The sequence below is a fragment of the Marmota monax genome, unplaced genomic scaffold, assembly GCF_021218885.2.
Source record: "Marmota monax isolate L192 unplaced genomic scaffold, Marmota_monax_Labrador192_F-V1.1 WCK01_AAM20220418_F8-fsc00087, whole genome shotgun sequence".
Taxonomy (NCBI): Eukaryota; Metazoa; Chordata; class Mammalia; order Rodentia; family Sciuridae; genus Marmota; species Marmota monax.
The window spans coordinates 3,790,401-3,862,489 of NW_026693476.1; the positions used below are offsets into that span (position 1 = coordinate 3,790,401).

The window sequence follows — 72,089 nt, forward strand, 5'->3', positions numbered from 1 at the left end:
CTGAACCCAATCAGTGGATTAATCATCTGATGGAGTTAACTGAGTGGTGCTGGAGGCAGGTAGGGTGTGGCTGGAGGAGTTGGGTCCCTGAGGGCACACCTTTGGGGTGCATATTTTGTATTTGGAGAGTGGAGTCTCTCTCTTTGCTGCCTGACCATCATGTGAACTGCTTCCCTCTGCCAGACTTCCGCCATGAGGTTCAGCCTCACCTCAAGCCCCAAGGAATGGAGCCAGCTGTCTATGGACTGAAACCTCTGAAACTGTGAGCCCTTGAATAAACTTTTCCTCCTCTACAATTGTTCTGCTCAGGTTCTTTGGTCACAGCAGCGAAAAATGCTGACTAAAATGGTTGTCTTTAAGAGGAAATCAAATTTATGCAAGAGTGAAAATGTTCCCTTACAAAAAAAAAAAAACTTTTTAGATTGAAATAATCACACAAAAGAAAGAAACAATATACAATTTGGGATTTCAGTTTATTTTCCATGTTTACAGAATAAAAAATGTAATGTGTAGAATGTTTTATAGTTAATTGAGATGAGGGAGGGCTATCACTGGAGGACCCAAAAGGGAACAAAGTAACTTGGATACCAGCTGTACTGTGACCATGACAAATGCTAACACTGCTACTAACATCACAATGAGAAGAGGCTTCGAAGCATAAACTTGGAGATGTAAATGGACTTGCATAGATGATTGCTGGTGTCTAATTCATTCATTTACATATTTAGGAATGTCCCAATAGAGCCCACCACCCAGTTAATGCAGCAGCTCACACTCAGGCTGTCTTACACATATAGTGACCAGTGACCTTCAGCAAAGCCAGTTTGCAAAACTGTCCCTCCAAGTTACAAAGTACAGAACTAATTGGAAAGAACATAAAAGGTCACTGACCACATTTTTTGCAATTGACTCCATCAGAAATAGATAGAATGATTTTATCACTGAACTTTCTGGTTGATGCTGGAGTAGAAATTCAGAAATGTGGAGTCCTGCTAACAAAAGCAATTGTCAATTAATCTCTTCTCAAATAATCCCTGGCCCAGTGGGCCTCTCATTAGCACCATTGTCGAGGATGTGAGTCAACTACCCTGGGGAGTCAGTATATGTCCTACATCATCCTTGCTGGTGTTCTGCCCTCTATGCAATAGTTGTATATATAAATGACAGCTTAGAAATAAAATCTGGTTAAACACGTCAAAATTTAGGGGTCCCAGAGTAAAATCATCATAAAATAAGGAATTATCATTAAAGTTTAGTTTTTCTTATGTTCCCCCTAAGTACTAACACATAAGTATTAGTACTGACATAATACTAAGCACTTAGTACTAAGCACTTAGTACCTAAATACTAAGATATAATACTTCAATTTTGTGTGTATGTCTGAATATTTCTGTATTTCTGGAACTGAAGGGCACTTGCACATGAAAGCAATGGCCACCTCTTTCTTCCTGGTCTCTAGAACAGTGATGAATGCGCATCTATCTAAATCTCCCACAATAAGTTGAACTAGACTTGTCACCTGCAGATCAGATGCCCAGGTCCCATAACTAATTCCCTGAGCAATAGTTCCTTCTCAGATGAATCTTTCCTAGATTTCTTAGGGTTTAAAAACTCCTAAAGGATGAGCAACTTCACAAATGAAGGCTCCTGGCCACAAGTGAAATTTCAGATAAATAGAAACACATGTAAATCCAGGCGGCTGCACATTCAAATATTGTGGTCCATATCTAAATCCGGTGCCAAAAGAAGTACCTAAGACACAGTTCAGATAATAGCTTGGGGGCTTGTTGCATTTGTCCCCAGGGCTTAAGAGAAAAGTCTTTTATTCTAAGATAAAAACACTGATGTTTCTGAGGGAGACATAACTGGTAGGCTGGTAGTGCCATATTGAAAGCAAACTCTTCTGTGCTGCCTCAGGCTTTAGGAATCTTGGGGAGACTCTAACAATGCATTAAAGAGATTTATTTCACAGGTGAAACAAACTGGGTTACCTAAGAAGAAATGGGACAGGACCTAACCAAAAGGACTCAGAGAGTCCTAAAGTCTGATTTTATTCAGTAGTTTTACATTTCTTGCCCACCCTTTGAAAGCTCATTTTCATTCTGTAGGAGAAGCGACCCTGAGGGATGAGCACGCCACCCTCCCTCTCCTGCCTCCCACTGAAACAAGCAGCTGGGCAGAAAATGGTTGACGCACAACTGAATCAAAAACTTAAAAATAGTTCCCCACCCGAGTCCTATTTTCTGTTTTGTCAAGTCCTGAGGGCAGGTGTGGGGAAACAGTGGGATGCAAATTGCTTGCTGAGAACACTCAGTCAAGGAGCCCTGCCAAGAACCCCAGGCTCCAGACCTCCCAGGCTGCCCTGCAGACAGCATCTCTCCTACCAGGGCTGAGCATAAAGGTGTCCGGTGTCCTTTCACCAGGAGGAGGCCAGGCCAGGTGCTCCGAAGGCCCCGATGCCCATTCTGCACCCAAGGCCCAGATGGATTCTGCACAAGCCAGCAGGGAGGGGAGGAAGTTGGGGAGGCAAAACTCCAGGTGGCTGCTGGGACCAACAGCACTCCTGTGTCTGGCAGCAGCTGCAACACTGGCTGTCTGGCAGGCTCTCCAGCAAGAAGGGGCCTTTTTGAGTTCTTTCCATGGACTACCCCAGGAAACCTTCCGGCCTAAGGGAGAAAATCGAAGGGACTATGTAGTGTGAACCTCAAGTTGAAAGAAGTGATCCTGGCTCCCAAGCAATGCCCCACTGCAGGTTCTGATGCAAGGTATGACTCTAGGTCCCTCCTCCACATTCAGAAATGCCAAGCCACTTGGGTCATGCTTTGGGGTATACTGGACAGAGAGGGACTGGTATCAAACACCTCTTTGAAATTCCACCTACTGGTCATGGGTCCTCGGGCAAGTCCCTTCCTGTCTGACCTTCCTTTTTTCTCACCTGCAAAACTGAGTAATTCTTATCTCAAAAGAATGTGGGGATTGCAAGGCTGTGCAGAGCAGGATCTGATATACAATACCTGATAAATATGTGTCGGTGTGCTTCCTTTCCTTCTGTGACCAACACACATTTTGTCAAAAAGTGATCCAAAATCTAATATTCTGGGCATCCGTGTAATTAAAGCTAAGAACAGTGGTTCTGATGGAGGATCTAACCATTCAAGAACTGCACTAGGGGCTCAAGAACAATCCACATTTTATTTATAAAGGAATATGACATGGTGACATAGTCGTAAATTCACAGTAGTGATTTATTCTCTGTATGTAACAAGATCCATAAAGCAAAAACACTACCCAGAAATACTTAACATCACTTTATTCTAGCAGGGTCTCTGCTGCAGGATGATTTAAATAAATATACTGATATTTCTGTGCTACTTTTAGTGACCAATCACTGGTTATTTTTTCTTTCTTTCTTTTGGTAAGTTATATTAAGAAATAGATAGTAAGGCTTCCAGGGTAGTGAAGTTTGAGTAGTAATTCTCATAGAGCTTGACCTTTCTTTGTTTCTTGCCATTTTCAGGTTATAGGATCCCAATGCAAGAATCTAGCTACTAGGAAATCTCTCAAATAGGGCATCTGTAGCAACACAAACACCCTCAGGCATCCAGCCACATACACATTCACAAGTATCCGCTGAGACATACACCCACCTGCCACAGGTAAGACGGAAGTTAAGATGGCTATGTACATACGTGCCATCTGCCTGTTACGCAGAGAAATGCTCACATCTATGGGAAAAAAAAACACACACACACACACCATGTAGGGGCCTTCCACAGCTGAGCTCAGGTGGAAAAGGGTAACCCAAAGGCTCGACTTTGCTGGTTTCACTGTGTGTCTGGAACATTCACTTGGTCCACAGGGTGGTGGTGAAGGGAAGCAGGCAATCAATTCCTATCATCCAAGCTGCTGGTGGGATACCAGAGCTATAAGCTGTATAAATATGTGCACTTGAGAAGATGACAGGCAAAAAAAGGAAACAGACCACCACCATTGACTGTCCCCAGAAGGGACAGGGTGAGCACCTCATTCCTCTCCAACACATGCTAGCATGGCTGGTCTCGAAAAGGGAGTCCCTAGCTCCCAGCAATGAACAGCAATGCGGCCAACACACCAGGGCCACCTGGCTCTCACCTTGTGCTATTAAGAATTGGTCATCTTTGTAGATTTCAAGAGGACAGAGGAAGAAAGGCAGATAATAATAGTTCAGCCCCAAATGGGTGGTCAACCATTTTCTCTACGGCTTACTTTATGAACTTCAGCAAAACGATGATGCATTTTGATTTAATAGTACATGATAGTACAAAGAATGGATAACTCTCCAACTTTCTCTTTTCCAACTCCCAGAAGGCAGGCTTTTACAAAATCTAACATTGAGTTCATGGACTATTAAAAATTGTCATATTTTTTTGAAAGTACATACTTATCATGACCAAAAGTTCCCTATTGGTTAACACTTCACCAGGGAAGCCAGCAATCTGAGACCTATACTCCTCATTAAGCTCTTCTTTCACATTTAATGTTAGATTTTAATAACTTAGGTTGAAAGTTATAGAAAATCTATAAACATTTAAGGTAAATGAAATCCTATCTCCTCTCATAGGAACATACACTCTACTAGCCTTGGGGCACCGTTTTGCCCCATTAGAAAGAACAGCCCGCTGTTTCCAAGAACTGAAATAAAAATTTATTGTGTTCAATTGTGCGATGCAGCTTTCTGCAACCTTACATTTTTTAATGCCATCTACATAGTTCCCATTGCACCAGTAACTCTAGCTATTAAGATGTCGAAAGTACAAAGGCTTTATAAGGATCCTGTATTTGATTTTGTTACTCTTTCAAGAAGGACTCAATACAAAGTTCGTGTAAAAAAAAATCAATATTCAATTTAAAACAGAAACAATAATTTCAGAAAGTCTGACATTCTCCTGTACAAAGAGTGGAAGAGGGAGACGATGGGGAGAGGAGGAGAGAGAAAATAAATTCCTTAATTTAAACCTTTCTTCACCCTGCTGGGAATGTACATGCCAAAGTGAATGAATCCAACTTAACTCCTTCCAGACTGGTAATTTAAGATACGGTTGGAAGCCCAGTATTTTAAAATGCTAATGAACAGTATCATTACTGACTCTAGGTACACACCTTCACTGCACTTCCCAACTGCACCGTATTCATGGCACAGTGGCTGGTCTGAGATGTTCTCTTTACGTGGCCCAAATCTCACATATATTCACCCTCTCTTATCCTACCTACGAAATATTTCCTGAGAAAGACATCATAAGGAATTTCCAGTTTGAAGGGACCCAGAGGCAAAAACGAAGAACAAAAAGCACCATGGTTACATGGTATGTGTTTTTCATAAACAGAACCATGCTGTTGAATCGTACATCCTGGCTCCACGCCACACCCACAGCTTTCTCCTCCTTTCTTCTCCAACCCATCTTTTTGAGCTGAAGGCTGTTGAATCAAGAACAATGTTAACTTTTTCAGGTACAGTTGTAGTTACAGATATCCAAAGCCAATTTTAATTTTAAAAAGGACCCACAAAATACCACCCCGTTTGCAGAATGCATGGAATGGCAAGTGCGTATGCAGACACATTGAACAACAGACATTTTAACGCTGCCATCCTCCACTGAGAAGAGATAACTGGTCACCCTAAATATTGGGGAAAGGGAAGAATGATTACTTTTAATAGGTTCGCTGCAGATAAAGGAGGGTAAACAGAAGCACAAACAACTGAAAGGTATCTAGATGTGGCTCCTGAAGGCACTCCCCTGCAGCAGGATTTTGCCCAAGACTGATCCCCTGCCCACAGTTTGCAGCAGCTTGGGGAGAGCCCTCGGAAGCCAGCTGCCTTTAAGAAACAGATCACAGAAGAACCATTTTGAACTAGAAGATTAGCTCCCTAATCTCCTTGCCCCATACTCTGTAGCCTCCTCCATTTTCCTTCTCTCCACCTGACCAACAATTGAACAATTGATATATCAGGAACCAAGCAAGCCCCCAAGCAAGTGGCTGAGGTGATAAGTTGCACAGTGACTGTGGTCAGAAAACAACTGGGACTGGCCAGCAATAGTTGCCAGTGTGAACGGCATTGTTTGGTCTCCCTTGGCAGGGCAGTTTGAGTTGCATGAGAACTTATTGCCCTAGGAAATCAGATGGCTTCAAATGGCACCTGCCCACCTCAGAGTCACAATGTTAGTCTCCCCTCGTTGGTATGGATCCGTGGGGAGAAGGACAGGGTAGGGTGGAGTAGAGCTCCTGCTGCAGCCTAGGAGGGCATGCCAGTAGGTCTGCTCTACTGGGTTCTACCTGGTGGGCCATACTTCCCTGTGGAACCCAAGAGCCTGTGGGCACATGTGGAGATCTTTGGAGGGCTGAGCTTGCCTAGCCAGGGTTGCCCATCAGGTAGGGCCATGGTATGTATGTATGCTACAGAGGGTGGGATGGAGTGAAGTCCAGCTGGGTGATCCCAGGGAGACAGGAAAGGGCTCCCTGGTTGAACGAGCAGAGGAATGGGATCAGAAACAGAGCAGGAAGGTTTTCTCTTTGAAAAAACAAAAAGTTAATCACTTAATAGCTGTTATCTGATAGTGCACACTGTGTGTGTGTGTGTGTGTGTGTGTGTGTGTGTGTGTGTGGAGGGGGGATCTTTCTCTGAGGCATCTAAGGCAACAAAGAACAAAGATGAAGGCTAGGAGTCTCTGGAACTGCCCGTGATTCCCACACGGATGTGCAGTGTCTGGTGAAACAGAATCAGATGGGTCCCCTAGAATCCAGAGGAGGTTGACCAGAAGCAACGGGGGATGTGGTCCTGGATCTGGACGAGAGGCAGGGACTAGTTGTAAGGCGAGGCTCCCGAGGACGCAGCAGCTCCGCTTTGGTTTACAGCCGTCACAGACTCCAGAGAACGGCTTTTTGAGAAGTCCCCTCTATGAAAGTCAGGGGCCACCAGTCACTTTTTGTCAGGATGGCTATCCCCTGCTTCCTTACAAATAAAGTGCAGATGGTCAAAGGATACTGGTCTATCATCTGCCAGTTTCAGTCATCAATGAAGAATAAAAAAACTTTTTTTTTTTTTTTAAAAAAGACACCCCTCTGGACATATATATCTCTCTATATATTCTTCTTTTTATATAAAGACACAAATATAGGACTTTTAAACTGATGTCTCAGATTGTAGGCGAAGAACGAATTTGTGAGATTTGGGGTCTATGAACTCTTCGGAGAGGACGATGAATGGAATTTTCTTCACATTGACTACGAGGCTGAAGTCCAAGCATTTCAGGACGAAAACGATTCCATCCCGTAACCCGTTCGTCACCGCCTCGTCACTAATCAGTCTCCACTGCGTAGACAGCCAACGCTCCTTGTCATACTGCAAGGTGGGTCCCGCGCTGAGGTATCGTTCTAAGAAGGCCTGAAAGGAGAGAAAGATGGTTATGGAGGAAATATAATCCGAGGGGAGTCCTGCCAGCAGCCATCTGCACACCTAGGAATATGTTTTCCAAGTACAACAAGACCTCAGGGCGGTGCTTTTCTGGCCACAGCAAATTCCCACCAGATCCTCCCAGTTGAGTCATTACTGAGGAGGGGAGACTTCTTGGACTCCCTCATTCCCCTGTGCCAATCTCCAACCAGAAGGTGAGGTGGTGGTTCCCACAGACGTGGGAATGTGGGGTGGCTGGCAGCCATGGTTACCTGGAAGTCATTGTGACTCCAAGGGCTGGACCCCTCTGCTTATACTCCTCTACCTCTTTCAACTAAACCAAGTATGCCTTGGGGTCAGGGTAAACAGCAGGCCCAGAGAAGTACTCAGTAAATATGAATAGTATACTGAAAAAGCAGATCAACATTCTAGCATGGACCAAAGTGTGTGTTTCATGACTTACTGATATCATGACCTTGCTCCAGATATTACCCTTCTCCTTAGGGGGACATAACAGGGCTTCCAGGAAGAGGGGAGGGTTAGTTCTCAGAAAGTACTCAGAGCCCTGCCTGGCATGCAGTGAGCTCGATCACTGTGAACACTGTTACTGCACGTTGAACTGAGTGCCTACTTAGCCAGCCAGTGTTCCCCTTCCCTCTCGTGGGCTCTTGCTCCACGATACCTAACTCCCTGGAGTATTCTGGCTGAACTCCATCTTCCTAAGTATTATTCCTCCTGCTAAACACTGTTGTTTTCAGCAAATTCCTCCCTGTCCTCCAAATCTTCTCAAACCATGTCTCTGAATCTCTCAAATGGGATTCACATGCCCTTCTCAAAGCTCCTATAATCACTGGCATGGTCCCATGTGACATTTATTTTCTGGACAATTATTGCTGACTTCACTGTATCGGAGAGCAGGAACTGTTTTTCTTTTTTTTTCACATTTGAATTTCCAATGTGTGTGGCATAGACTAGGAGCGCCATAGCATATATATGAAATCAAATGCAGACACTGATTAATCTGTGAGAAGAAACTAAGAAGAAGGCAGAAATACATATAGAAAAATACTGGGATATATCAATCTAGTCTTAAATAGAGATCAAGGACAGTTTTTAAGTGGTTTCCCCTTCCATCCATACCTCTCTGCTACTGCCAGGTACATTATTTCTGATCTGTGGTGCGGCATCTTTTCTAAGGCAGAAAGTGGGGGTCCAGCTTACTTTCTCACTTCTAATATAAAAGTAGCTCTTATGAATCATAAGAAAAAGAAATACCTCATAATTAGAGAAATGATTCTAATAACCTATAGAAGAATTATCACTGATGGAAAATAATATGAAATTTTTGCTATCACATTAATAACTAAAGAAATCTATAATAATAAAACCTTTCCTCCTCTCAGATGGTCAATGATTAAAAAGCATGATAATGCCTCATGCTGCCAAGAATGTGGGAAAATACAAATTCGCAGATGCCACAGGCAAATGCAGGAAAAGAAAACCCCCCCTGAGAACATAATTTGGCAGAATCTGTAACTTTGATCCTGCTGTTTCTCTATTAGAAATTTATCCTTCAGATATGAAATACTGACAGAGATACATATGTAAAAAAGTGTCTCTCACTTCAGCCCATTAGGCCAGGGGTGGAGAGACTTCTCTACAAATGCCAACAGTTGCAGCTTTTCCAGCAACACTCTATCCTAACTCCTCCGCTGATAGAGCAAAAGCAGCCATAGTGGTATGTCCAGAAAGGGCGTAGCTCCATCCTATACAATGTGATTCACAAGAACAGGCAGCCTCTGGCTTTGAATAATGAACCTCTTAATCCAAATGTGCATCAATAGGCAATCAGTTAAACAAATCATGGTATCTGGGAAGAAAAAAATCATAGAGCTTTACATGAAAAAAGCAGGTTTCCAAAATATATACATGGAGTGTGATTCCATTTCTGATTTTAATTTTGCTTGCGCGCACACACACACACACACACACACACACACACACACCTATACCTGAATAGATACACACCAACTTAACAGAAAGAACTGTTGGAGGTGGGGGATGAAAATGGCAATTATTCTACTAGACTTGTCCTTAGTATTTGTATTTTTATGCTAAAAATACCTATTATTTTTAACTCAGAGAAGTGTAGGCATTTTAAACAAAACAGGAAGCAAACAGGAAACTAAAAAAATCTTGAAAAAGGGAGAACAACTGTTTGTTCTACAGGATACAAGCCAAGACTCTGCATACGCAGACTTAATTTTCTTCATTTGCAAACAGTGTAGGTACTTTGTTGCATTCTGCTTTTTGTAACTTAATACTCTTAACAAAAAATTTTCCCCACATTTCAACAGGTAATATGCCATAATTTGTCAATCACTGTTATGTTTTTAAATTATTTCCAGTTTTGAGTTATGACAGGTTATTTTGCAAAATAAATAAATAAATAAATAAAAACTTCATGTATATTCTTGTATATAATCATCCCTGCGTATCCATGGAAGGACAGGTTCCAGTCCCAGTTCCTCTTCAGATACCAAAATCAGGGAAAGCTCAAGTCTCTCATAAAAGGAAGTAGTATTTGTATATAAGTCACACACCCTCCTCTATTCTTTATTCTTTGAATTACCACTAGATTACTTACAATATCCAATACAATGTAAGTGCTATTCAGAAAGTTGTTATTCTGCATTGTTCTGGGAATGATGATAAGAAAAAAACTGTGTGCGTGTAAAGATGCAATTTTTTTTCCTGAATATTTTTCATGTATATGGAATTTATAGGTGTGGAACTCACAGATATGGAGAGCTGATCGCTTATCAGATTGTGCTGAATATCTTTCCTAGGAAAGGGATTAGTGAGTCTCATATGGAAAACCTTATTTCTTACTGAATATTTCAGTATTTCTTTCCTACAGGCTGTAGGACTGATAATAGAACCAGCAGGATCCTCATATGGTGCAATATGCTCCTATGTATAAATAGCTTCCAAATGTTACATATGCACGATGCCAAGCTCAGTCACTTGTACCATGTGATCTACATTTACATATCACCATACTTGATATCATTCTTAACAATCCAATGAGGTAGATATTATCCCTATTTTATAAAACAAGCCACGAGTGTAGAATAACTTGTGCACAGCCACAACCAATGTGGTAGGTGGGACCAGAATTTGAATCCACCACTGTCTAAAGAGATGGCATATGCTAATCTGACTCTACTTTGCCTCCTTGGCCACAACTCTCTATTATTATATGGATGTTCTTTAATATCCCTAAAAGTGTATTGATTCATAATCCAAAAGACCATTCAGGAAAATGAATTCTACAATATAGAAAATTCCCAACAAAATGACGGCATGATTTTGATCAACAGCAATGGCTATTTCATTGTCCTTATCATGACAGGTGCTATTTTAAGCATTTCATATAAATTAATTCTTTCATCTCTCATAGTGACCAAGTGAGGTAGGCATTACTATTATCGCCAGTTTTCAGGTTAGAAAATTGAGACACAGAGACATGTGGTATTTGCCCAAGGCTGCACGGCTAGTTGGAGGAGGAGGAGCCAGGTTAGAATAAGTCAATTCAGCTCCAGCACCCACAGAGCAGCCCTGACCACCAATCTATCCTATTTCTAGGTAGAAATTCTTTCCTCTCCTAGAATGTAGAGGACTTTGAAAGGCAGATTTAGAAAACAATTGTACTAAGGTAATAGACAATTAATAAGAATCACTAATTCTTATTCCTTGGTGTTTTAGAGAAGGTTTTCATTTTGTCATCCCTTTTACCACCTGGATTAGGCTGAGCATCTCTAATCCAAAGATTCAAAACCTAAAATGGTCCAAAACCCAAAACTTTCTGAGCACTGTCATGATGCCACAGCCTGATAGCCAATGTACAGAAACTCTGCTTCATGCACAAAATAATTTAAAATTCTACATAAAATCACCTCCAAGCTATGTGTATAAGGTGTTTATAAAGCATAAATGACTTTCCTAGTTAGACTTGGATCTTATGCCCAAGATATCTTATTAGGCTCATGTGAATGTCCCAAAATTTGGGTGAGGGGAGCCCAGATGTGAAACATTTCTGGTTCCAAGCATTTTAGATAAGGGATACTCAAACTAATAACACCCTGAATCCTGACTGGTCATGTTTGGTGATGAATTGGGCCGACAGCACCAGCCAGCCGAGGAGCGCACCTTGGGCGTCATGCTGTTGGTGATGCAGAAGGCCAGGTGCTGCAGGATGCTCTCCATGCTGTGGTAGTGCTGCTGCCGAGTGGTGCGCAGATACTTCTGCAGCGCCCTGGCCATAGAGGGGAAGATGGCCTGCGCTGCCTCCCGAGGGTCCATCACCTCCCCTGGGGCTTTCTGCTGCTCCTCAGCCTGGAGACGCTGGATGTGGATGAAGGCCTCTTCCACTGCCACCACCAGCCTGGAAAGTGATGTGACACAGTCATCAGGGCAGCACCCATTGCAGGCTTCAGAACAGTCCCACAGAACCTTGGAGGGCCACCTGTCCAACCTACAGGAGCCTGGCCACCACCATCTCGGCCAGGCTCAGTCACACAGCTTGCACCCCTAGCTGTTCTCCAGAGGGTTGAGGGAGAGGGAGAAAAAAGAAAGTTAACGGCAAAAATTAGATGTGGGAGGCAGGCACTGGGCCTGGGATATGAACTCTGTTCTCAATTTTGCTACCGATGAGCTTGGGAAACTTACTTTAATCCATTTTTCCATCTCTATGATGAAGGTTTAGATAAAAAGAGTTGTAAAGCCCCTCAAAGGCTGGCTGAAAAGAGATCGGCACACACCGAGAGGTAGCTGTTGTGCAGAAGCAGCTTACAAAGTACCAGAGTTCTGTCCCTTTGATCCAGCCACCCACCCTGTAGCCACTGGAAAAGGGAAGCAAGAGGCACACCACACATGAGGGCCATCACCTTTGTCCCCTGCAGTCAACAGAAGCAGATCTGGAAAGCCAGCAAGGATTGAGGGCATAGAGCAGGACCACTTCAAGGCAGGCCAGGCATCACCTGGAAATCTGTTAGAAATGCAGATTTCCGGGCCTCATCCCAGACCTACTGAGTGCATAGGGATGCCCTGACCCTGTGACCTGTGTTCACAAGCCCTCCTGGTGCTGGCTATAAAGTCTGGGAAACACAGGAGCCAGGTACACTCCAAGGGCTCAGGCAGATCATTTGTAAATAGAAAGTTCATTTGGGCAGAATAAAAAGAAAGGGGAAATAAATCCACAACAAAGGGGCGTGGTGTGGGGAGGCCCACAAACCTTGCTCTCCGCTTCTTCACCCGCCGTTCATGCTCAGCCTCTTCGTAATACAATTCGTTGTGGCTGGAGTCCCTGCGCCGAGCGGCCGCAGCGATCATGGCCCGGGACTGACCTGTGGCATTGTTACTGGGGCCTTTGGGGAAAGGACGAGGAAGAAGAGCTTTACTACCAAGGGGCTGGGAAACAGCAGATAACTAGAACCGCAGTCCATCAGCATGGTCCACCCAGCCCCCAAGAAGCCACATACAGTCCCTACACTTCCCAGGAGGGGGAATAGGACCCCTGCTCCACTTTCCCTATGACCAAAGCAATGAGAGCAAGGAAATCTAACCCCAATCTGATCAGGGGAAATAGAGAAGGATCTCAGAATGCTCAACACTTAAAACACTGGCCAAAAAACAACACCCAGAGTGTGCTGAAGATGTCACTTACCATCTGTTACACAAAGTTTCAGTTTGGCCATAAGGGCAGCTGGGACATCACATGTCAGCAAACAATGAGAGAGAATGAGCAGGGATGGGAGAACAAGGACAGACAGAGAAAAAAGAAAGTCAAGGGACATGAGACACTGGTCACACACAGGAAGACAAGCTAGGCTGGAACGTCACGGCAGCCACAACGTTTACAGAAAATACCCATGCTTAAGGACATGCAAAATGGCCCATCTGTTAATTCAAACTTAGAACCACCTTGGTTCTATCACTGCTGACCTTCTTATCAGAAAGACACGGCAGATTTCAGGCTTTCTAATAATGGGTGGCTTACTTGGCTGGTGACTTGATTTCACTAGGGAGAATCTACCTAAGTTTTTAGATCACAGGTGGAATTTACCAGACCTTCAGGATTTACCAGGAAGCTCTCACCTTGTTCACTGCCCCGAAAAGGCAGGAAGGATATTGCCACCAGAAATGGGCATAAATAAATCGACTTGTTGACAGCATAATCCTCTTCTAGAGTTGCAAAGCTCTTACCCTGACCCAAGGTGCCCTGCAAGAATGACACTGGGGTCTTGTTTCTTGCACTTTACCATCTGACACCCTGAAAACGCAACTTGGACTTCCCCAGCCTGGCCACCAACCTCCTGCCATCTACCTCCTAACCAGGACGGAGAAGTGTCTCCTAAGCATTTCACCAGGTGCCCGAACCACCAAAATTTCTAATCTGAATGGATCTGGGTAGCTTTCTGAGTCTTTTTATAACTTCTTCAAATTTTCAAAAGTTGCCCTTTCCTAACAGCTTTCAATATATGGGATTCCCAGCAGGAGGCAGGAAACACACCCACTGTTGTCTTCAATCATAAAAATCCCCAAATGAATAAACTTCCCACATCGTCAACATTCCTCTGCAAATGTTTGCCTACATTAAAAAAAAAATAAATAAAAAGGAGAAAGAAATTGTTCTGGAATGAGAAGGTACACAGGTAAGCACAAAGAGAAGGTAGAATCCAATATACCATGACATTTAAACTACACCATCACTCCAATGTGCCCCTGCACACACCGGACACGGTTTCCAGGTACATACCATCTACGTTGTAGACTTTCAGCCCGGCCATGTGCTTGGCTGCTCGGAATTTGGAGGCTGTGAGGAGGTTCGGGTTATAGATGGTGAAATCTTTGTAGTAATTTTCCAGAACCACCAAAGCTGCTCGTTGGATGCTGTAGAAAGAAGGTGAGATTAATAGAAAGGCTTTTTCAAGGGATAAGCAGGTCCTCAGTGAAAAATCGTCTTTCTGAGTCAGGCTAAGTAAAAGAACATAAGGATAATTTCCCTCCAAAGTCAGCTGAGCTCCCCACACACCCTGTGTCACCAGGATGAGACCTCAAAGACCACACTGAGTCTCACTGACATATGGCTTCCCTGTCTTTCTCCGGGCTCCGTGATTAGCTGTATTTCATCCGGCCAACAGTTGGAAGAGGAAGAAGTGACAAATTGTCATGGACATTTAGACATAGGTTGTGTGCAGTATTTCCTATTTTTCCTCGGTTTACAAAAGAGAAAACTGAGGATGCCAGAAAGGGCAAGAGACTTAAAGATGGTCACAGAGCTCATGAGCGACAGAACAAGAGACTCAGGTTTCCAAGGACCTTGTTGAGAGTTCTGTGTCATACGCCACCCTGCCCCAGGAGTAGGGAATCCTGGGGCTTAGGTCTATATCGATCAGCAGCACAATGGCAGTCACATAAGGGCAGAGTCCTTAAAAGAAGGCGACAGCTGAGAGCACTTGAGCTTCATGGTCCACAAGGCCTCCGACCCCTGGACTGGCTCTCAGCAGGATGTACGCAGAGAGTGGCCATCTCTCTCCCAGTGCTCAAGGTCTCTAAGCTTTCATCTGCTAGAACCATGGGTGATCCCTGGGGAAGCAGAGGACAGGAAACGTCCACCGGGAGGAGTGTACATGGGGGGAGGGCACCCGTACTCAGGAATGAGCAGGGGGTGACACAGGAACACACTCCTGGTGCCAGATGCAGGATAAACATGACCTCAAAGAGGAGTTTGCTACAATAAGACCAAGAGTTTTACATGCCCCATCTCTCTTGGCCCATACAATCATTCAAGGCAAGAACACTGAAGCTCAACAATGTTGGGTCAGACACACGGGAGAGCTGGGATTCTGATGCAGACTCAAACCTCCTACCTGGGCTCTTTCTGCTATAAGATGGAGCCCCTAAGTATGATCTCCAAGCTCTTCACCAGCCATCAGGGTACTAAATACCATAACTCTGTTTTTATCTTGCCCTTTTGATTTTCATTCCTAGTTCTCTGCTGAGTCTTGTGAGGGTGATTTATAATAGCTGGAGCACCCAGCGGGTGGGGGCAGGCAGTGTCTTTGATTCCTGGATGACCATGCTGCATTCCAACACTCTCAGGGAAGCCCAGGGATCTCCACTTCACATCAAGACAATGAGGCCCCTGGCCTACCAGCTGGACAGCAGAGAAACTGCCCTGTCCCCTTAGGGCTCTGCTTTAAGAGTTTAATAGAGAGTCCAAAGACAATCTAGAAGTCAGTCAGCTAATCTCCTTGAGAGAGCAGCCTCAATTAGTGATCTGCATAATAACACACACACACACACACACACACAGAGTCATGTAAACCAAAGGAACACTGTCAGGGGAAATTTGGTGAGGATCAACTTTGTGTAATGGAAATCTAAGATTCCTAAAAGCCAATTCCTATTTTGAAAGTCCTAGTCATCCCATCATTCAGTGAATTACTCACCATTTATTTTGAGGGGAGTGGGGGTACTGGGGGCTGAACCCAGGGGTGCTCAACCACTGAGGCTGTTTAAAGCCTCACTAAATTGCTAAGGCTGGCCTCAAATTTGAGATCCTCCTGCCTCAGCCTCCTGAGTCACTAGGATTCAGGCATGTGTCACTGTACCCAGCTCACTCACCATTCTCATACTTAGGGACCTGCATCCACCAGCACTGGGACTATAAGGATAGAGGAAGGATAGCCAGGTGCATGGAATGTGGCAATGTGACAATGAGCACGCTCTTATTCCAGAATACATGGGGACTGCACAAGCACACAGAAGAGCTAATGAGGGTGCAAGATCAGCTTTCCTGGGGAGGTGGCCCTTGAGCCGTGTTTTGTGTCACTGTGGACTTCTGTGCAGAGGTCCACCCTGCTTGTCCTGAGCTCTTGGTGGCCCTCCAGTTCACTGTGCTCTCAACCTTCTCCCTCACCCTCTGCCTGTGGCATTCTCCCCAGGGGGGCGGGTACTTCTCCATGCCGACTGCACCCAGAGGCTTGCCACGCCCCGCCCTGAGTAGTGCACGCACATGCGTCCTTGCACACTTTACTCCTGGCCCTGTCTCCAGGCTGATTTTCCAGAGTCTTTGGGCTTTTGTGGGACAGGGAGCTCCTTTGCACAGACATGAGCCTCGGTCACACAGACAGACACTGGGGACCACGCTATTTCATCCCATGCTCCTACACTGACCTAGACTGTCCCTGGGTGCCTGGCTTCTAGCAGAAAATTATTTCCCTGATCAAAATTTTAAGATGAAATGGCAATTTTAAAGGTTCTCCTCAGGCCCAGTTTCAAAGTAAAACTCTCCTGCGGTTATAGGTTTTGCATTTCTATTCAGCAAGGCCACGAGGAGCAGCCCAGGGAATCCCACTAAGTCTGTCGGTGAGGAAATAACTGCGATCTGCAACGCCTCCAGCCCACGACCACCAACAAGTACCCTGTGCTTCCTGGAGAAGGGGCTCTGTCCCTGCCCCTCTCCAGCAGGACTCCCATCCTGCTGACTTCCAGCAGACACCCTCCAAACTGGGGCAAGTCCCTGGCATCTGACCGTGGAGCAAAGCCTAGGCATCCCCTGGAAAGTGCACAGGGTTGGGACAGGTACCACTGGACAGAGACCTGTTAAAGTAGAGGTCTCGGTCTCCTGAAGGCCTGAGACCTGCTGCTCTGAAAAACCACGCAAGGGAAGAAGTGCAGGCATCCTCCTCTGGTCTAGCACCTCCTCAGAATGACTCAGAGACAGCAGGGGACCTGGCTGGCCGCCCAAACTGACAAGCTAAGACTGGCACAAGCTAAGACTGGCGCTGAAGGACTCTCAGCGTCTTTTATAAATGCCTCCAAGAGCTGTGCACACTCTCACCTACAGAGAATGGTCTGACACTCAACACATCTAGCAATACTGGGGAATGAGAATTTCCACAGGACTCAGATAATACTTCACCAATATGCCTAATTAAACAAACAAACAACAACAATAACAACAAACAGTTGTGATCTTTTGGACAGCATCTTCAACAAATGGTGCTGGGAAAACTGGAAATTCATATGCAACAAAATAAAATTGAACCCCTATCTCTCACCATGCACAAAACTTAACTCAAAGTGGATCAAGGACCTAGGAATTAAACCAGAGACTCTGCGTCTAATAGAAGAAAAAGTAGGCCCTTATCTTCATCATGTGGGATTAGGCCCCAACTTCCTTAATAAGACACCTATAGCACAAGAATTAAAACCAAGAATCCACAAATGGGACGGATTCAAACTATAAAGTTTTTTCTCAGCAAAAGAAATAATCTGAGGTGAACAGGGAGCCTACATCCTGGGAACAAATTTTTACCCCTCACACATCAGAGAGAGCACTTATCTCTAGGGTATATAAAGAGCTCTTTAAGATAAGCACCCCCCCCCAAAAAAAAAAAGAACTAATCCAATCAATAAATGGGTCAAGGACCTGAACAGACACTTCTCAGAAGAGGACATACATTCAATCAACAATATACAAAAAAAAAAAAATGCTCATGATCTCTAGCAATCAGAGAAATGCAAATCAAAACTACTCTAAGATATCATCTTACTCCAGTAAGAATGGCAGTCATTATGAAGACAAACAACAACAAGTGCTGGCGAGGATGTGGGGGAAAAGGGTACACTCATACACTGCTGGTGAGACTGCAAATAAGTGCAGCCAATTTGGAGAGCAGTATGGAGATTCCTTGGAAAGCTGGGAATGGAACCACCATTTGACCCAGCTATTCCCCTTCTCGGACTACACCCAAAAGAACTAAAAACAGCATACTACAGGGACACAGCCACATCAATGTTTATAGCAGCACAATTCACAATAGCTAAACTGTGGAACCAACCCAGATGCCCTTCAAACAAAGGCAAACCCTTCCACTAATCCCAATCTCTAGACCAGGTCATCTCTGGGCAAGGAGGGAGGTGAGAAAAATCAAGTTGGTGAGAAACTGCCACTGCTCTTACTATGATTATGTTCAGAGAGCAAAGGCAGTGACCTGGCTCAACAGACCCCATGCAGACCTGAACTACAGTCAGGGGGAACCAGACTATGGAGATGGCTCCATCAAAGCCTCAGGCAAGAAGCCTTCTCCCACGATAGAGAACTCTGAGCTCAAACATGGAGAAGCCTGAGCTCAATCAATATTACATGCCAATATATTCTCCAAGGAAATATACCTTCCAGACCACACAGATTCGTGGAGAACAGCATGCAGTGATACGCCTGGTCATACCAAAAGAAATTCATTCAACATCTACATGTGAAAACAGAAACACAGGAACCCCAGATACACGCATGAAGACAACACAGACCAAGAGGAGGGTGGTGTCATCAGTGGAAAAGAAGCTCCTCTGTTGGGCTTGGGCCCAACCGGAACCCAGGGGAAGGAAGAGCGAGCAAGGGGTCAGCACAAATGCTGAAGGAATCTGACAGCTACGACTTCACTTAAAACCCATTGTTGACCAGCTTGCCTTACTGGACTATTTTCTTTTTCTTTTTTTAAAAAAAATTGTTATTATTAGTTATACATGACAGTAGAATGTATTCTGACATATTATACATATATGGAGTATAACTTCTCATTCTTCTGGTTGTACATGATGTAGAATTACATTGGTCATGTGATCACATATGCACATAGGATAGTAATGTCTGATTCATTCTACCGTCTTTCCTATTCCCATTCCCCCTCCTTCCCTTCATTCCCATTTGTCTAATCCAAAGTACATCTATTCTTCCCCCTCCCTCCATCATTGTGAGTTAGCATCCACATATCAGAAAGAACATGCAGCCTCTGGCTTTTCAGGATTGGGTGCCCTTCAACAGATGAATGAATAAAGAAAATGTGAGATATATATATATATATATATATATATATATATATATATATGTGTGTGTGTGTGTGTGTGTGTGTGTGTACATGTATATATATGTGTGTATGTACACACACACAATGGAATAATACTCAGCCATAAAGAAGAATGAAATTATGGCATTTGCTGGTAAATGGCCTATTTTATTTGAAGGACAGAGAAGATGGAATATGAAAGGATGTGGTCTTTTGTGTTTACACAACCACAATACTTCCAGTGTTGACAACTCCACAGACCACAGTGGCAACAGGGAAGAGGGGGGCTCACCTTTGTACTAAACCTGGAAAGATAGTCCAAATTGTGGTTCAGAAAATCTGAAAGATCTGTGAAAGATAAACTAAGAAAACAAGAACACAAACCCTTCCGCCCCCAAATGTTCTACATACCTGTACCTTCCCCTGCCTCCCCCAAGCTCTGTGCCCACCTGAGGGCTGGTACAGAGACAATGGAAGGCAGCATCACAGCAGAAATGGTGCCGATAACGTGCAGCCAGACTCTCTCACCTTTTCTTGGATCATAAAAAAAAGTTATTAATTTCTCCAAACCTCAGATTCTTCATCTGCAGGATAGGAACAGCAACCCTGAATGCCTTGTTATATCATGGTAAATGGGATCAAAATACTCACTGGTATAGAGTATATTCCCAAGTCTACAGAAATGATGGGGACGTGGCACTATGGCACATTCTAGTAAGAGATGACGGAATCCAAATACGGGTTAAGGCTGCATCAGCATGTGACAGTTGCTCATGAGCTTAATTATTACTGGGAAATTCTGAGTTCTAGTACTTTCCAAGACTTCAAATTTAATTGGCATTTAAAGCAGGAAAAATACTGGAGCCTTGGGAGTTCACCATCTATTTTCCTGCTTCCTAAAGAGGAGCTGCTGGCCTGATTTAGGTTTGTTCTAAACATGAAGTAAGATAATATATTTTAAAGGGCTTGGCTCAAAGGAAATACCTCATAAGTGGAAACCATCATAAGCGCATAAGTCGGCATAAGTTACGGAGGCCAGTCTGTTTCCCATATGTACCTGCGTCAACCTCCCGACCAAAGCCTCACTGCAAGGGTGTTGCCACAGGACATGAGCCATGGTGGGTCCCTCTGCGTGGCTATCCTTAGGGACAGAGACCATAAAGTTAGGTTACTCTTTATTTCAGTATTTCCTCCCAACTGTAAGCTTCCTGGAAATAAAAACTCCCCCCAGGGAGGAGTCCACAGTGCACAAGGTTGAAACAGCACACACCTTAGTGTCAGAAGGTCTGGATTCCAGACCCGATCTTGCTACTCTAGAACCCTCTATAAATCATTTCACTTTCTTGGCGGGTGATGGAAAGAGAATCCCCACCACTGCATGTGTTGCTGAAAAGAGCAAATGAAATCATGCCAGTGAAAGCATTTTGTAACTTCACAAAGCATTCTACAAATAAAAAATGAATCATATTGCTAATGATGGGCATGAGCATCTTGGAACAAGGATGGGGCTGGTTGGTGGCTGGATAATTCATGCAGGGCCTGGGCATAAAACCACAATCCAACTTCCACCTATTTGGAATCACTGTTATGGTTTGGGTCTTAAGTGGACCCCAAAGGCCATGTGATGTTATTGGGGGGCGGTGAAACCTGTAAGAGGAGTGGTCTGGTGGAAGGCAGTTAGGTCACTGGAGCACATCCTTGCTGGGGACCTTGGGACACCAGCCCCTTCCTATCTGACTCTGTTTCCTGGCTGCCATGAGGTGAGCTGCTTTGCTCTGTCTGCCATGTGCTCCCTGCCATGTTCCACCTCACCTTGGGTCCAAAGGAATGGGACCAAGTGACCCTGGAGTGAAACTGTGAGCCCAAATCTACCTTTCCTCCTAATAAGTTGATTATCTCAGGCATTTGGTCCCAGAATTCTAGAAATGGAGGGAATCTTAGTTCACCCAGAGATTCAAGAATTGAGAAAACTGGAGTCCACTGGACTTAATCTCCTAATCCATCCATACACCAAGCCTATTGATAATGCCTTGAACGATCTCCAGCCTCGGACTGAAAAGAAAGTTTTCTCTCACATGGAACTAAAGTAATCTTTCTTCTCCTGGCCTACCCATAACTTCCTCTGGGCCCAAGGCCCTCTTTCTTGTTAAAGTACATCAGATACTTGAAGGAAATAACCGTGGCCATAAACCATCTCCTTTTAAATATATATATATATATATTTATATTTTAGGTGTCAATGAACCTTTATTTATATGCAATGCTGAGAATTGAACACAGTGCCTCACACATGCTAGGCAAGTGCTCTACCACTGAGCCCCAGCCCCAGCCCCATAAACCATCTCCTTTTAACCTCTTTATTTTACATATAAAGGCACTGAGGCCTAGACCAGTGTGAGTAGACTCACACACAGACACGCCCACACCCACAGGGTTCCTGTGAACTACATCCTATTTGTTCACTTTTCCCTGGACTTTAATGTGGCTTCTGCAATCAAACTCGTGCACATTATTAAAGTCAGAAATTAGCCCTGAGCTTTGGAGTTCATCCAGGCTCAAGTCCTCACTTCTTACAGAGCAGGGAGGAGAAGAGAGGACATAGCCAAGTGGCCCTGGAAAAAGCCCCTTTCAAGTTGTAACCACTTCTTAAACATTAACTGGATCCCCTTAACTCTATTAAAAATAGCTCTCTTCACGTGTGGAAAATGTGAAGACCCATCTTGCACGCTAAGGCTCCACATCAATGCCAGGCCATGATTCTGATTACCTAGGTAGGTGCTGACAGGAAAAGCACTGGACAGTTTTCTTATCACACAGTAAAATCTGGAAAGACTTCCTTTTAGAGTATGTAGTCATTACCCTGTGAGCCGACGAAGGATGCTGACACTCAGAGAAACCCTAATAACCAGCCTCTCCTGCTCCATCCCAAGCAATTATGAATTATGAGCACCTGCTAGGTCCCAAGTGCAGAGATACGGATGTGAGTCAGACCTTCAAAAAGGTTTCCACTCCAATCAGTGGTGACAACCACCCAAGCAGCAAGTACAATCAAGAGATTCAGAGGCAGTGGCAGGACATGTGGGGGGGTCAGCTGAAGTCCATGAGGGAGGGAGGTTAGAGTTTCTCAGTTAAGTCTGAAAAGATGAATGATGATCCTACTGTGTGGAATGCAGGCTATAAGGCAAATTCCAGGCAGAGGAAGCGGTGCAAGCAGATACAGGGTTAAACAGCTTGAATATCTACAAAAATGGGAGCAGTGGGGTCAGCATCCACTCAAAGGACAGCTTTGAGAAACCCATCCCATTGGAAGTGTCTCGTGAAATCTATATCCACCCCGAGCCTTAGAATGTGACCTTGTTTGGCAACAGAGTCCTTACAGATGTTGTTAAAGTAGGGTCACACTGGTGTGGTTAGAGGACCAGGGGACACAGAGGGATGGAGGAGGCAGAGACTGCAGTGAAGCAGCTGCAGGTCAGCAATGCAAGGGTTGTCAGCCGCCACCAGGAGCTGGGAAGAAGCCGGCCAGGATTCTTCCTGAGAACCCTCCCAGGGATCGTGGACTGGCCAACACCTAGGTCTCACATTTCTGAGAAACCGAGAGAGGAAACTGCTTTTAGGGACCCATTTGTGGTCATATATTACAGGAGCCCTAAGAAGCCAACACATGTATATTTAGGGGAAAAGGAATGGGAGCAGGAGAGGGCAAGGCGGGGCTAAGTCACTGCCAACTGAGGCTCTGCACAAACGCAAAGGTGAAAAAGGATGAGGCACGAGACAGTGGGACGGAGTGTGAGCAGGTGACTGTGTTTACCTAACTGCCACTTCTCCCCCAGAAAAGTCTATGAGAGCCGAGTCTACCTGTGTGTGTGTGTGTGGGGGGGCTTCACTGCTCCCCAGACCTGAAGTAAAACGGACAGTCAGTTGGGACCCCTTGCAGCAATGTTCCTGCAAGTCCCAGAGAAGCAAATATAATTAGCCCCTGAACGCTGCTATCTGTACTGACAACCAGACACATGAGTGTTTACGTCTCCCGACCCTCTGCCTTTTAATTAAAATGTTCGTCTTGCAGTTGCATCTGGGAAGTTGGCATACCCCAGTCTCACACAGATAACAGGCAACGATCACCTTAGAACCTGAGGGGACCAACTGCAATTGGCTCATTTACTGACCTGGGAGAAAGGTTAAGTTTTCTGGGACTCTGTCAGGACACATCCAGCAGGACACACTGCTTAACATCTTGAGACAGCAGGCACAATGACTATCCTGAGAAAGGGTGCACATTAATGGCTCTGTCCTGCAGTCAAGGCCTGCAGGAAGTCCCCTACCCTGGTTACCTGGATTTATAAGTGCCCCGGCTTGTTGGCTTCCCAGGTTCTTTGAACTGATCACTGCAAGCTGGAAAGTGTGCAGGTCTCTGCTTTGAATATGAGGCTGTGGACAAGCCTTGCAGGGCATCCACTCCGAATGACGAGCAAGCGGAGTGGAAGCCTGAGAGATCTCATCCCAGAGCTTGAAGGGCACAGAATCAACAGGACTTAGTCATCATGGAATGGCCTCCAAGTGCAGGCTGGAGGACACCCACGGCACTTCTTGATGTTCTTTATTTTCCCCCATTTTAACTTTCTAATGATATGGTATAGCCTTGGGAAACACCCACTTTAATACTACTAAAATAACGCCCAAAGCACGTGCAGAGGCAACCACTCTCTCCACAGTAGGAGCAGTCTGTGACATCAAGACCTGCTTCTGTGGGTCTCAGGAGTGAAACAACACAAAGCTGTCACGATCCTACCATGGGCTCTGAGTGAGGGGACAGCCCTGTTGAGCAGACAGCCTCCTCCTGAACAGCTCTAGTTATATCTTCCCACAGAACAGAGATGACAGAGCCCTGTCCCACTTAGTACCTAGGAGACACATCCCCCTAGGTGGCAGGCTTGGCTGTGCCTTGGTCTGCTTGGCAGGCTGGTTTGCAAGCCTCAGCACAGACCCCACCACATTGTCACCTCCCTGCCTGGTCCAGTCTGGGCCACGCCTCCTGCCTGGGATGGGAACTCAGTTTTCTCAGTGTCTTAAATTACAGAGCTGAATTACACCAAGATAAACAGCCGAGATCCAAGGATCAAAGACAAGCGTCTGCGGAGGGTGCTCTAACAAGTCCATCTAGATATGGACTGAGAGCACCTCCCAGATCCTTACTTCCTTACCTCACCTTCCTCTACGTTAGCACCTCTGGCCCCTGGAAGACTGCAGGGACACAGGTGAAAGGCCCGGAGTCGGAGGGCCACCAGCCTGTCCAACTGGATCTCAGCTCACAGACACAGGGTCAGGCCAGAACCAGAGCAGAGCTGGGTGGTGGCTTCGCAGGACAGGGAAAGGCGGCCCCAGGCCATCAGCCTTCCTGAGTGTCAGCACCCCACCATGCACATATCTCATCACACCCACAGATCTGCAGATCAGTGTGTAGAGTATGGGCCAGGCCTTTGGAGAGAGTCCTTGAGGGGAAAGAGCAGCCCTGGTTCAGGGTCATGACCTTCTGCCCCCAGGAGGGCCATCTACACCAGCTTCCCCTCCAAGGGCAGCCGTGCTCCATGGAGGTGAGTCCTCTGGGCCTCAGTGTGCCGCAGGGAGCAGACGCCAGGAGTGTGACAAACCATCCAGCTGTGGCCACTGCTGCCAGGAGGCAGCTGTATAAACACAGGGCTTCAGTGTCCGGCATCTTACACACTCATTAAAGCCACTTTCAAACAGGCACCACAGCACAGACCACAAACGGCAGCTCCATTCCCGCCTTTCAAACCCTCCTCCCCCCAGCCAAAGAGTCTGAGCAGAAACCTTCACACTGCATCTTTAAGTTTGCATTCATTTTTTATCCTTTTGCTTTTATTTATTTATTTATTTTTTAGGGAGTGGAGGCAATGATTGCTGACTGCTGAATTTATCCTTATTGAAAAGTAGTTACAAAAGTAAAAAAAAAAAAAAACAACAAAAAAAAAAAACCCCACATTTCTAAAAGTAACATTGTATATGAAACCATGTTCACAGTAACATGAGCCAGAACCTCTGATGGTCATTTTAAAACACTCCCTGCTGTCACAGCCAATGGCTCTGGGGCCTCTGAGATCCCTCCCTGACTGTTGGTGCCAGTCCCAACACAGGAGGGAGGGGCCTGGCCCAGTGTGGCGGTCAGGTCTGATCAACCCTGTGATCACCGGCTTGGATACTACTCCACATAGAATCATAAACATAAGATTTCACGGGGAGCTGGAATGTCCTGGAATTACAGCAGTAACTTTAACTTCCCTGGGAGACCTGCCCTTCTTCGTTTTTAACTAGAAAACCAAAGTGCAAGCCTGAGAAGCAAGGCCCCCCACTCAAGCTGGGAGGATGTGGATACGAGCCGGAGAAAGAACAAGAGGGGCTGTATCATCAGGGCTGAGCTGCACTGATTTGGGGGGCTCCAGGGTCAAAAACCACTGGTGTTCAAATATTCCTGTTTTAGCCTGAGCTGTCCTAACAAAATATACAAGATGGGGTGGTTTACACAACAGAAATTTATTTTCTCACAGTTTTGAGGGCTAGAAGGCCAACATCAAGGTCAAGCCATTTGGCTCCTGGTGAGAACTCCCTTCCTGGCTTTCAGATGGCCACCTTCCTTCTATGACCTCACGTGGCCTTTTCTTTTGTGTGTGTGTTTGGGGGCAGCGGTGGTATATGGAAATAGAGCAAGCTCTCTGGTGTCTCTTTGATACAAGGACACTAATCTATCAAATAGGTTCTCATTCCATGACCTCATTTAATCTCATATACTCCCTTAGAGGACCCCATCTCCAAATACAGCTACATTGGAGGTTAGAGCTCATATAAATTTGGGGGTAGGGGACATATCTAGTCCTTTATACAGAGTAATAAAACAATCATGCATAATCAGAAACTTCCACAGTTTGAAAGCACTCCAAGAATCAGTCTAAAGCGCAGAAGGTTCCAGGACTAGTTACTAGAGCTTTGATAAAGAGGTTCATGTTCAAGGGGCCGATTTATGAGATACTCCTGGTCTCAATGAATGGAGCATTTATTGGGGCTGGGAATGTAGCTCGGCGGTAGAATGCTTGCTTAGCATGTGCAAGGCCCTGGGTTCTATCCCCAGCAACTCCCCTAAAAACCAACAACAACAAACAGTTAACATCTCCTGCTAAATTAGTTACAATGAAACTTAGCAATACGAAAACCCTAAAGAGTAGGTCACCGTGAATAGGGGTTCCCCAGAGTACAGCACATTGTGTCTACTTCTGTGGGTTCTCTGCCTCTTCTTGCTGATCACTATTGGTAATCCCTTTTCATTGGTGTCTATGTGTCTCCTGAAAGCAGATTCTACTCCCTCCATGTTACTTCTGGCATTTCTAAGGCATAGAATCCAATAATTAAGTCTGTTAGAATTATATGCAAACAAAGAATAAATAGAGGGGGAATGGCAGTCCAAGGTGGTGGGTGTCTGCTACATTGAAGCAGGCTTCCTAGATTTAGTCTCCACCTGTGTAGTTATCAATCCTAAAATCTGGGGTAGGCTGGGGCTTGCTCTAACCAAGAGAATGTAATAGCAGTAAAACACAGCCAATTCTAGGCCTCAGACTTAAGGGGCCTGGAAGCTTCTGAGTTATGCTAGTGGGAACCCTGAGCTGCCCTTTAAGAAGTGTGAATATCCTAATGTAGAAACAACAAAGACAGGCTATATGGAGAGGAAAGCCCCTCAGAATACAGGATAGGAAAAGAAGCCCGGCCCAGCTGACTCAACCACACAGGGACCACCAGCAGAAGAGTCTCCTGGCTGAGCCCAATCCACATTGCAGAACATGAGAAATAATAAAACGGTGGTTGGTTTAAACTATTACATTGTGAAGTAGTTGTTACATAGCAAAGGGTAAGATGTCTTCCTGAGACATGTGAAGCAGAGACTGCAAAAAGGTCTGGCCAGGGCTGGGGCTGTCGCTCAGTGGCACAATGCTTGCCTGGCCCATGGGAGGCACTGGGTTCAATCCTGAGCACCACCTAAAATTAAAAACAAATAAAATAAAGGCATGCTGTCCACCTACAACTATTTAAAAAAAAATGCCCTGACTATCCTCTTCATTCCGTCCACTCCAGCCCTGAAGCTAAAAGTTGAATGAAAAAAGAAAATGTGTACAATAGCTAGTACCCAGCTTGGGACACGGTAACACTCCAACAGTGCTACCAGATGCTCACCAACAGTGCTACCAGAGCTTGCTCACATGCTGTGGCGTGAAGATGAGCCTCCATTCAGAGGCAGAATGGTGAGTGCTTAAGATCATTCTGCAGCCAGATCACCAAGGGCTCAAAATCTGGCTCCTCCATTACAAACTTGCTTAACTCTCCATGCCTCAGTTTCCTCATTAAAAATGAGGATAACAGTGCCTTCCCCTCGGGATTGTTGTGAAGATCGAGTTGCATGTTATGAGTGGAGAAGCGTCCTGGCAGATCAGAACCATGTGATCAGTCACTGTTGAGGTTTTCTTTGTCCCTGTTTCTTCACCTCGAGTTCAAGCAATGACACCAGTGTCGGCATTCCAGTGTTCACAGTACTTTCCTTGAAAGATTTCAAAACTTAGAAATTCTTAATTAGAATAATCACACATCATTTTCAGTCTCTTTTCTCTATTCATCTGGGTTTCTCTTCAAATACAGTCAGATCGAAATTCACTTGTCCCTCTTGAAACGGCAGAAAAGTTAGCAAACCATGGGAGAATGGTGCAAGACCTGTGGGATGTGTGTGGAGAATTGCGAACCAACGTCGCCAAGAGCTTAGAGTGCTCTAGAAAGTTCGGGGGGTGTGATGCACAGCAAGGTGCTGGCTCCTTGTGACCTTGGGCAGGTCTCTTAACCTGGAGATCAGCTTCTCAACTGCAATAGGGAGACACTATACCCAACTTGCTCTGACTCCTGAGGTGGGGTAAATTAAGACCAAAGGTATGAAAAGCTCCTGTAACTTCTAAGGCACCGGGGGAAGGTTAGGAAGTCTCTTGATCTATTTGAAGCATTATCTATCCTATAACAATAACCTTTTGCATTAAAAAAAAAAGTTTTCAAATAAGCCCCAAATTCTATTCTTGCCAACAAGCTGGGCCACAGCAAGTGCTTTTTATGAGAACTAACAAGAAGCCTATTTTCCTTAAAAAAAAAAAAAAAACCAACTAAAGAGTAGGCATTCTTTTGACAACTTTCAAAAATAGCTCGGTGCATTCAATGAAACCATCTTTGAAAACAGGAAAAAAGCACTCCCCATCACTCTGCACCTAAGCCCAGTAGGTTGCTGGTGCAGTGAAGGCTTTGCATAAAGGGAAAATGGAACGGCCTGTCATTCTGGTCAGGTCTGATGAAGACCTGCTATTCTGATGTCTGAGGCTGGCTTTTGTGCGTTCCCATGTGCCTTTCCTCCTGTCTCTATACTTTACAAAAAGGCTTAGAAGTTATATTTCCAGCCCAGTGACTCTTTCAGCCACTTCTGGGTTTGGATCGGATTTAGCCCAAGGATCGGCGGGTGACCAGGCCCACACAGTGCCAGGAGAAATGCCAACTCTGCTCCAGCCCTTGCAGACTGCCTGTCACAGGTCATCCAGCCCCGCTGAGGGCTCTAATTGGGAGGAAAGACATCTCTCCTTCCCCAGCCAATTTTTCCACCTCATAATTCAGGGTCTCCACAGGAAGGACAAAGGGGGCTGGACACAGGGCAGGAAGAGGAAGAGGGTCCGAAAAGAAGATACCGGGAACCATTCAAACGTTCTCCCCACCTCAGCTGCTGGACATTAGCCAACGCCTAAGTCTCCCTGGGGAGCTGGGGTGATTGGCTTTGCTTTAGAAAGTAAAGACAGGCAGTAGTTGGTCACAGTGAGAGCAGACTGAGGTTTGCCGTAAGCCTGCGGGCCCTGCAGCAAAGCCCTGCTGTGGCTTCTCCTCCTCGTTCTGACCAGTACAGCTGTGTGGTGAGATGCCAGGACTGCCACCGGTTATGGCATTTGGGGGGGGCTGTTTGATTTGTTCCCCTCGATTCTACTCAGATGTGGAGTGCAGATCAGATTGACCAGACTTACAGGGAGTGAGAGCTGATGGAGGGGAAGTCAGACAAAGTACCCTAGGTGTGAGAAAGGTATCACTCTTCCTATCACAGATAAGATTGGCACCAAGGAGGAATAAAGGCCAAAAACCCGAACCCTGGTAGGTCCCACTCCTGGCCAGTGCGCTGGCTGCTCACATTCACATGCAGTTCCAAATACTACCTCTCTCCACTTGCCCACAGCTGGATGTCTCTCCATTTGCCTTAACTTCTCTAAATCCTGTCCTGGGACATACTGTTCCCTGCTGGTCTTGGTCACTGCCACTGTCTGAGATCTCCTATCCATTGTCCCCGTCACCTGTCTATAGGCCTATTTCATCAACTATCTGCCACAGAGCAGTATTACTGGTCTCTCTCCAAGTGACTGCAAATCCCAGAGTCCTGATACAAAGCAGGCAGTCACCCAGGTGTCTCTGGAGTTCCAAGTTCTGGGCTCTGCACACAGAAGTACTTAAAACAAATCTTCGGGTCATTTTCCAAAATGGAAAGAAAACTGAGATTAATATATAGCAGTGACTTATTTGCCTTCAGAGCCACACAGGCATCTTCAAAACCCTCAAAACACCATATGTGGTGTGTAGAGCATGTGAATCAGACACCAATTCCCTCTGAGGATCAATTAGGGTGGCAAGTAACCTTGAACGCTAAATCACCCAGTCCTCCGTGTGGTAGGAGCAGAACCAAAGGAATGAAAGAGGTGACTGCCAACTCAATGGCTTAAGTGTGACCTGACTCCAAACAGGGGCTGAGCCACCCGCCTGGGCTCTAGCCAAAACAAAGCCAATTGTTCTGTTTCTCACCAAGATGCCCTTGCCGACCTTGGCCACTTGGCCAGCTTCACTACTGCAGATCACACACATCAGCACATTCTGTCCAGGAGTCACAAGGGCCTGGGGAGTGAGAAGCTTGAAGTCAGACATCCCAGGGACCATCTGAGCATGTGCCATGCTCCATGCTGAGCACTGAAGACCCCAGAAGAACCAGGTCCTGCCTTAGAGAGTTCATTGTGGAGGGAAAATAAGCTCCTAACACCAAATGAGAGATGCCACAATGGGACATGAACTCAGCCGTGACATCTGAGTGAATTCTAAACAAGACTAGTCATATTATTTTGCACAAATTACTTAAATTTCCTAAACCTCAGTTTATCTGCAACCATGGGATTGACACTACCTGTATCACAGGTTCTGTGAAGACTAAATATGTAATTCATATGATGTGCTTACCTTTATTTATCCATAAAATAAATGACGATCCTCACTCTTGTAGCTAACCCGAAATAATGGGATTTTTATGCAGAGGCTTAAACTATGACACCCCAGTTGATTTCTAACTTTTTCTCATGAACATATTTTCAAAACACTCAACCCGTACACATCTGGGAGTCTTTAACCTGTATTTGATTCTTTATTGGAGGATCAGTAGTGTGACCGTATAATTTACTGCCCAAACCAGGATATCTCTGAGAGTTAAAAAAAAAAAAAGGAGGGAGGAATGATTAATAATTCCACTGGAATACCACAGTAAACCAGATGATCCATTTGGGGCAAAATGGAATTAATAGTCACTTTATGCACTGCCCAGAAGACAATTTCATGGTCAAGGCAGGCAGTCATCACTAGGTACACCCTTTCTGCACCACTTTAGAAAGCTGTCCACAAGTTTTGAGAATAGTCCTGACAAAACCTGATAGGGTTTGGATGTGAGACCTCCCCAAAGAAGTTCATGTGTGAGACAATGAAAGAACATTCAGAGGGGAAATGAGTGGGTTATGAGAACCTTAAACCAATCAGTGAATTAATCCCCTAATAGAAATTAACTGAATGGTAACTGGAGGCAAGTGGTGTATGGCTGGATGAAATGGCTGATTGGGGGGAATGGAGTCTCCCTCTGCTTCTGGATCATCGTGTAGCTGCTTCCCTCCACCACCCTCTTCCGCCATGATGTCTGCCTCACCTTGAGTCTCAAGGGATGGAGCCAGCTGTGTATGGACTGAGACCTCTGAAACCGTGAGCCTCACACCTCCCCAATAAACTTACTCCTTTAAAAATTATTCCGGTTGGATCTTTTAGTTGCAGCAGTGAAAAAGTCAACTAAAACAAAACCTGACTTGGCTGGCCCCATCCAAAAGTCCAGCTAACCGATGCACATAGACACCCCCACTACCTATACACAGGTTCATGCACACAGCTCCTCCCCCAAACCAGAAAGGAATCCAGCCCTGGTCCTGGCACGTGCATCTGTCATACTGACGACCAGCTATCTTCCAGGGATACCAGTTGGCCTTTCTGCCTCCTGAACGCCCCCTGCCCTTACCTCAGGTGTCCCAAGCTGTAGAACCGGGACTCTCCATCAGTGGAGCGGACCACCTGCAGCGTGAACATGGGCTGCAGCTGCCGGAGCTCCAAGAGGACGATGGCCAGGTAATGGATGAAGAGGAGGGCATCCACGAGGGAGACCGCGTATTGCACAATGCCCTGGTAGTTTCGGTCCCGAGAGTCCAAAATACGGACTCCATAAAAAAGCCAATAGGAAACCACAAAAAGGAAGATGAGGACCAATAACAGGGCTCGGAACACAAACACCCGTGGCACGTCGGCTTTCTGCTTGCGGAAGAAAAGGGCCCAGGTTCCGATGAGCAGAATGAGGAGTTTGAATGACACGGAGATAAAGAGTCCCTCGCAGATTGTGCCACAAGGTTCCAGCTCATCCCTCCACAGGATCGGGGGTAACAGGATGAAGGCAATGGGAGTGAAGAAAACTAGGAGTCCCAGAAACGAGGCGATGGTGAGGCCCAGGTAACGTTTACAATCCAGCCCCACGCTGTCCTCCATGTCCTTGCTGATCCTGGCAATGTCCTCTTGGGATATGCTGTGCTCCGAGGTGCCCGTGATGGCTGTGGTGGTCTCTCCCCAGTTGTCATCCTGATGGGAGAGGCGACAATGAGGATGATGAGCCCAAAGAAGCAGGTCATTTGTAAAAGCCACCAGAAGACACAGTGTATGTGGAGAATGCACCCCATTTACCCAACTCTACATGCTGGGCTTTCTAGAAAATGGGAACTGAATAAACATGCAATAGAAGAATTTTAAACCTTAACAATTTTCACTGAAATCTTCAACATGTATCATGTATTTATCTTTTTTTAAAAAATTTTTATACCATTTATTTATTTATTTATTTGATACCAGGGATTGAACCCAGGGGCACTTAAGCCACATTCCCCAGCCCTTTTAATTTCGTATTTTGAGAGAGGGTCTTGCTAAATCGTTTAGGGCCTCTCTAAGTTGGGGAGGAGGGCTTTGAATCTGTGATCCTCAGCCTTAGCTTCCCTAGCTCTGCTGGCTTGTATTTACCTTTCCAAACAGAGAAAAACATAATTAAATCTTTGTATTGTTTGGGTGATTCATTAGCATAACTCTGATTACCATCCCTGGCCAGTTGACAAGTCTCAAGAAGCTCTGGGCCTGGGGCTATTTGCCCTGCAATAAAGACCCAGCTGTTGGATTAACCTTGTGAGAGATCACTTACAGAAGAAGCCCCCTGTGTTTTCCTCCTAATGCATGCGGACCTCTAAAAGCTTACAAAGTCCAAATTCTGGAAGTGGGGAACATTACCACACACTCCAATAGCTCTGTGGAGCAATAGCTCTGTGGCACAGAAAGGGAACTTACATCACTATAGAAATCCAAGCTCACCTGTGGCTGGTACATGCATTTAAAAAAAAGAAAAAAAAGCTCTGTATGATGTCTGTAAGACCCTCTCAGGAAGTAGCAATATAAAGCACTTGCTGACAGCAGTTTTCACTGACCAAACTAAGCAAATTCAAGAATCAGAAATTCTTTCCAAAACACATGTTCGGGGCAAACTAAACACCTAGAGCATACAAATAACCAGCATTATTGTCCTGTAGTTTTACTCTCTTGCTTTCTCTCTCTCTCTTTTTTTTTAAACTTCTAGGTAGTTGCTAGCTGGAGCAATTAGTCTATTCATTTAACAAGATCCTGTTGTTAGGGTCTCAAACACGCCTGCTATTTCCCTAGCAGCTGTGACTTCATTCCAAAGCACAATAAAGCAAGAAGGGACCAAAAAGCTATGAAGTCCAAAGAAGTTTTGCCTCAGAGATTTGTGCATATGATTTAACTCTCTCTCTCTCTCTCTGTCTCACACACACACACACACACACACAAACACACTGAGTCACAGCAGCAAGATGGGTAAAACGAGGACATCAACTTAAAGAGATCTACTCAGGTACACAGATCTCTCATAACCAAATAATTCCAAATCTAGTAATGATTAAAAAACAAAACAAAATGACCCATGACTTATGAAATGGACAGGCTAGGTTTAGAGGTGACAGTGGTGGTAAAGGTCCCAACCGATGAACAAAAGACCTTCATCATGGAAAATGAGAAGTACCACAGAATATAAAGGCCATTCCTATGAACAGCCAGAAGCTCCCAGGACTCTTGGACATCACTGGTGGACGTGTTAAGTTGATAAAACACTTTTGGAGAACTGGCCTGGCAGTTTCACAGAAATCTGAATACACCCTTAACTAGGTGACCCAGCAAGTCTATGCCTAAGCTTTACCCCCAATTAATTAGAACATATGTCCCCAGAAGATTTGTACAAGAATGTTCTTAAATGCTTTGTTTGTGAACAGCCAAAGTGGTGCAACTCCAATGTCCACCCACCAGGAGAACAGATAAAAGAGAATTGCAGTAAATTCATACAATAGAATACTACTCAGCAAAAAATGAAAAAGAATGAACTGTTGAAACATATCAAACCATGGATAAATGTCAAAATCATGCTGAGTGAGGAAAAAAATCATATGATTCCAATTACATTAAATTCTAAAACAGACAAAACTAATCCAACAGAGATAGAAATCAAAACAGTGGTTGCCTTGGAGAGGTGGAGATGGGGATAGGGATTGACCAGGAAAGGCCTGGGAGAATCTGTGGTGAAGAGTGTGGGTTGTAGAGGTGAATTCATCTATGAAGACTCACTGAAATGTTTAAGATCTGCTTTATTTCTCTGTGTATAAATTTAGGTCAATTTTTTTAAAAAAGAAAAAAATACATCAGCCAGGGAGAAAGATACAAATTCAAAGACAAACAAATTTTGCTTAATAACAGGTGAGTTCACAGTCTACAGGAAACAATTTACTTTGTAACCCTCTTCATAAAGACAAACACTGGCTTCCAGATTTGTATCACAGCTAGGAAAAAGTTGCAAATCAGTGCTGAAGTAATTATTAGTACCTTGTGATCATTTTCTTGCCAACCACATTGCTCTGATGTATCTGTTCATTTTTTTTTTTTTTTTTTTGCCAAAGAGTTACTAAATCTCCTGTCCAGTTTAAGAATTTGTGCACATCTGTGCCTAAAACAAAATGTACATGTACAAATGTTTCTCCAAAGCCTGAGGATTTTTGAACAAAAAGGAATGAACTCCTCTAATCCAATCCTCCAGATTTTCAATGAGGCCAGCAGAGGCCCACTCCACTTGATTGCCCAAGGTAATACAGCTATTGAGGTATACAACCTCTGAATGCTTTCCCCACCGCATCACCCTGCAGTAAACATCAACAGCTTCCCAGTGAGTACACAGTGTAGAGAAGCTACAAACAAAGAAATGTCTTCATGGCATTTAGCATCCACTTCCAGGAGAAAGCTGACTCTTAAAGCACTTAATGAAGGTCCAGTCCTAGGACTGGCCCCATTGGTCCAACTGTTCATCTGTCCATTCATCCATCCATCCATCCATCCATCCACCCAACCACCCATCCTCTCAGAGCCAAGGCAATCAGTGCAACAGTTCTAAAGGCATTTGCTCATCACTGAACAAACCCCACATTCAACCCACACCTGCATTTTGGGATCCCAGAGCACCATGTGTGCTCTGAGGAACTGCCAGTTCTGTCCGTGGATGTGACTATAAGCGCCTATCTCTGTGCACCTACAGTTGTATTCAGATACAGGCTTATCTTCAGCCCTCTATCTTTACAGCTGTGTGTGCACACTTGGCTTTGTTTGTGTGAGGCAAGGCTGGACACGCATGTGTTTCAGGAGGTGCAGCGGTTGTGCAAGCATGCTTCTGAGTCTAGCTCAGATGTTGATTTAAGTCAACAGGCTGCCAGGCAGGGGCCCAGAGAAGAACCCAAGTGATATCTTCAATAAAGAAATAAACTGACCATATTTCAAAATTGGGTGATTTCCTAATCACCCTAATGCCTGGCTTTTCTTTTCTTTTCTTTCTTTCTTTTTTAATATTTAGTTTTTAGAAGTAGTTGAACACAATACTTTTTATTTTATTTATTTTTTTATGTGGTGCTGAGGATCGAACCCAGGGCCTCGCACCTGGTGGGTGAGCGCTCTACCACTGAGCCATAACCCCAGCCCCCTGACTTTTCTTAAACACTGCAACACCCATCAGCACTTAGTCCTTGCATTTCCAAGCAGCAGGAAGTCTCTGGAGCTGAGAGAGCTGCTGTCCCTTAGAAGAGGAAACAACTTCTCCAGTTCGTCATAGATCCTTCTCTCCATCCCAAGGTCTTCATGCTGAGGGATCACAGAGGCCATTACCACCCAAAGCTTGCTTGATATATACCTGTCCCTTCTCTTTGATCCAGGTGGTACCTCATTCATCCTGTTTCCCTACCAGGCCTGAGTGTCCAGCCCCTGGTTTATTTCACATGTCCAGGAGTACATCTGAGCTGTCCTAACTTCTTTCCTCATCTTCCCAACACTACTTAGCCTTGTTGGAGACAGAGATTCCTTCCCTAATACTGTTCCATTTTGGAAGGAGTCTCCGGAGACTCCAGCCTGGAACTTTTCCCTTCCCTGCCCCGTCGTCAGCAGTCCTGGCTTCTGTCCAACACCATTCAACGCAGGCCAACCAGTCACACTTCAGGAGAATCCCCAAGCTATCCAATGGCGGGACAGGCTGTCCTTAGACCAACAAGAAACCACAGGACATAGATAAACTAATTAACATGCTAGAAAAATAAAGGTTAAAAACCCAAGAGAGCCTATTGCAACAGGACTTAGGAAAACATTTACAGAAAAGAGACGTGGTCAAGGGGCAGCAGTATACTTACAGACCACCTGTGAGCCTTACCTGAACTTCCTCGGTCCGAGTAGAATCGTTTGCCAACAGGGGCTCTCCGGTGGGAGCCTGAATGGTGACAGATTTTTCTGACCCTCTGCCATCTTTATTTCGGGGTGATTTGTGTCTCTCTCTAGTTCTCTCCCTGGGGGACAAAAAATGATAACAGCGAGCACATTTCATGTCACAGTAATTAACTCTCTGGTTCATCAAAATGCATTATATGTTTCATTTTGAATTTAGGAAAATCGTATACACACACAGCACCAATACCCACCCATCCCCACCCCTTGCAAAGAATAAAGTGTCCTTTATTCCCTACTTAGTATTTTCTTTCTGCCATTCCAAGACCTGACACAAAGACTGTCACTCCTCCTCTATCAACCGTGGTCTTAATTTTCCAGAGCCTCAAATTTTTCAATTCCTGAAATGGAGGCACATTTTATGGTAATAATTACTCACTTGCCTTGGTTATAATTTGCCCAAGTTAATTTTCTAGGATTTTATTGGGCCATCACTGTAGAATATCTAAGCTTTGTTCTACCCCCCAAAAAATCTGGGACACATTGTCACCCTATACTTTTGGACAAGAGAAGAAAGGAAACTCTAAACCAGGACAGAGAATCATTTTCTCCTAATTCTTACGAATTCCAAACTAAAAGTCATTCCCATAGGTTCTAGGTGAACTCAAAGACACCCGCAGAAACAAACAAAGCTAGGACAAATGACACCCAGGAGTGTGTGTGTGTGTGTGTGTGTGTGTGTGTGTGTGTGTTCAGGCCTCCTAAGGAGAGCAGACTGCGGCATACTTTCAACCCAGATGAACTTTTCTGGGTGGTCTCCCATGCTGACTGAAAGGGCACCCCACTGTGGGGGTTAATATTGAAGTTACAAATCAATCAATCACTGTGGCCAAGCCCAGAGGTCACAATCTGGTCAATAACCACCTATGGAAAGTAGCACTCTAGCCTCCAGCTGCCAATGGTGAATCCAGGAGCGACCCAGCAATAGAGCCAGCCCCTCAGTGGTCAATAGTCAATAAGTTCCCTTAGCCTCTTGTCCCCGTAGGCCACTTGACATCAGTCCTCCTTCCTATGACCACTTGCCCTCATTCCCAAGACAGGGAAAGCATTGCACATAAAGGTTGTGCAAAGAGTCCAATCTTGATCTGTCCCTACCAGATGTGCGACCTTGCACAACCTCTAAAACCTCCATCTCCTCATGTAGGAAATGGGGAACAATAAAAATAGATAATGTACATATGCCCAGTACATAGTAGCCATTGTGGCTTACTGTTATAATAATATCACTACTATTATTAAAGACCAAGAATGGTTTCTTGACTTTGTGAAGCAGAGTTTGTTACCTTGGAGAAAGAGATGTAAACAGAACCATCAACACATCATCAAACTCCCTTCCTTTCCACACAGATCTTCTACTAACCCACCATTTAGCAAAACAACAACAACAAAAACCCAAAAAGCAAAAACTGCCATGTGCAGGTTTCATGTCAAACTTGTACCTTATCATAAGCATTGGATAATTCTTTCTAAGAACCAAGAGGCACCCATGGCTGCAGAGGATCTTTCAATAAAAACAGTTCTATCCCTAGAATAGAACTAGGAATAGACAGATTCTGGTTAACTCTTTATTTCAACCAGGCAACTAGGAAAAAAGTCATATAAGTGGCGAATTTGTTCACCCAAAGATATTACAACACAACGTCAATCATCTTTGTCCCCATTCCAATTTCAAAGCACTTCATTATGTGCTTGATAGTTTCACTCAATCCTAGCTATAATCCTCTGAGACCAGTATTACTGTTCCCATTTTACAGATGAGAAAGCTGAGGTCCATGGAATTTAAGTGACTTCCCAAAGGTGTAGGAAGTGGCAGAGTAGTATCCAAATCCAGGTCTGTTGCCACTATCTCCATTCAAACCCACGACGCTACAGTGTTTTGAAAAACAATTTGGAAGATTTTACAGCATAAAATTCCCGATGCTCACCCTCATACCCTCACATATGTCAAAGCTACAAGAGCAATGAATTACGCCTTAAAGATACTACTAGGAGTCCTGATTGCACTGTGACCTTAGATAGCACAAAGTTGTGTGCCCCACACTCTCTGTTGTCTAATAGGATCATTTAAAAAGGTACTCCGTGTGAGAAGCAATAAACAACGTGGGAGAGATTCGCCCATGCATGGCCAGTTTTCAGAATGAGTCGTCAGACAAGGGCCAGAACTGTCTCTTTGGTAGGTCGTACCTGCAGCCAGACATATTCCCTTCTTACTCTTACTGCTGCCACATTTATCATTGCCGCGGCCGTCAGCCAAGTCACATGCTTCCCTAACCCATCTCTCTATTCACAAGTCCCATGGGTCAAATCCTGTGACAGCACAAATTCCACTGGAAATCAAAATCTTTCACTGAGTGCCAATTCCTGGATCCTGCACACTAGCAGGGCAGAGAGCAGGTGGGGGAACCGCCCAGGGCTGGAAACAGACTCTCTGCTCTCTCCCAACCCCCAACCCACCCAGCCTGGCTCCTACAGAAACCAAGAGGACCCAGACAGGGAACGACTGTCTAACAACTACCCTGGTAACATCTGAGGAAAACCAGATAAGAACCCTTAATCTGATAACTTGAGGGGAGTTTTCCATCCTCCAGAGCCAGAAACCAGTGCCTCTCAAACACCAGTGTACAGAGAATCCACTTGGGGTGCAGATATAGGTAGACTGGCAGGCTCCACCATCAAGGGATTTATCTGGAAGGGATATGATAGGAATCCATATTTTCCACCAGCTTCTCAGGTGTGCAGGATGTAGGCAGTCTAAGAAATTTCCCCCAAGATTCTCCAACCCAACTGGCCCTGGGCAGGGGGCTACTGGAGTGACAGAGTATGCCTTGCACACAGCAGGGGCTACATAATGGGAGCCACGAGCCTATGCTCAGCTGCACCATGACACAACGCACAGTGCTTCCTTATTAAAATAGTGCAAAGTAGGTGAAGGACAGTGTGCAACCAGGAATGAAGGCTGCCCAGAGCCGAGAACTTTCCACGCAGGATGTTATGGTTTGGACATGAAGTGCTTCCTACAAAGCTCCTGTGTTAAGGCAAGAAGAGCCAGAGGTGAAATGATTGGGTTGCGAGAGCTGTAACCCAATCAGTCCATCCTAGTTTGAATGGACTAATGGTTTAATGTGGCAGGTGGGGCATGGCTGGAGGAGGTGGGTCACTAGGGGCATGCCCTGGAGGGGTGCACCTTCTCTGTGGCCCCTTCCTGGCCTCTCTCTCTCTCTCTCTCTCTCTCTTTGCTTCCCAGCCACCCTGCCCTAAGCAGCTTCCCTCACCATATCCTTCTGCCATGATATTCTGCCTCACCTTGGGCCCAGAGCAGTGGAGTTGGCCCACCATGGACTAAATCTCTGAAACCAGGAGCCAAAATAATCTCTGCCCCTTTAAGTTGTTCTTGTTAGGTATTCTGGTTACAGTGACACAAAGCTGATAACACATAGGTCGATTGAGGGGAACACAGAGCAGGTCCTATCAGTGCACCAACATTGTGCCGGGGGTCGGCTCTTTGTATTGGTCTTGTTATGAAGGAAGCACACAACCCACCATACAGCTTTCACAGAAATCACTACTCCTGCATGACTGTTCCAGGTACTAAGTCAGGGTAGGATTTAAGAGCGACTTCCAACAAAAATATTGCCATCCATCCAGTGCTTTCCAGTCTGCAGAACTGCAAGTGGCCACTTCCTGGCAGCAGGGGCCCAAATGCTCTCGATGCTGTCACTCCAAGGAATCTCTAAGGCTTCCAAGTTTCCTCTGGGAAAGTATTCCCCATTCATGGAGACAATGGGTCCACGTGTCTATGAGCATGGCAATAGGAGATCAGAGGAGTAAACAGTTTACCAAACCAATGAATGAGGTGTTACAAATAAATACATACTTATGACAGACTTTTCCAACTTGGCCTAATTGGTTGGATCACCTATGTGCCTTTGATGAGCAGCTGTATCATCTAAGGAATCTTCATATCTTCATCTCTAAATCTATCCCCACACACCCTCTGCCCATATAAGCAAAGATAAGTATATTTGTGTGTGTATGTGTGTGTACACGTGCATTAGATGGTGGGAAGAACAAGCAGCAGTGTGTAGGAGGCACCTACAAATGTCTGCACCTTTGTGTGTATATAAATGCATCTATTGAGGCCAATTCTGGAGCTGAGCTCTTGGGGGCTGCTGTAACCAACCCCCTCAGTATGTAGCCAGAATCCTCTAATTCCCATACTGTTTCCACTTACACTCGGAATTTCCTGGGAAGATTATTTACTCTTGTTTCTGTTGTTTGTCTATTTCTATTTGGGGAAAGCCAGCCCCACCGGTTACTCCTCCCTTTCCTTCTCCACCACTACCCACTACCTGTCCTCTCTCTACTGACTGCTGGGTCTGGCTGGCTGCTTCCTCTGGGCCCTGCCTGGGGTAGGAGGGCTGAGCACTGGGCAAACTGGAACTGAAGTGGCCTCAGAACAAAAGTACCATTTTCTCCACTGTCCAAGCAGCCCTCTTTTGGACGATGCACCTTAATACATCAGTCACACCAGCTGTCCTTCACTTCCCTTGCAAAACTGGCATTTCCTTTCTGAAGGATCATGAGCCTCAAATCTGTAGGGTGCTTCTACAAACCTTGTAACTTCAGGCAACAACGCTGTCCCAGAGCCTTGGTTTCATCATCTGTAACATGGGCTACCACCTCCCACCCTCCTAGGACGGCTGTGACCATGGGAGGAGCCAGCAGGGACTCCCAAAGTGGCTGTTCATATTATTGGCAGCTGCTGTGTTTAAATTAGGAAACTTACGCTCTGAATCCCCGGGTTAGGTAAGGTGGGCTGAAGTTAACTGGACGATCTCTGGAGACCACAGGCATCACCAAACCAGGCCAACAGCCTCTTTGCTACAAGAGTCACCTGTCAGCTCTCCAAGATGATCATGATGTCATCAAGCATACCATTTTTGGCGCACTTTATTATTCCTGAGTTGAAATCGTACTAAAATTACCAAATCGACAAGGCCCTCCCCTTTCTTGCTCTTCCATTCAAACACCTGACAGGGCACGGAGGAGAGTAACCTGCCCAGGGAATCTCCTGGGACAAAATAGATGTCCTTGGCTGTGTCTCAGGCCTGCTCTCATGCCTGTGGAAGGTACAATTACTGCTTAACATTCTTTATGCCCTAGCAAAGCACTCCATAGCACACATTATCTGTAGATCACAACTCCCCTCCAGTTTCTGTACCCGGCTTTGCCTACAGTCAGACAATTCACCCCCAAGGATAATGGTGTTTTGTAAAGAACCATGAAATGCACCTCCAAACCCCTTGTGCTCACATTGCTCCACTTAGAGGTCCTCTCGGAGCAGCATTCAGTACAATTCCTTGAGTAATTGATCAGAAGCCTCGGCTTGTATTAACATTTGCCAAGTACTTTCCACATAGGTCCAAGAAGGCACTGAGAGTTCTGTGTGTTGTTTTAATACAAAGTTATAGTTCCTGGAAGTTCCCACAACTGAACTGGGCTATCAATTTCTGGGGCCTCCAAGAGGCAGAGAGCAGCAAAGGGTCCCAAAGCATGGAAGTCAGAATACAAGTGTAGACAAAAGGGGCCAGAGCTGGTTCCAATCCTGCGAGCTGTCACCTGTATTCATCCCCAAGTTTCAAAAGCACCCCAAATTCCTACTTCCATCACTGTGGCGTGAAAGAGGAGAGCCCGGAATGTTGACGAGGGAGTGGCTTTTCCCACTTAGGTCCAGAGTTGATATTTCAAAACAGCCGCTTCTGGTGTATCATAACTAATCTGGTAAGTTCACCCGCTGGTGGAAATTTGTGATTGGATTTTTATCACCTGAGGTTTCTAGCTCTCTCAGGACCTGGGCTCTGGCATGTGACTGCAGGCTCCCTCGCCCCACCCCTGCAACAGCCACACTTGAGCACTTCTGCTTTCTTTTCTGATTAGAAAGGCCAACCTGGGCTCCAGTGCAAAGGGTCAAATATGTGTGACTATAAGAGCCATGTATAAAAACTCAGAAATTAATGAAAGTTTAAAAAGAAAGTTAGCCACCCATAATCCTATACTCAGAGACAGGCTTGATTAATACTGATCTTATTATGTGTAGATAGAACTATATAAGACACAATGTTTTGAATCCCATTTTTTTAATAACATGGTCTTGTGACATTTTTCTCATATCATCAAATAATCTTTGAAAACCTTTCCTTTGTACTTTCTTATTCATTTTTTTAATCACAAAAGACATACTTATAAAAAAAATTGAACAACTACAAAAAGACAGTATAATTGAAGGTCCCATCAGTCACCATCTGTGGCTGACCCCCTTCCCTGGGAACGGCTACTCTTGGCAGCTTGGAGAATATGCTCACAGATCTCTTTCTGTGTGTGTAGATCCACCCAGGCTCATAAATAAATTAGCAAATTTGAGATGCACAAAACAAAAGCTCACTCTGCAACAGTTGCTTGTGTGGAGAGGGAAACAAACACCAGGAGCCACCGTTCCCACGCTAGTGCAGAACTGTGGCCATGGTGGGCTCTTGGGCTGGGATCAGTGGGTACCTTAACACCGTGGTGCCATGACAAGGGACTGGTTAGCAACCTCCAACTACAGTGCTAGTTTAAATGCTTTACATAAATTAAGATTAAATCTTGTTTAATCTTCTTAGAATGCTGTAAGGAGGGGATCGCTGTACCCATATCACAAATCAGGAGAACAGGATAAATGGCAGCACTGCAATTTCATCAGCTCTACTCTCAACCAGCACAGCACCCCCTATGTATTAATTTATTTCTTCCATCATTCACTCGTCTTCCACTCAGCAAGTACTCTGTGGGTCAGCAACACGCAGGCCCTGTGAATACCAGTGCAGACCTGCCATCACATTGTAGAGGAGGGAGAAACTGGCCCCATCACCCCGGACAGTGCTTTCAAAACCCAGGCTTTACTTGGAAGATTAGTCAAAGAGAAATAAGGGGCCTGGCCAATCACGCGGGTTTGCGTGTGAGCCTCATGGCAAGGCATCATGGACAATGAGTCAGCAGCCTGGGGTGACACCCACAGATCAGCACAAGTTTTTAAACTTTTCATTTGCATTATTGGTAAAAGTGACATCTAGAAGTACCTAGAAATGAAGAACATTCCCACTGCCGGGGAAACTTTAATTTAAAACCAATTGTGAGAAATTTAGGTCATCAACAGTAATGGTGGCTATAAAATGTAAATTGGTGGTATAGCGACTCCCAATACATGTCAACCGTGTTCAGCTTCTCATGCACCGGAGGACTGAACCTCCAACATGAACATCCCTGCAAGCAAGCGGTTTGAAAACTGAGTCTAGAAAGCTCCAGCAGCCTGCAGTTTTCCCCAAACAGAAAAGTGGAACAATTGACAGCTTACATACCCTTGTCTGTGAGATTTTTTTGAATGGCTTGAATAGTATGAATATCCAGAATATGTGGATTCGGTATCCATAGCAATGAACAGCTTCCTCTTGATGAAGGAGCAGGTGCTGTTTCTCCTTCAAGGCAGATAATTTCACCTACTGGTTCCTAAAGCCTCAAGGGGTCTGGGAACCAGAGGAGGAGCTTCTCTTCACCAGGAACAAATTCTGGGAAAGAGGAAAGAAAGAGGGATCAATCTTCAAAGCCAATCTTAACTGGGCTGAAGGATAACGGACAATAGTCACCTCTTCCCAGGTGCCTAGGATGGGTGTCAATTGAGCCAAATCCCATCCCAGCAGCAGGAAGATGGGTGGTGGGAGAGCCAGGGCAGTGGTCCATTTCCTGAGCACAGCCTCACCCTCACTGGCTTTAGCTGTAGGAAGTGACTTCTCACACCAATGCTAGACAGAATGCCCAGCCCCCCACTGCCAGTTAGTTGAATAAATAAATAATACTTAGGGAAGTAGCTTTTGGGTCATAATTTCCAAATGTCAATTTAAAAACAAATTCTATCTCTTAAATTCAAGAATCCAAACACTTAAAAATTTACCTTAAAGAGCTAATTCTTAAAGAAGAATAATTATTCCCTGTCTCTAATACTAAAAAGCTAAAAACAATCTAAATGACCCCCCCCCCCCCCGCCCAAACAAAGGAATCAGTAAGGAAACTCATGGTTCATCTAACCAAAGAAATATCACATATCTGTACAAAGTGATAATGATAAAGAATGGAGACTTTTATGATGAATGACAAATTCACAAAGCAGGACACAGGATTGAAGATGCACGCTGAGTCTAAACATTACAGTTACAATCACAGAAAATAGCTTATGTAAGAAAAAAAGAATTAAAAGAGGACATCAGAAAATGAAAGACCATGATTGATTGATTGCAGGCTCCTGGGTCCTCCTTCCCCACACTTTCATTAGGTATTGCTTTGCAATAAAAATAAATTGGAAACATTTCCAAGTATATTCCTGAGTCCCCACTTGCTAAAGCTTTACTTCTAGGAAATTCTGTCTCTCCCAGCACCCCTCCAGAGCTGGACTCCGCCCAACAGGGCTCCTCCTTCCAGCGCCCCTGGAAGCTGAAACTGCAAACACAGCCAGTGAGATAAGTGTGAAGAAAACACAAAGGAGTGGCAAATGCCATACCCCTACCCCTACTGGGAGGAGGCCCAGTCTCCCTGACCCCAGCTAGCAACAAGTGTCTGAAGGGAATCTGGCGGGTTGGGGCATGAATTGGGCCTGCATGTCACATCACCACACACCAACCCACTCCCCAGGGCTTCGAATACTGATTAGGATGAGACTGTCCTGACTAATTGTGCAAGGTCTGTCTGCTACCCAGGGTTAGCCTCCTTTACCCAGGGTATCCTGACTCATCGTTTCACTTCTCCCAGGCCATGAAGTCCAAGGCGAGCCCTGAGGAAGCCTAAGTTCCAGCCCAAGCTCAGCCATGTCTTACAACCTGGGATAAGCCACTAGCCTTCTTGAGCCTTGTTTTGCTAAACAGGGATAAATCAACTAGGCACCACCCTCATAGGGCTAACATGAAGACCCAAGCAGATACTGTAGTATCCAGAGCTGGTTGCAACCCCATACTTGACTCACTTCCTAGCTACAAGACCTCAGTGAAATGATTAAACCTCTGAACTTGCAAATGGCAGGATGGCTGTAATGAGCAAACATGGCCAGGCACAGGGTGAATGAAAATTGGAGGCCATCAACACTCCCTTCAATGGTTCCAAACTCCAAGTTCCCCTTGTCCTCAGTGAGAGAAAAGCTTGGGAAGGAGCCGTGGGGGAAGAGCCTGCGTGGGAGGCTTCCCACCCTGAGGCTCACCTGCAGTCCACCACTTACTAACCAGTTTTGCACTTGAGCTTAACCTTGGAGCCACAGGTTTCCCAGACCCTCTTTGGGGGGCGGGGGTAACTGTAAAGATTAAATGTGAAATACAACAGGCATTTAAGAAAATGTTAGTTTGGCTCCTGGACTAACGTCCACCTTTCTGGAAACTTCAAGAGCACCTTTCTCTCTCCCTGCTCCGTCTCCTACCATTATCACTAGGCATTCCAGTGAGCTCTCAGCATCTTACAGTCTGACTTCCTTTCTGCTCCAGGTTTTGGTGCTTTTTTACCAGCTTCATACCTGGCAGACACCAGCCTTGGGAGATGCAGCCAATATGTGCAGCCTGGAATGAACTGAGTCTCTTTTCCTGAGAGCCCATGGCCCACTCCCTGTTGACCTGCATGTGTCAAGAAAACTGACCACCCTTTTTCAGATTCATAATTAACCGTGCATAACTCCTACACTCATTTCTGCCTTTCAACCATAATCCTTAATTCCTTGTTCCACCCTAATATCGAATGTTTTCTTGCTAAATGCTGAGGGGTATCTAAGAGGCGGGCAGCCTAGGCTCTGCACACCAGTGCTGATCCTGTCTCCATGCTTCCCAACTGTGACACCACAGGTTAGATGTTGACCTGTCTGAGCTTTCAAAGTTCCACCCATCCACAAAGATCCCCAAATAAAATGAGGTTTATTTAATACTCTCTTTCAAGGGCCGTTGGTAAGGATTAAATGGTGGGGAGCCTCCAGCTCAGAGAACCCAAGTTTCATTCTCTTCCCCCGCTCTGCCAAAGGTCATCATTCTTTATTCTCGTTAAAACCTTGACTATCCATTAGGGCAACTTCAGGCATGTCTCTCAAAGGAAATCACAGCCCCCAAGTGCCCTCTGGGGAAAGGCTTTTCCTAACTCTACCAACCCCCATGCCCAGTTTCTCTCCCACGCTTCCTGACCATACTTGCCAAAGCGGGATCTGTACATGCTGTCGCTCCCTGTCACCACCAAATCCTCCATTCTCACCTCTCCACGGAAGCAACTCACTGTAGTTGCCCAGAGACTGCTGTGAGCCAAATCCAAAGATCAAACCTGTCATCCTTCTCCAAGTCCTTCTTACCCAGGTGATCCATTTATTCACCTCTATATTTAAAGAGTAGCCATGAAAGAATACTCTCAGCAAGGATAGGGGTATAGCAATGACAGAGACACACTGCTGTCCTTTGGGACTCTGCTCCTGGCTGTCTTCCGATTCAATGGCACTTGTACCTCTACTACATCTCCAAACGTGTCCTCCCTTCTCCTGTTAGGTCATCCCTTGACACTCAAAACATGCACCATTATTCTTCTCCATCTGTGGATTTACTATGGTACAGGCTCTTTGGAGGCTGTGCCATACTTTGATCATATAGGTCCCCAACAAATAAGGCCTGAAGGACAAAGCCCAGATGAATATTTCCTGCTTGGATATTTCTTGTTCCATTTGGGATTATCACCACCCCCTGCTGCTCTCTCAAGTCTTGGCCTAATCTTTCTAATTTCCTCTGCTGCAGTGATACCATCATCCTATTCATCTTATGAACCCAACCATATACCATTTGGGGAACACTCACTTCCCTTTATCCCACACCTCCGACCACTGTTAAGCTCTGCTGGTCCAGGGTACTACCCTCATGCTGCTGGTTCACAGTAACACTACGCCAACCTTAGCAAGACCTCTGGGTTTCCTCAGTTAATCCAGTCAGTGAAGAACCTGGCTCTTCTTCTAAGTCAGACTGTTAAGATTGTGGTTACCAATTCGTGTTCTAAGATCTGAGTGAGGATTAAGGAGAAGCAACAGGTAACAAACTAATAAAATCCACAGTGCACTCATTTTAAAAGAGGGTTTGAGCTCAGGTTAAGAGCTTCGATCCAGTTAATAAAGAAGCGTATCCTAAAGCTGATCCCTGCAAAGACATATTTATGAGACAGTTCCCTGTATGCACCAGGAATTGACAGCACTCACACAAGGTCAGAAGGGATCCCTTATCAGGGAAGATTCTAAAGTATAAAAAGGAATCAGTTTCCCTGGGTAATAAGTTTACAGGCTGCTGCACCAGTCTGAATGCATGGAGTCATTCAAAGGAGAAAATTTGGACCCTAAAATCTGGAACTGCCTCCTTATTGTACCCGTCACATGACCTATTTTGTTTGGCCCAGGCTGGGCAGCAGTCAGAGGCCAGAGTGACCTTTAAAATTACAATGCAGACATCACTCCCCTGTTTAAAACAACTCCATGGTCTCCCCCTGAATTTTGAATAAAATACAAAATCTTCCATTTGATCTCAATGTCCTGCCCACCGGGTTCCTCTAAGGCACGGGCTCTTTCCAGCCTCCTATCTTTGGCAGAATGCAGTGTATCTGCTGGTATTCACTCTTCACATGCCCAGTTTTGCCCAATTCCTCTGAATTTAAATATAGCTTCTTCCAAGGGGCCTCTCTGATCCTCCAATCTAAATCAGGCCCTTCCCAGAACCCAGCACTCTTCCTATCCCAAAATTTCTACCTACTTTTGCTTGTATGGTTATTCAGTGTCGGGCTCCTGTATGGACTATGAGCTTCACAGGGTAGGAACCACTTCCAGTACTCTCTCTCCAGTTCCTAGAATATAATCAGTATCCAATAAATGTTTGCTAAATGAATACTGGGTTCTGCAGCAGATCTAAGGACACAGAGGCATATATTCACTGTGGAAAAAATCCTTGCAGAAGTAGATACAACAGTGGTGTCAGAACTATGGAGAGTTGTAGCCACACCACTGGCTCACACCAGAGTTCATATTCCAGATGCATCCTGACCCTCCTGTCACCCACCCCTTAGAAGCTACAGGCACTGCTTGGTAAGGGGTGGAAGCCCACATCCGGACAGGAAGGGAACTCTTCAAGCTACAACGCATGCCAGCAAGAGGAACACCATTTAGACAGGTGCACAGGGTGCTTTTTTTCTTAGTGGAAGTGCCTTGAATTCTGGAATTCCCAGGCAAAAAGGCCCAAAGGATCTCTTTCACCACCCTTTATTCAGAGCAAGAAAAGGTCAGTGGCCTCAAATAGAATCTTCCCCTAAAGTCATGTTCACTCACATAAAATACACCTGACTTCTGACTTGAAAGAAAAACAGTGCTCAGAAAATCATGAGGGAAATAATAGGTTATGGTAATGACAGTGGTAAACATAAGCTAATCTTCATGAAAAGCAAATTATAAAAACATCAACAGCTTTGCCTAGAGCTATTAAGTAATTAAGGGGGCTTTGGTTGGGAGGGTAGAACATAAACTGTGCAAGAGGTACAGAGATGTACACGGAACTTCAAGAGTCAGCCTCTCTCCCAGAGGTGGATGCATTTCCAAGGGAAAGCATAAAGCACAGTTTATGTATCAACTGTGTTTATATATACTATGTGCATTACTTTGAATATTTTATTTTTACCATACATAGAATCCTAAGGGTTCACTCCATGATTTATTGTTTATATTTTGAAGTGAATATTTTGCTCCAAGCACACACTTTTAATTATATAAGCCTCAAGGGGAAAACAGCAACTTACATAATTTTGTTTAGAGCCAACTTTTCCTCCAGAGAATACTAGCTTATGAGCCCAGATTCTGGAGTTAGACCATCGCCATTCAAATCCTGGCTCAGGGTACTCTTTAGCTGGGTGATCTCAGAGCAAGCTACTTTTCCGTTCCTCAGTTTCTCGACTGTGATAACAGAATTACATTTTTTACTTACCTTATAAGTTTACTGTGGGTATTAAATGAAATGATTCCAAAAAATCATTTAGAACACTACCAAGCACAGGGTAAGCACAACCATCGACTATAAATTCAGTAAAGTGAAATTCCTGGGTTAGGAAGAATACCTTTGAGTGGCATATGACTTAACATACCATTTTCATTGAATTTTTACGTGTATCATTTTGGTTTGATAGTCAACTTTGAACAACTATTATTAACTGTGGCTAAGTAATTTAATAATTTCTACTCTGCCCCTTGCAAGCTTCCTCAGGTTGGAAGTGAATGTCAGATACATTAGAGAACATGGTGTGGGTGTATCTGGAGGACCACAAGGTTGAGTAGAAGAGTTCAGAGAAGGATGACAAGAACTAGAAAACATTTTTCTGAACCTGTGTCCTAAAACACTGTCCAGGTCACTGGCATGAGGATCTACAGGGCCTGTGGCACTTGTGACATACCTAATAATCCTTTCATGGCAACAGAAGTCTTATAAATGAATAATTCTGGGCCACTATTCACATGGAGAGAAAATATCAACCTCCTTTTACCTGTCTTGCCAATGATTTCAACTCACCTTCCCAGAATAACTGCTCCTGGCTTAAATCATTAATTACTTCTGAAATGCCTCCAACTGCTGCATATAGATTTCTAAGAGCTGTGAAAGGTAAATGCATTTGAGGCTCTACAATGGATATTTGTTTGTAAGCAACCCCCTGCCCCTGCTAGACTTTTGAGCTTCAGAGGCAACAACAACAGAAAAAAGAAACACAATTTCATGAGAACTAGCTCTTCTCTGAGTTCTATGGTGCCAGGTCCAATGACAACTGTGCAATAGCTGGGACTCAGGAAAACGCGGGCAGGAACAGACAGTAGCAGAACATGCAGATGCCTTTTCAGCAGGTTTCACTGAGACCAAGACTGCTTGTAGAAACACAGCCTCGCAAGCAAGCCACCTATGAAGAACAACCGAGCACCATGCCCCAGTCTCCTGCCACATACAGCCATGCCCCCAGTTCATTTTACAGAGAGATGATGGCAATTATAGTCTAACAGCTTACATTTATCAAGTGCTTACTATATATTAGACTCTCAGAAGTTATTTGCATGCAGTATCTCACTTAATTCTCATAACAAGCCTTTAAGGGAGATAAAATATTAATTTCATGGCACAGTTAAGGAAACCAAGGTCACACACCTGGTATGTGCTCCAACTAGGGCTTGAACTTTGGGAGACTAATTCCAGAACGTGTGTTCTTTGCTATGGAAAATTTATAGCAATGTAGCAATTACCAGATCTGCTTATTTACATAGAGGAGGGTAGGCAACAATCATAAATTGTTCCAAACCACATTATAACCTCACAAAGAATTTGCAATTTCAACTTCTATTCACAGCTTCAGTGTCCTAACTAAGCATTGCAAGGGGTGTTAGTTGGGAGCGGGGTAGGGGGGTAGTTCAGTAGAAAAGAAATGAATCTCAAATAGTTCTAGTTCTTAAGGGGCCCACAACCCAAAGACAGAGACCTCCAACTAAAATCCAACCTGATGAAGGCCCATCAAAGCCAAGCAGCAGATGAAGTCTAGAGTAGCTAACAGGGTATGTGTATGTATTAGGAGGATAAAAGAGACGGTACTTTCCTCATTCAGCATTTATTAATTTTTCAATAGACAAGGATGACATTGGAATTGTTGCTTCATAAGGAAACTTTAAATTTCCTTTATGGTTTTTGCCTATTGCTCAACACATAAAACAATAAAATGCACTGTCTGGCATGCAGCCCTTGCAAATATGCCACTCTCAGAATTCTTCTCCTATTTTACTTACAAATTAAGTTGCAACCAAGTCACACTGCCAACACTGTAACAGTGCAAATTTCACACTGGGTGTTTTCACCAATCATATTAGGAGTCACCCACATTTGGAAGTGCTAAACGCTCACGAATAGGTGAAGGGTGTTATTTCTTTGAACTGCAGAATAGAACAGTTTCCTCCCAACAAATCAAAGCCCCAACCATATCACATTGATTTTATTCAAAAAACTCTAATTAGTGGTTACATAAAATAGCTAATTATGTCTCCCTGGATTCAGACAGTTTCTGCCATCTCCCTTAAAGAGCCTGGGAGCTGTGTAATCAAACAACCCACCCACAGGAAAGAGAATGCTAATTAGCATTGTTGATTGGTGACACAAGTTGTAATATTTTTCAGCAACCCTGTAAAATTTATAAACATGTCAGTGAAAACACCAGATTCTCTACAGCTTGCTAGCTTTTGGAATAAGTCTTTAAGAATACATCCATTTCTAACCACAGCCACCTCAAAAAAGGGCTTTAACGAACTGCACGTACTGGCCACACAATCGCACCCAGCCCTAACACCACCCCAGGAGCACGGCAAGGATCTCTTTCTCAAGGCGTGGGAATTATACCTGGTTTGGAAGTGTAAAAGCTGAGCAACAGATTTCTTGGGCTGCAAGTCTCACCAGCTTCTCGCCAGCCGCCAGGCCGCGGCTCCGCCCCACTTCTACCTCCACCACCGACGCGTTTAAATTTTTATAAAGCTTCACACTTTTCTGGGCGCGTTGCTTGGGGCAGTTCAAAGGCTGCAGGAGGAAATGAGGTCCTGCCAGTGGCAAACATTACCCTAGCGCAGCGAGACTTCCCAGGATAGGAACATCTCGGCAGAGACTGGCCGGCACGACTCTGCTCCACCCCGGCTTTTTTGAAAGTAAACTCCTACCTGCCTGTTGCGCTCTCCGATGCGCAACCGGACGCGCCCCCCCAAGGCCTCCCGGCTGGCTCAATTTTGCAAGGGAGGTGTGAGACACAGGCCAGCTCTGTCCCGGTACCTGGCGATCGGCCAGGTGGCACCCGGGCGCTGGAGATTACACGAGTCCAGTCCGGCAGAGGGGTGGGAACCCCGGTGCGCGCCCGGATCCTGGGGAGCGCAGAGCCGCTGAGTCCCCACCCCTTTTGGCCCAGATAACTGCCCCCATCGATGCTCTGCACTCCCTAGCGGCCGGCACGCGCACCCAAGTGGCGCACCCCAAAGGCCAGTCAGGGGTAAAGGGGGGCGTCCAAGATAACGCGCTGGAGTCGGGTGCAATGGAGAGCGCAGGGCAGGGGCGGGAAGGCGCCCCGTGCAGGGATGGGAGGAGTGGGGTCCCGGGAAGCACGACCCGGGAGCGTTCTGGAGGAAGCCAAGGGAGCCGCCGGCCAGAGAAGAGAGGGCCGCGAACCGCGATCGGAGTCCGGCGGAGGGAGTGCGGGAGGAGGGTGCAGGGGCGCGCCGAGTCCGGACGGGGCATCTCCCCACCCGAGGTCTGCCCGTAGGCCGCCGCCTCGCCGCGCACGGCCTCCCGCGGGACTCACCTCCGCGCTGGCCGGCTGGGCTCGGCGGCCCGCGGTCTCGGCTCACAGCGGCCGCGTCCCTGCGGCCTGTGCTGGGCTCTTGTAGAGGCAGAGCCCCACCACCGCCGCCGCTGCACTGCTGCTTTCCGCTTCCTGTCCCGGCGCCGCCCCGCAGCCCCAGCCCAGCCCTGCAAGCCCAGCGCGGCCGCGAGCCAAGAGCTGCGAGCGCTGCGGGCCCCGTGGCGGGCCCGGCCCACCTGCAGCGGGGGGGCGGGGCCGACTGGAGAGCAGTCACACTCGCTAACACAGGGGCCGGGGACGACCCCCCCCTTACATACATTCACCTTCATGTACACACTCACACTCAAACACGGACAGACATCCAGCAACCCACTCTTTTTCTTTTTCTTTTTTTTTGGCATACACTCACATGCATCACGAATTCATGACCCAGGGATTTACCCTCCACCCCAGGTCCCCGACAGGCTTGCACTCCCAAGCTCATGCACATACACAAATGCACACATAATTAGAATTATGCACAAAATCCAAATCGTTTGCTTTCACATAAGGCCCACATATTCACAAGGCTCAGGAACTAACTTCCACCACCACCCCCGCCCACCAAGACACACTCTCAGTTACACATATTATAATAACTGACCCACAAATATTCATATACACCCACGTCTCAATCCACATAGTATTCACACTTAAACGCACCAGTACCGCAAGAAATGACTCCACAAATAAATAGCCATACACACTCACACTACTACAGGCTGTCACTACTCCTCCCCTAACAGAGCAGGCACTCCCTGCTTCAAGTCTCCTAGAAATTGCTGAAAGAGTACATTTCTGATGACAGGTAGTCCAAGGTTCTGTGCTGATTCAACCTCGTCTACTTTTTTTTCTGCACCTTTGTTTCCCTGTCTGAAAAATGACAAGGATGCTAATGTGTACCTTGCAGGATTGTGATGAGATTTACCAAAAGTGGAAATGCCCAATAGGCGAGGAGCAGTGGGCGACTATTTTCGTGAATATTTGCACTCTTAGTTGCCTTGTGTTGTTAGGGTTAGGGATCCAGATTAAGTATGTCAGATCTAGCTGGACCCAGAGTTGCTGCCATGACAAAATTTTCTAGTGGAGGCAGTGTATGATGAACTGCTGAATTTGCAAGCGTTGTCTACAGGAGTATTGTGAACATTTAGGCTGGGAAACCTCAGCACATCCTGGACTGTCTTAGGGACCTTTAGCCCCAATCAACCCTTAATCCCCCATCACTTCTCTCTTATCCCCTCTTGCACTCATTTCTCCCTTATCCATTACACATCCTAAGCGGAAACCCAGATGTTCAACTTTACTGATTTTCACCACTCCCAGGATCAGGATCCACTGCCCCCCCTTGGTACCCCAGACCATTTGCACCCACACACCTGACCTATCTGGGCTCCTGAGGAAGATGCTGCAGACTCCAGCAGAGCTAGATCCCCCCAGTAAGACCAGTTGACTGTCCACCAAGACTGGGTGTAAAATTGTGGAGCTTTGCCAAAAGTATCTCATTTTGACATTAAGAATCTTTAAAATTAAGCAGGATTTTTTTTAACTCAAGTTGTGATGCTGCTGTAAAATAGAGTCCTCAGTGAATTTTCATGGAAAGTAATTTCAATTTATTTCAGTTATTACCTCTAGTCACCATACAATGTTTTTGTGGGAAAGAAGTGTAATCTCAAACTATTTTAAAATATTAAATTCACTTTTAAACACTATTTACTATTTGTTTTTATCCAACAATCTTGGATTTTAAAGTTGAGAAGTTTAGCACTGGAAAATTCTGGGGCACTGAGTGATTGTCAGATATTGTTACAGCTGTTGACCGGTGAGGAGTCCTTGCTTCCTCGAATGCTGAAGTATAACACCAGAGATGCACGCCGAGGCAAGTGTAGAGTGGAAAGTCCACTCTACAGAGAGGACTTCTCCCAGGAGGAAGAAGGGGACCCAAAAGGCGGAATCCGTGGAAGGGGGAGGTCTTCCCTTTTTTTATAGCTTAGGTCTTCTTTCAGCTTTCCCACACTCAGGTCTTTTGTTTCCCTTTATCTTTCAGTGATAGAATGCAGGTGGGAAGGTCCAAAAGGTGGGAGACAGCTAGGAGCTGTTTCATTAACAGTTCCTTAGAATGGGTTCTAAGGGTCTTGGGAACATTAACATTTCAATTTCCCCAAGTGTTGCTCTGGTTTCCTGGACTCCATTCTCTATAACGGCCTCCATTTTCTTTATTTTACTCCATGTTAGACCCGATTTACCTAACTACACTAACTACCTATCTTTGAATCTAGCTTCAGTATCACCTAAAGAAACTGCCTGTGGCAGTTTTCAGCCATAGTTGGTTTTTCCCTAAAGGTGAGTCCTCCAACTTAGGCTAAATCAATAATAAAGGTAATATTGTGGGCATCCTCTGCCACTCCTTTGTCTCACTCATCCATTTACTGGAAACTCAACTGGGGAGGAGAGATCCTGTGTAGTGGGTGCTCTTCGCATGACTGCATCCCATGCTTGCATGTGAATATTTCATCCTCTTTGCCATTCTCATAGTTTTCCCGAAGTCTAGAATGCTACCTACTAAAATTCTTCACATTGCCAAGACCCAAATCAAATGTCACCTGTTACATAAAACCTTCCCCAGTTCTCCCAAACAGAATAGTCTCTTCTTCCATTTAAATTCTCAAAACTCTCTGATTTTTTCTGCCTACTTTCTAACCTTGTATTGGCTATTTGAATCTTATCTCTTCAATAATGTGTAAATATCATGTCTTATTTGCCACCCCCTTTTTTTGTATCACAGATCTTTCCACATAGTAGCTGCTTTAAAATATACTTAGCAAAGGAATGAATGACTATCAAAGACTTCTTGCCCTTGGGAAATTCATAACCTAACCAGGGAATGATCTAGTTGAAAAATCTTGACAGCTGCACATAAGATAGCTAACAAGAGGTAACATATAAAGGCTGAGTGCTCTAAAATCATACTTTCTGAAAAGTTAGACATCCGAGAATTCTGAAGAAAGCCCCCAAATGGGAGTTCAGTGAGAAAAAACCTCTGATCAACAAATTAACTTACAGAAGTCTATGTTTTAAAGCAGATAGACTTATCAATAGGAGATTCTTACCTACATTTAAATACTTGTACACTGAGTTTGCAGGCAATTCTAATAACCTTCATTATCTAATTCCTAAGTCTCTTATAGATTAGAAACACATTCAGAGAAAGTCAGAAGCTGGTGGCAGTGTTTCACGCCTGTAATCCCAGTGGTTTGGAAAGCTGAGGCAGGAGGATCTCAAGTTCAAGGTCAGCTTCAGCAATTTAGTGAGTCCCTAAGCAACTTAGTGAAATCCTGTCTCTAAATAAAATATAAAAAAGGCTGCGGATGTGGCTCAGTGGTTAAGTGCCCTGGGTTCAATCCCTGGTACCAAAAAATAAAAATAAAAAAGAAGGGAGTCAGAGTTGATCTCAGAGGGACACCAGCGACTGCAAAGGGGGTCATTATGAGGATCATTTGATTCCAATGCTCATGGCCTTTTCTTTTACCAGGTATTCCTCCTGGCACAAGACCATACCACAGGAAAACACTTAGTCTACCAGGAATGAGCCTGCATTAGAAAAGCCTAGAGGGATGCTCTCTATGCAGTATTATGTTTAAGAAGACAGGGAAGCAGTGAAGCAAACATTTGAAAGATTTCCATGCAAATGCTTGACATGTTAAAAATCGATGATTCTTTAAAGAGCCATTGTCTATAAAATCTACATATATGTAATGTCCATTTAGTGGTTAAATAAAGTTGTGATGAGATGCTACCATATGGGTCATGAGTGCCCAAAGAGGTTCACACAGGCCTGAATGGTCAGGGAAAGATTTCTAGGGAAGAATCAGCTTGTCTTCACCTTAAGAAAAGAGAGAAATGACATATTCATCGATGGAAGACGGGCACTGGAAGAGCAACTGGCCTAACCCAAGCACTCAGTGTCTTCATGTTGAGTCAATGGGTCAGTAGTATTTCTGTGAAGTGTGGGTGAGGGTGGGGAGAGAGAAATGTTTGGGATATACTCCAGGGCATCGAGCAGAGCAGTCAGAATCAAGATAAGGGCTTATCCTGAGACACAGAGCCATCAAAATTGAGTGACTAGGATTAGAAAGTAGGAGTGTTTGAACTTTTTAAAACAGGCTAGCAAAATGACAAAGTATTCATTCATCCAAGAACAGATACAGACAGAGGGTTTTAACTTGACTTAAGATCTACTTGCAATTTTTCAACTTTGCAGTGGTGCAAAAGCAATACACATTTCATAGAAATCATACTTGGAATTTTGGATTTTGAACTTTTCCTGGGCTAGCAGTCTATGGGGACCCTCAGTGAGCCCCATGATCAAGAGAGTGAACAGCTGAACAGTGTACTATGTGGCCATAGGTTTGTTTTTTGTTTTTGTTTTTGTTTTTTTGATACATATATCTAATAATAGCCAATACTCTAAAATGTATTTTTTGTTAGATGCTTTTTCCCAACTGTAGAATAACTTAAGTGTTCTGAGCACATTTAAGGTAAACCCGGCTAAGCTATGTCTGGCATTTTAGGTATATTAAGTACATTTTGAGCCTCCCATATTTTCAGCATATAATGGGTTTATCAGGATGTCACCTCAAGGTACATCAAGGAACATCCATGCTTAGTATTTACTATGTGCCAAGCAAAATGTAAGCTGCTAGAGATAAAGTTAGGTAAAGTAACATTGATCAGTGATCCAACACTTTATTCAGCAAATATTTATTGGGCACTTACTATGTACCAGTCACTACTGTAGGCTCTGGAGACACATCAAAACAAACAAAAGCTTTTACACGCATAGAGTTCACATTCTAGTGGGGAGAAATGGATAGATGAGCAGTATAAACATGTCCTCCCTAGCAGCATGAGGGCTAAGGAGAAAGCAAAGCAGAAAAGACACAGGAGAAGGGGCGGTAAGGGTGTGTGCGACCCCCTCCTGGAGGACCTCAGGCATTCCTGGGAGAAGCTGCTATGTAAACAGACTTGCAGTAGAATATGATAGTGCTGTGACAGAAGCCAGAGGCAGGATAGGAACATCATGGGAGCAGAGAGACGGAGGATCCAGCTCAGCCTGCAGAAGTGGTATGGCTTCTGGCTGTGACCATGAGACTATGAGTATTTGGCAGATAAAGAGGAAGGGGGCATTCTGGCAAAAGCACAGACCTGTGACAACAAATGTCCAGGTTCACTGACAGCCATGTGCAGTAGTGATGAGCTGGTAAAGCGCAGGGGCAGGGGCATTCCCCTTGAGGCTGCTGTAGAACTGCAGGTTTGGGGGGGTAGATGCTGGAAATACTGATGTTTGCAGCGGGGGAAGGCAAAGGAGGCACCAGGTATTGAAGTGGGAGGGCTCCTTAGGACACCTGTCTAGCCTGGGGAGAATATAGAGGAAGCAGGGATAGGATGGGTGGGAGGGTGGACAGAGTCTGAAAGAGAGAGGCAGAGACCAGAGCTCAGGGAGCCCTAAGTGTCAATTTCATGTAGTAGGCAGTGGGGAGCCATTGAAGCCATTGGATGTGGATGAAGAGGAATAAGAGGAGCTGACTTGACTCAGCTTATCTTATGAGGGCGGTTTGGTGGGAGGGATAAGTGAAGCAGGGGAGCACTGGTTAGATATAGGAGGCCCAAGGTGATGAGTGGGCCTGAGCTAATGCAGCCATTGCAGGCAAACATCAATCTCAAACGGAGAACCAGGAAGAGGAAGAGGTTCAAGGAGAAAAGGTAAGTTCAGTCTTAAGCATATGGAGTGTCAAGTACCTCTGCAGTTGTAAAAATAGTATTTTACATGTAACGTGTCAGGCACCATGTTAAGTATCTTACAGGTCTTTTTTATTTCTCAGCACAACCATTAAGTAGGTATTATATCATCTACACTCTACAGAGAATAAAAGTTTTCAGTTATTTGCCTGAGATCACACACTGCTATCTGGTGGCACCAGGCTTTGAACCCAGGTTAACTGACCACAGATTGCTCCTGTTTAATTCATAAGCTGTTCTGCTTTTTGGCCGTGGGTTTAGAACTCAGGACAAGATAGGCTAATGGTAGTGAATATAGGTTTCGGATAGTCCTCATAGCTGGGAATGCAGTGGAGAAAAGAGGAGAGGAGACAAACAGTGACTATATGAAGCAGAGAAAAAAGGTAGGGACATGGCAGAGGTAACGCAGTTGTCATTTTGTTTCAAGATAGGAAGTCCTAAGCCTTCTTATAGACCAGGGAGAAATAACTGTAGAAAGGTCCAAAGTTTTAAAAAGAAGGAGTAATATGGAGGGCACAGGGGGCATGTGATCAAGAGCACAGATGGAAGGAAGGTCTAGAATTGCACAGATGAAGCCCACTAGGCAGCAGGTCAGGGAGCCTCAGCATTTTATGTGTAATAGGAGGCAAGAAGATCTAATGGAACCAGGAGGCCAGGAGATGGAGTCAGGCCAGGTGAGAAATGTGTCCAGTGGCTCCTGGGGGGTGGGGTGTCTTTGAGAATCTGATTGCCAATGGGTTGGAAACCATGGAGAACTACACATTTGCCATCTTTTTTTGCAAGCAATTTGAATGGGACCAAAGACTTCGAAAGGATTCCAGGCACGGTGCTCTCTGAAGTATCTCCTATGACTAAGAACTCTTTCTTCTATGAGTTGGGATAAAGGTGGGATATCCAAGTGGAAACTTTAAAAAGCAGTTGAAATGGTCTTATTTTCTATTAAATAGCTTAACCTGGACTTGGATGTACAGTCTGGGGACAGGACACAAGTGTGTTCCATGTAAAATCACCAGGCTTCTGGAGGCCTAAATAGTAGTCATAGACTGTGGACCAAGTGCATTAATTCTCAGGACAGGCCAGTCCCTAGGGTTCCCCCACAATTTTCTGCAGGCCGGGACAGGCAGGCAGGCAGGTAGAGAGCTCAGATCTCAGGATCATGCCAAACCTCCAATCAAGCCCTGTACTTGGGCAGCCTTGTTATCAGTGAAAGGAATATAAGCTAAGCTGCCAGGCAGAGGGCCCAATAAAGACACCAGTCAATGCACATGACCTTGAGCTGCTAGGGAATCCCAAAATGATTCCATTTGCCTGGGAGTGCAAAGGATAGACTCAGAGCTAATTGTGGGCAGAGCTGGACTAGGCTAATGATACCTTCGGGGACCTGGATGTTTCTCCTTTAATGTTGTTTTTTAGTCTGTGGCATCATCACCAGTAATTCATTAACTATTTATGAGAAACACTTGAATAACACACCACATATGGTGCTAAACTAACTATTTGGACTAACACCAGGTGGCATCGTTTTCCAAGGGTGAATCAGCCTCTGGAGCTGCTGGCCCGGGTTCAGACTCCTAGCTGTGGAGCAGAAGCAGGCATGGAAGGAAGGCCTGGGCCCCTGCCCACAAGCAGGTCCAGTCTCTTGCCTGAGTCACAGATGGTCTCTGTGGGAGCTGCAGGAGGAGACAGCTGAGTCTGGGCATGGTAGGTCAACACTATTAGCTCATCTTAGCAATTAGGGTTGGTATTCATCCTGCCTTTTTATTTTCCATATTTCTGATGCTTTGACATCAGGACCGTGCTGACCCAGAGGCACTGCCCCTCCCAGGGCTAGCTAATTCCTGCAGATATTAAACACTCCCATGTGAGCATAATTCCCATGTGCAAACTAAGCCGTCCCGAACCCACACCACAACTACCTCCTTGACTGGGCTCTTGTGGGGCTCATGCACTCTAGACCACACTATCCCCCTGTCTTAATCACCCCAGGGCCAGGTGCCAGAGAAGTAGACACAGTATCTTCCCCCAGAGCCTGCAGAAATTATTCCAACTAGCCAGTCCTACACTGCCTAACCCGACTCTTCCCACAGATACCACAGTACAACTGCTTGCCCACATTCTGGGGCTTCCCCTGTGTGGCCCTCATGGTGTGGCATGTCTCCTCTTCTTGGGAATTATCTATTCAATGGCATTGTCTCCTGATCTGTTGGCTTCCCCATTTCAGGAAATTAAAACATGTACATTTTAAAATGGGATTTCTATCAGATTTTTGCTGGTTTGTGGACTCTACCATTGGCCAGAGAGAAGAGGTTAATAGTTTTTTTTTTTCTTTTTTGTTCTTCCAATATTTCAGTCAGTGTGAAGACCATCTTTTATCTATTATCCATTTTGATAATAACACTATCAAGTAATTATTTTACAAAATCTTGAATAGGTCATGACTTTCCTAAGGTTACAAGACTGAGGCTGAACTCTCAGGTCTTCTGATTCCCAGCCCAGAACTTTCCTGCCACCCAGGTTATAGATAACTAACACAGATCAGTTAGTTTTTGTTGTGTATTTCTATTTTCTTTCCTAATCAGGAATCACTGCCTATCCTACCCCGCCCCACCACCTCTTCTTTCTTTCCTTCTATCTTTCTTTCTTCAAAAAAAATCATCCTTTTGCAAAGCTATGTGTGCCCCTCCGGGAGGGAGGGGGGAATCTGAAATACAAATAAATATAAACCATAAATTCCAAGAAATAACAAAATTGCTTCTTTTGATTATAAAAGCCTTTAAAGCTTGCTCCTGAGGTTTTCAGGCTGAGGCGCAGGGAAGGCACACCCACCTGGTGTTCCCCTTGCATTGAAGAGGTGGGGTGAAGACTCCAAGGAGGCCTCAGACACTAGAGTCTGCAGGCTAGAGTGACAGGGAAGAAAGCTACAGGGGATGAGAACTCTAGAAACCTATAGAGCTCCCCTCAAGAATTCAACTAAGTACTACTAGTGAGAGGAAAGTATCCCCTGAATGGACAAGAGAGAAAAATACCTAGAAACTCACACAGGAAATTAAATAATACCTAGTGACGATAATCAGCCAGGTTGAAAAACCTCATAATCCATGGGGCATTGAGCGATGTAATCAGAAAGGTCTTGCCTCAGTAGTGGGGCAAAAAAGCCCTAGATTAAATGCTGCTCTGGTTGTGCCAAATGCAGCTAGAAGTAAGACCTGAAAGTGGCAAAAGTTTTCCAAGTACTTTGTATTACAGAACAATATTTCAGAGTATTTATGGAATACAGCATTCAACAAAGTAAATGTACACCAAATGGAATCTTATGGAAAAAATTACCAAGCATGTAAAGAAGCAGAAGAATGTGACCCCTCATGAAGAGGAAAATATATCAGTTGCAACTCACCAGAACTGACACAGGTGATAGAATGAGTAGAAAAACACATTAAACTGATCATTTTAATTGTGTTTCAGATGTTCAAGATGCCAAAGGAAATATTAAACATGATAAGTGGAGAAATGGGAGATATAAAAGAAAATTGAGCTCCTAAAGGTGAAAGTTACAATTTCTGAAATAAAAGTCACACCAGATTGAATTAACAAACAAGACCCTTCCAAAAAAAAAAAAAAAAAGATTAGTAAGGTTTGAAGGTTTAGCAATGAGACTTATGCAAAATGAAACATAAAGAGAAAAACGAATCAAAATAAAAAGTGAACAGAGCTTCAGTAAGTCATGGACAACTTGCAGTGGTGTAAGATCCATGTATTGGCAGTTACCACAGGAGAAGGATGCAGAAATAAATGAAGAAATAATAGCTTCTAAAATCCCAAATATTATGAAAATCATGCACTAGCAGATCCATGGAGTTTAATAAACTACAAGAAACACAAAGAAAGTGATGCTGAGACCCATAAAAATCAAACTGCTCAAGGCCAGTAACAAAGGAAAAAGTCAGACAAGGAAAAAAGACATACATTACCCACAGAAGAAGGAAGATAAGAATAACAGCAAATTTATCATCAGAGACAGTGAAAACAATGGAACAATCTTTAAACTTAGTTACTAAAAGAAAAAAAATGTTAACTTATAATTTGATACAAAGATATACTTTTATATCAAATAAAAATATCTTTAAAAAATGAAGATGAAATATAGAAGTTTTCAAACCTTCCCAATATGAAAGAATTAGTCACCAGCAGGTTCACTAATCTTTTCTTTTGCAATGACTAATTGGTTGTTAATCTCTTTCAGTGCATTTTTCCATTTCATACATTGTAGTTTCCATCCTTGAAGTTTTATTTGGGTCTCTTTTGTATCATTCATTTTTCTACTTAGATATTTGAAAACACTGGTTGCAGTTATAATAACTATTTTAATGTCCTTGTCGGCTAAATCAAACATCTGCATCAATTCTGTGTCATTTTCAAAATTTTTTTTCTCTTGTTATAGATCAGGTTTTCCTGTCTTTTTGCATGGTGATTTTTTTATTGCATGCTAAACATTGTGAATTTTCCTTGTTAGATGCTGGATTTTTATTATTATTATTTCTCTACATATTCCTGGGCTTTGTTTTGGGATAGGGTTAAGTTACTTGGCAACAATTTGATCCTTATAGGGATTGTTAAAAGAGACATGAGTAGTATTTAGTCTAGGACTAATTACTTCTAGACACCGATGGTGACTTTCTGAGTGCTCTACCCAGTGGGCCATGGATTATGAGGTTTTCTACTGAAACTCTGGTTATCTTAGTTTCCCTGGGCCCTGAGCTGTGTCTACTCAGCAGATAGTCTTTTAAGGTTTTCCTAGATTTACTTTCCCAAAGCTGTAAGCCTGGGCAATCACTCCGAAGTCTCACCATGTTTTTCTGTTGTCTCTCAGGGATCACTCTCCTCTGGGGCCTTATATTCAGCATCATGAAAACCATCACACTGTGTATTTTGTCCAGTTTCTTGGTTTTAAGCAGAAAGATAAATCTGGTCCCTGTTATTCCCTCTTGGTTAAAAGCAGAAGTTCTAGAGCATTTACATTTAATCTAATTGTTGAAGTGATTTGCTTTCTATCTGTCATGTTGCTATTATTTTCTGTTTGACTGTTCTTTTTCTGCCTTCATTTATATTAATTATTCCTTTGCAATTTATTTTTTAACCAATTATTTGTTCTTTAATCATACCCCTTAATTTTTTTCAGCAGTTGGCCTTGGGTTAACAATACAGCTCTTTTATCTTATATTCATCTTAGAATTGTATTATACCAGTTCATATACAGCATAAGAAACTTAGAATATACTTATACTCTCTTCCTCCAATCTTAAAAAATTTTGTTATATATTTTACTTTAATATATTTTACAAATTGCATACTAAATTTTTTCTTTTAGTCAGATAATTCAGAATAAGTGGAATACTGTGTTTAATATCTAGCTTTTATTTGCTTTTCTATTCCTTGATTATATTCAAGTTTCTATTTGGTATCATACTCCTTTTACATGAAGAACTTAAATTTGAACATTTCTTATAAAACAGTTCTACCCAAAATTAATTTTCTGAGACTTGGGTTGTCTGAAGAAGTCATTATCGTGCTTTCATTTGTAGGAGTTATTTAAATGGTGTTTAATTTATTCTAATTATATTCTGGATGGACAATGTCCCCCGACCCCCCGACCCCCCCCCCCCCAGCATCCAGTACCTTCTTTCCTCCTGTGCCAGCAAGGTGACTCTCTTTGGTTTCCCTCCCTGTCCTAAGTTTTTGAGGTTCATGAAGAAGAGCTTGCCAGTGAGCACAAATTCTCCTGTGTCTGGGGCCCCTAGTTACTCCAAACTGACATACTTGTCTGCCCTCCGCCTCTAGGATTTGTTGACAAATTAGCTCACTTCACTCTCCTCACTTATTTGGTGGCCTTGTCTTTCTCTCATGCCCTGCCAGAGGAGACATGATGCATGTGTCCAACCCAGCCTTTGAGGGCACTGTCCCTCCTTGCAGTTTAGTTCACATGGTAGCCTTGTGACCTCAGCTCTCCCAGGGGCTCCACAAAATGTAGAATTTTGTAATGTATCCAGTTTTCCTCATTTTTTAGGGTGGGAACAACATTCTTTCCAGCTTTCTTCACCTTGAGAGGAGGACTCATTTTCTTAACGCTGGATTCTTTTTTCTCAATGACTGGAAGAGACTAGGTTTCCCATTTTACATGCAGGAAAAACTAAGCTCTCAGAGAAGTTATTTTCCTCCACTGTGATTAGGTGATGAAGCTGGGCTCCTAAGGATCTGTGAGGCCTTCACTGGAATGTATGAGGGGAAGACAGAGACTTGGGGTGGGGTGAGGATCACAAGAATTCACACCTCTCTCAGAGTACTAATGCAGAAACCACCAAGAACAAAGAGCCTGCCTGGGTGGTTTTTTAAGACATCACTAATCAGGAATTGCCGCAGACAGGGTGGGGAAGGACAATTGTAGGATGACTGAGGAGATCATCCACACAACTCCAGGGCTTTTAGGATCAAGGATGGCTACTACCTACCCTCCCTACCTACACAGCGGTGTGTGCCCAGCACTTCCTGGACCTGCTTTACCCCACCATCCACGATGCACACACCCTGGGCTCCTAGCCATTCTCTGAACATATGCCTCTCTCTCCTGCCTTGGATGACTTTCTTTGAGGTATTTTCTCAATGAAGTTGCTCTGCCCTACTCTCACAAGGCTACCGTCTCTGGAAAGTTCTGCCTTCCCAAAACTAAGGATGGAGGAAAAATTTTGTGTGTGTGTGTGTGTGTGTGTGTGTGGTGTGGTGTGGTGTGTGTGTGCATGTGTGCACTCATTTGTGTGCATTATGTGTATGAAGTGAAAGAATTGGAAAGGTGTGAGTAGCAGGGTTAGAGGACACTCAAAGGAGAGGAGAGCCAAACACAACTGAACTGCTAATTTTACGGCAATGTTAGAGCAGCCCTGGAGAGAGGCATCTCATCCATCAGCACTGATGTTTCAGGTAAGATGCAAGTGTCTCGCTATCAGCCAGACAGAATTATCACAGCAGGGAAAGAGTGACAACACACACTGGGATAACATTTGGCAAAGTATTTGCCCAGGTGTGCTCTTTTGAGCCTCATCACTATCCTATGAAATGGACCTAGCAAGGTTGGGCTCAAAGGAGTGTCATATCTTGTCTCTGTGTGTATGCTGTAGAGAAGAACTTGAATTCAGGTGTTCTGAATGCAAATCCGGTGCTCTTCTCATTGCCTCAGAATGCATCTGACGTACAGGGGAGGAATGTTCTTAGGAGACAACTGTGTGAAGGGGAGCATGGCAAGGGGCCAGGCTGCAGAGACAGAGGACAAGGGCAGGGAGGGCGTGTTTGGTATAAAAGCAGGGAAACCACTTAGGAAGTGATAGCAGTGAAGGAAATGATGGTTATCAGGCAATGAGAAGAGATCAGATTCGGGATAGAAAGTGGAGCTAACAGAGGTGCTGATGGGCAGAACACGGTGTGTGGGGGAAAGAAAAAGGATGGCTCTAGGACATTTGGTTTGAGCAACTAGCAGGACTAATTTGTCCTCTGCTTCAGTGAAGAAGACTTTGAGAGGAGACAGTTTGGGGAGGGTTGAGATGCTTGTTCATTTTGGCTCTTAGGCTTGACACCCAAAAGGAACCACCATGTAGACAGATGGATGAGTCCCCCATGCAGGGTAGAGGGAGAGATTGCAACTAAAAATGGATAGGTCAGGTAGAAAAGTATTTGAGGAACTATATATTTTCCCATTTACATCTAATTTTAAGGAGTATACAGAAGGCTCTCAGAAGTGAGGGGCAGGGCTGTGAACTCTGTTTTCCACATCAGGCTCTATTTGGTGACTCCCCTATTTTGGGTTCATTTTTTTTTCCACAAAGCAGGGGTTGGACAAGATTCTCTAAGGTCAGACATACTATAGTTCTGTGGGAATCTCATGAAGATTCAGATACACTTTGAAGAAGAGGTAACACGTCAAACTAGCAATAACTTCTGTGAATTTGTTAATTAGTTGTCCCACATGGAGAAGCATGGGGAAGACCCTGAGAGTTAGAATTCACAAAGGTAAAGTGGGGTGGGTGAGGGCCTATCTGAAAGGATGTGGGACATACTCTTCTGAATGGAAGAGGGCAAAAAATGGGTTTCCTAGGTCTGCTCGGAGAAGCAGCTTCCCAGCCTGGCTCTGTGAGAGCTTGGTCATCCCAGAAGATGTGGAGCTAATTCATTTATCAGCTCAAAGCTAAGAGTTCTGTGTTCCTAAGAGAATTTACTGCCTTTCCTAATGGGAGCTATATCCCAACATGGATGTCCATCACATCCAAAATTTCAAGATTCAGTATAGGCTTGCATTTCTGTGACTAATTGAGGAAAATAGCTCTTTGGCCAGAAACCCAGCAATCTGGTTGGAAGCCCCTTAGACAGTAACCATAATATGGTTACCCTTGTCTATCAACTTGATTGGGCTAAGAGATGCCCAGATAGCTAGTAAGACATTATCTCTGTTTTTATTTTCCTTTGAGAGTATTTCCAGAAAATATTAGCTTTTGAATCAGTAGACTGAATAAAGTTCACCCTCATCCAATTCCTTGAGAGCATCAATTGAACAAAAAGGAAAAGGAAGGCAAAATTCTCTCTCTCTTTTTTAGCTGAGGCATCCATCTCCTGCCCTTGGACATTAGAGGTATTGTCATTTTAGCCTTCAGACTCCAGAATTTAACCCCTACCCATTCCCATCCATCCACCTTTTTCCATTCCTTACTCTCTATCCTACTTACCACATTTTCCCCCAGACCTCAGGCCTTCAGATTTAGTTTGAAGCACATCTCTGGCTTTTCTGCTTCTCCAGTATGCAGATAGTGCATGATAGGACTTTCTGGCCTCTGTATTTACAGGAAGAAATTCTCATAATAAATCTCTTAAACCTCTATGTATATATCATTGATTCTGTTTTTTTCTGAGAACCCTGAGCAATTCAGTTTTCCAATGAGGTATCAACTTCATTTGGCCAAGAAAGAAAGAAAAGAATGCCACTAGAATTTCAAATTGTCAAAAGGGAACACCTAAAGAATAACTAAATGCAGGCAAATCAAATTAAACAAGAATCTAAAGCAAGCCATGGATACAGGGCATGCTGGGATTTCAGTAAAAATGGTTAAGAATTATACCCAATAGGTTGCTCACTGTGAGTTATACAAGAAATAAGTGATACCCAAAATGAATTCTAAAAATTCATTTACAGCAAGAAATTTTGTGTCACCTGTGTTGCTCCAAGGGAAGGTAAAAATAAGAATTATTAAGTGTATGGTTCTCAGACTCTTGTATGTGTAAGAATCACCTTTTAAAACTACAGATTGCTATATTCATCCCCAGATTCAGCATGTCTAGGACGTGACCTGGGCTTCTGCATTTTACCAAGCACCTCAGGTGATTCTGTTTTGAGTGATCATAGACCACCCTTGAAGAAACACTGATATTAAGAGGGAAAGGTCTCAGTCAAGGAGGCTGGGGGTTTGGGGAAGCTTTTACTTCCAGGGAAGTGCTTTGCTGACAGCAGACACTAAAGCCTAGAACTTCAGTCAGGCCAGCCAGGGCAGCAGAAGGATCAGGTTGCTAACTGAGTCTGTGTAGACTCACCCCTAGGGTCCAAGTATTGGGTCCTACAAAATGTAATCAAGGGCTTCCGATTGGCAGACAGGACATTGGAGGAACTAGAAGAAGTAGAGGCAGGAGGAGGATATCTAGGACTCCATTTAGGATGAATGGGGCAGCAGAAGCAGAGAATTCTTCTTCTAAACTGTATGATAAGGTAACACCCTAAGTTATATGATATGTCAACGTAATTTATGAAGTGTGTGCACATTTCAACCATGGCTCACTGACACAAAAGGGCTTTGTTTCCAGAGGATTCATTAACAGGAGTGTTATTGTCCAAATCTAACTTCTTGTATTCTAATGCAAGTAAATTTAAAAAAAAAAAGAAAAAAAAAAGAAATTTTAAAGTCAGACACAAAAAACCAAGCAAGAGAATTTTATTATAAATAAAAGAATAGTAAGGATCAAGCAGAGAACATTGTCAAGAGAGAGAATGGGTCATCTCCAAACAGAGACCAACAAAGAAAACAGTGCTGTTTCTGAACTTATTGCCATTTTATGGTTGCCTTGAGGGCTGGGGTCTGCTTTCTGCATTCTTCACCAGTCAGATCTTAATACTTCCTTCACATCAGGAGAGTGAGTTTTCAAACCTATTGGGTCCTCTCCAGAACTGTCAGGATGGCCATCCTATTCCAGGGGGGCTTTATCTACAAGTCAGTCCTATGTTAATGTAGATACTGGGGTCAGTGGCTGGACAAATTTTACCTTAATGTATGTGCACTACTAAAGAAATTTCTCTTTTAAAATACATTGAGAAACCTATGGCCATAAATTCTAACTTTACAATACCTCAGTAGACCCTGTCAGAAGTTAGCCCCATTAATCTTTCTTAATTGGCTCCCTTTGTTTCTCCCTGTTTATGCTCAGGGTTCATGCACTGTTATTTTTCTATAAGTTACTCAATTATTTATTTGCCTTAAAAGCAATTTGCAGAAAACCCGTGATCCTACCATGCTACTGGTTTTCATTTCATTGCTCATTACTAACGACTATCTAATATTATTATTACCCTGGTACTCTCTGGCTGTGTATGAAATCATTGTTTTGGAACTACAAGTGAAACTGTATGAAGAAGAAAGCCTGTCATTGGAAGTACGTTCATGTATGTGAGCAGATATGCTCTAGAGGGTAGGCTAGCATATCATTTTCCCTTACGTCTTTGATGTAGAAGAGGGTTAGACTCTAACTCTGAATTCAAGATGTGTAATCCACCAGACCATGGTTACGAAGGAGGCCTGGCTAGCTCATATGACTACCCCATGTGGCCTCGTCACCCCAACCTATGTCAACACAGTACTGTGGAGAAGACAAAGTAAGCAGGAAATGTGGAGAGAAGATGCAGACCTGCCTCAGACAGAGTTGGCACCTTTCCAACCTCCATCTAGCATAGGTTCATTCTGATGAAATTGTGGGTTTTCCCTTTGGTTGTGATAGCAATTTATAATCCTGGATGTGTATAAGTATAGAAATAATGAAAGAAAATGGATTCAGAATTCTTTCCTTTGGGTTGTATTACATGGGATTGGTAACAAGCCTTAAAACTATTAAATCATTTTGTGACTTTGTATATGGTTTGTTTGCTTTTCTGTTTTCAAAATGTGTGAAATAAGAGAATCTGATTTACCACATTTTCAAGATCAATTTATTAATTAACCAAAGTGCAGAACTGCTGAGAATAATTTTGCTTTTTAACCTTACCATAACAGAAATTTCAATTGTTTGGAAGAATCTGATATATTAAATTTGTAGTATAGTTTCAAATGTCTCAGGAAATATGATTAATTAAAAAATAAGTGGAGTAAACATTTAGGAAGGATTTGGTATGTTAAACTTAAGTTAGCTGAGCATTGATCAAAGAACAAGTAGAAATAATTTTTAGAGTCCTTTTTAATTGCTAACTTTTTAAGTAGAACAAGATGATATGTAGTTTGGATATAAAGGCTTAAGAAAAAAGGCTTAAGAAAGGTTTTAAAAATTAAAACTTTTATATATTGTGTATTAGATTTGAAAAATAAAGAGTAATTGATACTTGACAGGTATGAAAGCCACTGTTTCCCATATGACAAAAGAAAACAATTATAATTATATTCTCATGAGCCCCTGGCAGAATTGCTCCAGGTATGGATTGTTATTGCTCTTATTAATTTCTTCCAATCCTGTAGGTCAAAAAGTGATATTTTATTGTTTCTATGATTACTAGAGGTTGAATATTCTCATTTTGAACTGAACATTTCTTGTCATCTCAGGATTTCTGCTGAAGGCTCAGAACTAAAAAACAAAACAAAACAAAACAAAAAAAATAACAACAGTAGATGAAAAAAATACTAGCTCATTCTAAAGAAAAGTATTGAATCCATCATGGCACTAACAACTGGTTCAGAGTTTCCCATCCACTTTGGGTTTACAAAAAAGAAAGAAAGAAAGAAAAAAACAAAGCAGTGGATCAGTGAGAAAGGAAGGAGATCCTACAAGTGAACCAACAGGAGTGGGAAATGCCACAGTTCCTCCTCCTCTTCCCTCCATGGGACCATGACTTACTGTAAAGTCTGATACGAAGAACCCAAAGAAGGTCATTCTTAGAAAATGAGTGGCAAGTACTTTACATGCAAAGAGGAGTGACTGATGTTTTTTTCACTGAGAAGGTGCCGGGACTTGGAGGGTTATAGGCGCTTCCCTAGGGGACATGGTAAGGGCTTTACTTAAAGTATGGCAACAACTTCTACTTGGTCATTTCTGGCTCCTCATGCCAGTGGGGCAGCAGGCAAAGAAAGGAGCTTCAATATTGGTGGGTGATTGGCCCTAGTTACCATGAAGGGAGACGGTTGCTGGGACACAATGGAAGCACATCTGGAACCAGGAGATGTCCTTTTCATGGACCATCAGGTGCTCTGATCCCTCTGAGAAGAAGATCTGGGTAACCTGGGCCAAATGAAGTACAGGCAGAGCCCAAGGGAGACACAGGAGTAGCGGAGAAGCATGAGGAATAGGAAGCACAGCCTTGCCAGCAGGTGCAGCAGCACGCACTGCATCCTATGTGAAGTCAGACCACACATGAAAGGCTCTGAAATAGCCTGGACTTGTGTTAGGCTTGAATCTGAGTGGTGCAAAAGCTGGTTGGTTGTACCCAACCTCTGGTGTCTAAATTCACATCTTTTCAGCTCAACTACTCATTGTTAAGGCAACCAGCTGGGCATAGGTATAAACGGACAGCACCTGGCTACAGCTGCATTGCGCATGCCTAGCTTTGAATGTCCAGCTTGCAAATCTCTCCCCTGGGGTTTCTATGGCTTTGCCATGTGATATGCCTACATGAGTCCACTCAGCCATTCTGAAGTATATGCAAACCTGGAAATTTGAGGAAGTTTACACCCCTGGGGAAATCCTTGGTTATATCAGCTGAGTCTACCAGAAAGCAGATCCTGAGATGGAACTAGAGGTGCAAATTGTTTAGATTTTAACTCCCTTTTAACAACAATTAAAAGGGTGTGTTTTGGAAAAGTAGAAAGAGACAGGAAAAACTCTGA

The 72,089-nt window shown here is 44.3% G+C and overlaps 1 protein-coding gene across 4 annotated transcripts; it reads right to left on the reverse strand.

Annotated features, from left to right (window-relative positions):
• Positions 1–454: 454 nt before the first annotated feature.
• Positions 455–53,240, reverse strand: Vangl1 (VANGL planar cell polarity protein 1). 4 transcript variants are annotated; one of them, XM_046458226.2, is made up of 9 exons: positions 53,092–53,240; positions 44,067–44,273; positions 36,602–36,734; positions 31,787–32,394; positions 14,250–14,383; positions 13,158–13,196; positions 12,726–12,858; positions 11,642–11,876; positions 455–7,420 (listed from the first exon to the last, which is right to left on the reverse strand). In XM_046458226.2, the coding sequence occupies exons 2-9, from the start codon at positions 44,135–44,137 to the stop codon at positions 7,160–7,162; spliced, it is 1,614 nt and encodes a 537-aa protein (XP_046314182.1). In that variant the 5' UTR covers positions 44,138–44,273; positions 53,092–53,240; the 3' UTR covers positions 455–7,159. The 4 variants fall into 4 exon arrangements, with proteins under 4 accessions (XP_046314182.1, XP_058439577.1, XP_046314184.1 ...); XM_058583594.1 differs by lacking the exon at positions 53,092–53,240 and adding an exon at positions 52,460–52,634; XM_046458228.2 differs by lacking the exon at positions 53,092–53,240 and adding an exon at positions 52,149–52,411.
• Positions 53,241–72,089: the final 18,849 nt, after the last annotated feature.

Coding starts and splice junctions, on each gene's coding strand:
- Vangl1 (XM_046458226.2), bottom strand. CDS start 44,137: ATGGATACCGAATCCACATATTCTGGATATTCATACTATTCAAGCCAT. Junction 36,735..44,066: donor AAAAAATCTCACAGACAAGG/GTATGTAAGCTG, acceptor TTTGTCCCCCAG/GGAGAGAACTAGAGAGAGAC. Junction 32,395..36,601: donor CTCGGACCGAGGAAGTTCAG/GTAAGGCTCACA, acceptor CTCTCCCATCAG/GATGACAACTGGGGAGAGAC.